The sequence below is a fragment of the Trifolium pratense genome, linkage group LG7, assembly GCF_020283565.1.
Source record: "Trifolium pratense cultivar HEN17-A07 linkage group LG7, ARS_RC_1.1, whole genome shotgun sequence".
Taxonomy (NCBI): Eukaryota; Viridiplantae; Streptophyta; class Magnoliopsida; order Fabales; family Fabaceae; genus Trifolium; species Trifolium pratense.
In genome coordinates, this window is record NC_060065.1 from 39,351,275 (window position 1) to 39,406,598 (window position 55,324).

Below are 55,324 nucleotides of genomic sequence, written 5' to 3' on the forward strand. Positions count from 1 at the left end.
ATAATGAATTTGTTAGATAATCAGTGAGTAAGGATTAGGGATGGCAAAAAAACCTAAACTCGAGAGACCCACCCGAACCCAAACCCAAGTCAACGGGTGAAACCCGATTTGACTGGGTTTGGGTTTGGGTTCGGGTGACACCCGATAATATGGGTGTGGGTTTGGTATCAGTCAAACCCACACCCGAAACACATACACCCACCCGAAATATTTTATTTACCTAATTACCCCCATAGTCTCCCTCAATTTCCTTGGAAGACCTTAAATTTTAGTTGTAATTTAATTTCTTGAAAGTCTATGTTGTAATTTCTTGAAAGTCTATGTTTGAATTTTCTTGGAATACCTTAATTTTAGTTGTAATTTAATTCAAAGTCTATGTTGTAATTTAATTTCTTAAATTTGCAAATTATTTTCAAATGTGCTGCGGGTTTGGGTGGAAAAAACCCGAACCCAATGGGTGTGGGAGTGGGTGTCGTTTTGCCACCCGAATAGCCTTTGGGTTTGGGTTTGGGTGATGATTTCGGGTGTGGGTTTGGTAAGTGTCAAACCCGCACCCATGGGCGCCCGTTGCCATCCCTAGTAAGGATCATGTTGAAAAGCAGAGTGATTCTCTATGTCGCACTATACTACGTATATGCTATAGCACAATTTAACTACAATTATTGTGAAGAAACAAACCATTTAAAAATATGCATGGTTGGTAAAAATTACAGTATATTATATTAACATATGTATATGAATGAAATTTGGATTTGTTTTATTCACTACTCCTCTATTTGTTGTCCATTTAAAAAAGAGAAATATACAAATTAATATTAGTGTGACTCATTAAACGTTGGTCCCATTAATTATTATTGAGAATATAACATGTGTGAGTTTGTGGAAATAGTCTCACATTAGATAGGAATGTGACTTAGGCATTTATAAGTGGGAGAACCCATACACCTATCACATTTAGGTTTTGGGTGGACAAGTGATATGTCTCCTACAAAAGTGTGTTGCTAAAAAAAAAAACTCACAAAAATGAATGCTCTTCGCTCGACCCTCCTCAATTGTTACGCTAACAATTATTAGGTTTACTAATCTTCACTTATACTCTGTATCTATCTCTTTCTTAAATGAACAACAAATAAAATTTAATTTAATTTAAATGAAACAAATCCAAACCCATATGAATGAGTATAGATCACCTTATTCTTCAAAAAATGTATGCATATTAATTTAATTTAAAAATAACAAAAATAAAGAGTGGTTTGGTTTGCCAAAATTAGCCGTGTAGTTGGTATAAGGCATTAATTACTGTTGAATCAGTAGTCAATAATTCATGTTCACTTATTTTAAAATTAAGTTGATTAAAAAGAGTCTTATCGATATTTAACATGGTGATAGATACTATATAAATATAATAATTTTGTGTTTGATTAAATATTGGTAATAATTGTAAAGATATTTTAATTGATTGATGCGTAACGTACTCCATTTCAAAAAATGAAGCATGCGTACAGTTTTGTTTTTACAAAGAAGTATGTGTAGAGTTAATACATTAAAAATTAAAATATAAGAAAAACAATTATAATAAATAACTTCTTCGAAGAAGTCAATTAAATATATGAAAATAAAAAAAAGTCAAGTATAAGGTGTGTCCAAATAAAGTAAAGTTACCAAAGAATTATTGAAGGATATAAACAAACCAATAAAATTTCTTTAACCAAAGTATAATTCTCAAAAATGGTGAAGAGTTAGACATCACATAACCAAATTAAAACTAAAATATTTCTTTCTATATTTCAACCATCACTAAGTTATAATTTTCACACATATATATAGAAGTGGCAAAGTGGGGCGGCCCTCCCCGTTTAGGCCCACCCAAAAGCGGGGCAGGACGTGCCAACTTTGGTGTCTGGGTTCAAACCTAAAGCTCGTCCCGTTTATTGGTGGGGTGGGAGTTTGGCGGGCTGGTACGCCTTTCACTTTTTACTTTTTTATTTTTATAATTTGAATTACTATATCAATTACAAAATTATTAATCATTATCAAAGAGGCCGACAAAAAATATTTTTTAAGAGTGCATAATAGAATTTCAACAATATAAAAAATAAACACATATTAAACTAAAGAGTGACACTATATAGCACGACTCATTTCACGCACGAGAACACACGACGCGTTGGACATACATGCAATCTACTCCAATGTTCATTATTGCTCCATCAAACGTACTAGTAACAAACATGCACTTTGCAATATATAAAAACTAAATAATATCAAACACTTTAACTGCACCAAAATTGGACCTTTCTTATTTATCTCGTCAATAAGAAATTATTCTTTGACATGCAATCTAAGACATTTTTTATGAATTCAATTTAAATAAATTATTTATTCAAAAGTTAAACGTTTCAATTTCTAATACATTGACTCCATATTTTTTTTAAAAAAAATTTACTATTTAAAATCTTTAGAGTGTGTGTAAAAAAATAGTAATAATTAATCACTACGAACAAACAAATTCACTGATTAATTTAGGACTTGAGTTGGATCCTTGTAGAGTTCTGAGTTAACGAGTTTATCGTATCAAATTTCAATTGTCTTGTGTGCTTGACATAATTTGCAAATAAAATGCTAAATGTAAATGATGTAAAACCAATTGCAATAAATGTAAATGGTGAGTTTCATTTATCAATTGAGAATACATCCGATAAGAAGAATCTAGCTACCGAGCCTGCATACGAGCTCGAAACTAACACAAATTACTGGCTTAACTGAAGCAAACATTAAGCCTTGAAACCTGCAGATCTCAACATATCTAGAACCAAACAGAAATCAAATGCCACAACTACAACCATCAATGAAATCCAACACTTATAAAACATCGACAAACCATGCTCAACAACAAGAAGAATGCGAGATGTGACTAAGGCACCAGAGAGATTGGCTAAAACAATCCAAACGGGTCGTGTTGGAGCAATGGTGCAGATGAAGGATTTTTATTTAAAAAAAAATTAAAATTTTCCTTTCAAATGTAAACAACTCATAACCCAATAGATAGATATTGTTATCGCTAGGTTGAACATTATCTAGATTCGAACTCGAAATTTCATAGTTATGTGTAAATCTTAATGGTTGTTGTTGGGTCACGAGGTGGCAGTCGGTGATCATCCACATTGGCTTCAGAGCAACCATACAAGTGAATAGAGGACCACAATCTTACCAAAACAATAAGGCATTAGTTTATAGGTTCTTTTACTTATAAGTGTTCAACATCCAGTTTTCTAAGCAATGAGAGATTTAACTCACCTCACACTTGCCAAAACAATCTCCACGTCAAGTGTGAGTCATTCAATATATGCTCACCCTCAAGCGAAAGTTTTTTTTTTTATCCACACACTTGCATCGCCCTTTCCGCTGTAATCAACGGGATGCGATGTATGACCATCTTTGTCATAAAGACTTTCGATAAAAGGAATCGGTCAAACCCTTCGTCGAATTATCGACTCTGATACCATTGTTGGTTCACGAGGTGGCAGCCAGAGATCATCCACATTGGACTCAGAGCAAACATTCAAGTGAGTTGAAATACACCACATCTTAACCTAAAATCGTATGCATTAAATTGATGGATTCTTTCACTTTAAGCGTTCAACCTTCACTTTTTTAATACTCACCTCACACTTGACAATACACTTATCACTCCTCTAAACAAAATAATAATAATTCTTTCAAATTTCTAGTTACATTAAGTGTTTTATTTTTTATGTAAACATCAAATATTTCTTCATTACAAATTTACAGTATCTTAAATCTTAATTTTATCAACAAAATTAAGAGAATGACAAAACGATATGTTTATACTTTATAGGATATTGGTTTGTTGTCTCTTATATTTATACACAAAGTGTGTACACACATCGCTCATGACGGCTGCCCAACGATTCTTACACAATATAAGGGGAAAGTAACAGTTAAAGGGGTCATACAAAGGTTAGATTTGTTTCTCATTAAAAAAAAATTGTTAAGTAAGTTACTGGTTAGAAATTCCACCTTAAAAATGAATAACTGTAGTGTTCGAGGTTCGAACTCCAACTTCTATATATATATAGTGTGATGTCCATATCAATCGAATTAATTTCACGTGGACGTTTTTCATAATTATCTTTATGCAACACTATAATTTTTTTTTTTCATTTTTTCATTCTTTGCAAATATCGCACGAAACTCACGTAGATAAATAATAAATCTCAAATTGAACTCACAACATGACTAATATACAAATTTTAACATTAGGTAGTCGTTTGTATCACTTAGATGCTTTTCAAATTATTTTAAAATTTTTTATAGATTCATACGAGTTTACGAAAATCTACAAATCATTTTCGAGTTTGTATAAACTCCCGAGTCTAACAATAGTTTTTTTTTTTATTAAGTAATCTAATAAATAAAAATTTGCTCATAAAATAAGTAAGTGGGATGTCTCAGTCAATTAAGCTTAATTGAGCTAAACTCACATTACAACCACCTTAATTACTCTTTATCATGATACTAGTAATTACTAGTATTACAATGGTGCCGTCTATTCACTTTTTCATAATAAAAATAGTAATTTTTAGATTCATGCTAAACAGTGTCTCAGACACTTGTTAAGCATATCAAAAAAAAAAATTAATATTAAAAAAATAATTTTTAATACTTTTGAGGTATTGAATGCACGAATTTCGAAGTAAAATTTCTATTTTTAAATGCTTAACCAGTATCCCTAGGGCACTGTTTAGGGTCATGCTAAACATATACTATTAATTTTTTTTTTTATTTTTGAAGAAAAAATTCAATTTTTTAAGTTAGTGGAGACTCATAAAAACAAGAATTTAATTTATATACACAATTAGTGTAAAATTATTTTACACATGCATCCAATAATATACTGACACATCATGCATGATATTTAAAAATACATGATGTGCCACATTCATTAAATGACGTGACAACACATCATTAGATGTATGTGTAAAGAATCTTTACACCACTAGTGCACAACAATTAAACTCTAAAAACAACACTAACTAATACATTTTGAGATCGTCTAATATGAACACCAATTTAAAGGTAAATTACTATTTTTAATAAATTAAAATATATTTTCTCCACTTTATCACTATAGAAAATTAATCTTTTGCTAAATAGGGTATGAACCATTAATATGAGAGAGTAAGTGTCAAACTATACTTACTTTCTTTTTACCTTATCTACTTTTTTCCACAAAAGATATTTCTATTTGAGTTAAATCCTAAATTAAATTTAATCAATTACAAATAAAACCCATCAAACAACATAAAGTAATGAGAACCGTTAATCTACTAGACGGCAAAGATAAACAAACCAAAATCCTAAATCTAAACGGTGAGAGAGAAGTTTAAACAATTCAACATTTTTTCTGTTTGTTTCCCAAGAAAACCACGCGAGAAAACGAAATTTGAGACAAAAAGAAACGTTAACGTTATGATTCATGATTCTCATTCCTTGGTTGCAAACATCAGAAGATAGCAATAATATCTTCTTCTTTACACTCACAACATTACACTGTCACGACAACAACAACAACCAAAAGAACAAAGAAACGTCAACAAACAAAAAAACAGAGACACAAAATAAACCCTAAACTTTGTGCTCCTTTTTTGTTTTTTTTCTCAAATCTCAAGATCCTGATTCATATTTACATAAAAACAAAAAAAAAAACTCACTAATTTACCATATTAATATATCTCCTAATTTTCTCAATTTTTCTTAACAGAATTCTTCTTCCGACGAATTAAGAAGTTCATTGATGTGGCGCGTGTCGAGTCCAAGCTGCAACGCTTCAACCACGCGCTCAAAAACGAAAACATTACACGGTAACCGAAGAACACCTTTCTGTTCATAACCGTATTCCTGCGCTGATTCATTCAAAAGCTTAATAAAAATCGGATGATTAAGAATCTCGGCAGAAACAACAAACCGTTCCATCTCATCTCCGACGTAGATCGGAACATGTCCTTCCGGTACAACTGCGGAAGAAGATCTCCGGATCTTCGACAAGACAAGACGAAACGATTCAACTCGCCGGCTACGGCTACTGCCAGTTAGCCGGCAATGAATTGAATCGTTTCGAAGTAGTGTGTACTGAGATGAGTCGGAGACACGAGATAAACGGCGAATTAACTGCTTCATGATGACGGTTAGAGGAGAGAGAAAGTTGTTTTGGAGAGAGAGAGAGAGAGTGGGTGAGAAGTGAGGAGTGAAAAGGAATGAGAAAATAGAATTAGATTAGAAGAGAAAAGGGAAGAGTGTGTGTGTTTATATATATGTGAAGTTGGAAGGAAGAGAGAATTGAATTGAAATTAATTGATGAGAGAATGGAAAGGTGATGATGCGAGAAGTGTGGTTGGGAGGTACAGGTAAGCGTACTTGGCAGGTACAATTGGTGAGAGAAAATTAAAATATATTTTTATTTATAAAATTAAATAAATGAGAGGTGGGTGGGTCTAGGGTGGGGTTTTTAATTAATTTATTTATTTATGTAGGTATTTATTTTAATTTTTTATTTTATTGTATGGTTTTGTATTTTTGTATTTGGCTACTTGTAAATGTCTAGATGTTTGCCAAAGGATGCAGATGAACAATGGTGTGATGGGGATGTGGGATCACGCGACACTATGTTGAGATTTTGTTGAGATTGAAAGGATATGTACTAGAGAAAATAAAATATGAATCGATAGTGTAAAATAATTTTATACTGTAAATTAATCACAACTTTGTTTTTCGTCAATCATCTTATTTTATTCAATTTTATGACATCAAATTTTATCGGTTGTCGGTGTAAATTTACTTTACACTGTTGATGTGTGTTCTGAACGGGTGGAACTATAACTCCAAGTGGTAGAAATAGGTGGTTAATAACATGGTTTCAGCTTGTGTTATCGGGGAAAAGATATCAGCAAGATTTTTACACTCCAATATTCAAGTTAGTATCTCAAAGAGAAGAAATGTTAAGTAAATTGAGTGAATATTGCATACCTTGGGATTTAAGGGTACTTGGGATTTAAGGGTACACGTGTATTTATAGGTCAAACATTATGTGAGTATGGGTGGTGAGTGATAATTCCACTACGTGAGTAGGGGCAAGAGTAGTACAATTTTAGTACTATGCTAAATCCTTATTGGCCGAAGCCATCTGCTATATAGAATGTGGTTGTTCTTCCCTCAAGTAATTATCATATGTTTGGTAACATGTATTGGAGCTTTGTGCCTTTGCACTTTAGTGTATTGAGTTTTAGTTCGATTTGGAATTGTGTGTATCTTTTAAACTCTTTGTATAAAATAGTTTTACACAAATGTCCAATAAAAAATTACTAATTTATCGTATTACTTTATTATTGTAGGGTTATTTTAAAATTAATAATGTGACAATAAAGATAAATAGTTATGATTTTTTATTGGATGTTACTCTAAAATTATTTTACATTGACGACATATGTCTATCGCCTCTTTATTTTGTTTTTATCGGTGTTATTTCTTTCTTCTTAATATCCAAATATTTAGGAGAAATTGTATCATAAAATTTTCCATTTAGTTTAAAATTAGAGTATAAAAGATATGCTCATATTTCATATAAAAACAAATATTCTTTTGAAAAATCAGAAATTGTATGATATAAACTTCTTTTAAATTTCTTTAATATACTTCTTTTGTTTTACTCTCTCTGATTTCATATAAAAGCAAAAATTTTTTTAGATTTATTGAATAACTGATATATTTGATATAAAATATATATCAGATACATCAGTTATTCAATGAATCTGAAGAAAAAAAAATTGCTTATATATGAGACGAAAGAAAGTTTAATCTATTTAACTTTAACAAAAACAAATTATTTCAAAATTAATGTTTTTTTTAATAAAATTTCAAAATTAATGTTATTTTTTGTGTTTAGTGTAATATTAATTGTATTTTTAATTATAGAATTTAGGCTCTGTTTGGGAACACCAATAAACTAACTTTTAAAGACATATTATCTCAAAAAAAAAATGGATAGGTAGTCGGAAGTTAAGTAAAAATATTTTTTTTTTCTTTTCACCATAAATTTAATTTAGTTCGGGGATTGGTTCTGACATCAAGTGATTCAAGTCTCCTCTCGATCGTAGTTGCAGGGATCGAACTGTGGTCTTCTCTATCAAGTTCAACGTCTCACCACTGAACCAACTAACGATTGGTAAATTAAGTAAATTCTAATTAAGAATTATTCTTCTTAAAAATTAAATTAAATTTTTTATCAAATTTTCGTCTTTATTGAAATTCATTAATAAATTAAGTTCGATCACTTAATTATAAATAATATATCTTTCTTACTACATAAAATCTATCTATATGATCGTGAATTTTGCATTATTCACTCACTCGATATATATAGTAATTTAGACTCTATAATTTTTCCTAAATTAAATTCTATATTACCAAACATCTTTGATGGTTAAAATAAAACAAAAAAAAGTTAATATCAATCTTAGAATCTACAAGACAAAGTTAGGAAAACATCAATAAAATGGTATCAATGCTTTACAAATAGTACATTTGGGATTAATATCAAATATGGAAGATACACTTTCTGTTCCTTTTATATCATGGATGGACATCTTCCCAATTGCACACGTTTGTGCGGTGTGACTTCGTGCTTAGCAAGGATTTTGACTGCTTTCAATTTTTCGGATGTTGCTTTGCATTTTTTCTATTAAACACTTTAGAATGTGATTATGAACATAGTCTCTTTTGTTAAAGATATGCTCGGATAATTTTGCCTTTTTTTTTTTTTTTAATGATATGATTCTCAGAAGAAGTTCTGATAATCTAAAATTTCTATTTAAAAGGTAAGTAAAGTACTAAAGTTTAATAAAAAATTGTTCGAAACAAATTCAAATGATTTATTTCTTGATAAAACACATTAACCACTTCAACTAAATAACTTATTTCGTATTTCTTGAAAATGATTCTTCGTTTTTAGAATGTTAAAAAAGACTAAAAGAAACTAACACCCCATATAGTTTGGTGGCTTGGTTTGATTAGAAATATGTTTAGAGATGTTTTTGTTTTGGGGATAGAAATGGTAGTTTATTAACTAGAAAACAATGGGGGCTTAGCCCCATACAATCAGTTTGAAGCAAGGTAATAATGGTGAAATAACATCTAAAAATGATATTCGGAAGGAGTCATTTTAAGCCTTCTTTCGATAGGAAGCCAGCATAATGATTGGCTTCCCTGAAAAAGTTACGAAGAAAAGCATCCCTAAAAAATTAGTTTAAAATATTCTATGTTTAGATATATTTGTGTGTTTATAAACACTAAATTATATAAATCAAGTTTAAAGATAAAAGCTACATAATTTCAAGTTAGAATCACATGATATACAAAATAAATTTAATTGAAAACCCTCAAACATACCAAAATTAATTTTAAATCTTCAAAATCACGTCTGACTCTTTGAAGCGTGACTACAAACACATATCTAACAAGGAAACCATGGACCCCCTTTTTTTTCTTAATTAAATAAAAATTGAATTTTTTTGGTGTGATATTTTTCTATTTCAAAATCTAAAAACTGAATTAAAATTTAAATTATCTGATCTCAATTAAATAACTACAAATATATAATGCGTCAAATTAATAGTAGAGAGAATCTCATTTCCAAAAAAAAAAAAGGAGGGAAAGCTTTTTTTTTTTTTTTTTTGACAATTGGGGAGGGAGGGGAAGCCTTGAGCTGGAGTTGTTGCTATCAAATTTATTAGCCGCTAAGGGTACATGTTTTGTGCATGTTTTGTTGATTGCTCTAAAACTTAAGGTGTCTTCCTTTCTTTACATATAATCATCCATGTCTGCTCAAAAGAAACTCATATGGCCACGCGTATCGGTGTGTTGTCCTACCATATAAAGCATCCATTTTCCTATGGGCTACGGCCCAATACTTCTTATATTTAGTTTGTTTATCACCATGCAAAAAAATAAACAGCAATGTTATATCAACATTAAAAAGCTAGACAAAAATACAACATCTTATTCTTTTTACTTATAACATGGTTATCGAAACATACAAAAAGATATTGAAAAAATAAATACATGTACCTTCTTTTTAATGGATTTATTTAACGTTTTATGAATTTTTATTGAATGTTGTTAATCTTGATGAGTCTCAATAACATATCAAATGATTTTCAATTTTTTTTAAAAAAGTTATGGATGATTTGTATGATATAAACTTTCAATTTAACAGTAAATTTTGTAAAATTCGTATTACTTATAATGTTATTCATGATTTGTGCACCATGCACCACTTGAACTGGTGGTGGAACCAAGAATATTAGTGAGTCTGGGCAAGAATGCTGCAACAAACAACAAACCCGACGGAAACACAATGGCTGCCACCATATCCCGACTTTTTGAAGTGTAACGTACTAGTTTTTACAATACAACTGGCGTAACGAGAAGAGGATGGTGTTTACGTGACCACTAAGGGCGTTTTGTACTTGCATGAACTAATCTAATTCAAGGAAGATTAAGCACATTGGAGGGAGAAGTCATGACACTCAAAGAAGCAATATGAAGGAATGATCAGAGGACTTTCTCATGTTATATTTGAAAGTGTTTAAAAAATTGTTGTTGAGGCTATCTCATCTAGGCAAGTTGGTATGTCAAAATTTAGTATTATAATCTCTCATATTAAGTCATTATTATTGTTAGCACCAAACTTTTAGATCAAGTTTCTCAAATGGCATGCAGATAGGGCTATTCTATCACTTAGCAAGGATGACTTATTCTTTAATAGTCGTTATATTTATTAAACGAGATCTCTCGTTGTATTGAGCAAAAACAAAAGACTCACAAAACTTAAAAGTAGTGGAGAATTTATATTCCTATTATATTCATATTCATTGCATATCAACGTGGCTTAAATGGCCTTTTGGTCAGTGTAAGTTGGCGTGTTTTTATTTTTAGTCATTGTATATTTTTTTTAGCAATTCATCCTTATATGTTAAAATCTTTTGGTTTTAGTCCCTAAAACTAAAATTCGTAGGAAAACCTGTTTTCATTTGAATTTTCCTGTGAATTTAAAATCTGCATGTTTCTTGTGAATTTTTTTGCAGATTTTTCTGCAAATTTTAGCTTTAGGGACTAAAAACAAAAATACGGGATGAATTCCTCAAAAAAAAAGATACAAGAACTAAAAGCAAAAACACGACAACTTACAGGAACAAAATATTATTTAAACCTATCAATGTCTTGCTATCTTTTTTAAGTTTTTACCACCAGTTTAATCTGGTTCCGGGATCATTTTAATGTCTTGCTATCTTTTATTCTTGAATATTTTTTATTTTTTTTTACCAAAATTCATGGATATTTTTTTAGTTTGACTCTAAAATATTAAATCCCGTCGTTCAAACAAGAAAAATTTCAGTCAAAAATCATACTTTTCTTCATTATAAACTAAGTATAAATCATAATCATAATCAGAATAATAATTTAGTTTCCGATTCCAAGTAAACGGATGACACATGACTTGTGAGTGCCAAATGGAAAATGGGCGACGACTGGCTGACGAAGTAGCGCGTGTAAGAACAAGTATGATAAGCGCGTGACGTAAAAGGTGGGACCATATTGGTGCGACGGAGTTATCAGTAGTTTCGTAATGCCGTACGTCCGTACAAAAGGACAGGCCACCGACCCACTTGCCGGTTTTGATGACTCACGCAAAAGAGACCATCAACACTTTGTGACAAGGATTTCCATTCCACTAAATTGTTTATGACCCCACTAATTTTCTTTTCTTAATTTTACTCTCAACTATACAAATTTCAATAATCTTCTTAGGTACTACTAGTACATGTTAGTACTACTACTACTTCGTAATTGCCATTTTTTTTAAGTTGTTTAACTTATCACACAATGTATTTGTAAAAAAAATATATATATATATAATTATCACACAATGAAATTAATAAGCTTGTCTTTAAATTTGTATTCATCAATCAATTTTATCCTAACTTTTTCTTGAAATATTTGATACTTCTTTCGTTGTTTTTTCCAGATAGTTATTGGTTAGAAATTACACCCTTAAGAAAAATAAGTAGGGTGTCCAAATTTCGAACTCTAACTCCTACATATAACATGTGATGTCTCAACCAACTAAGTTAAGCTCACGGAAACAATACTTCTTTCAATTTGATTGAAATAAAAATCAAATAAATTTGACTGTAAATTTTTGTCATTAAGAGTACGTGTTATTGCCATATAATCAAGAACCTATTTGATCAAAAGCTTTGATAAAGTGAAAAACTTTTCACTTTCTTCCTTTCCATATGTGCACTCATTCAAACAAGGACTAAATTTATATTAATTATGATAAAACAAGGATGCAATTGATTGTTTTTGTAAAATAAAATTTTATTTTCTACCTCTTAATGGAGAAATTACAACACTTGAAATATGATCATGAATTTTAAAATTGTCTATCAAAATACAATGATTGGTTGAATATTTTAAACAAACAAATTATACGTATAAATACTTTATCACTCAACCCACATCCTAATAAACCAACTTTAAAAATATAGAGGTTGGAGATGAAATTCATTTTTGAGTTTTCTCTGCAATTATTATACACAGAACCATCACCCATCATATCTATATTTGAGTTTGAAGAAAATTGGAGGGAATTGAAATTAGGGATTTAAGATTGTTAATGAAATTGGGGGTATTTTAAGTTTAATCTTAATTATTTTTTATATTTTTTAATCCCTAAAAAATAATTTTACATGCACTTTTAGTTAATGTTGTTAACTCCATATTTATTTTTAAATGATGTTTTTTTTCCTTCTTTTGCTGCTAAGAATAATAAACAAGGTCCCCTTTACAAAAAATAAGTTCAAAATTTGATTTCAATTATATTTAATTTATGTCATTTTAAAAATTCTAAATTTTAATAAATGAGCTTTTTACAATGTTCTTTTTTTTTTTTTGAAGGGAAAAAGATTTATTGAGAAAAATTAATCAGGAGGTACAAAATCTTTATCTTTTTGGATAAAGGGCCATATACAAGTTGGGACACAATTGATCCACTCACTATTGGGCTCTATTTCAGCCCATTTAGCCATCTCATGAGCAACCCGGTTGGCACTTCTAGGTACCCATCTGATATCAGCATTAGGGTTTTCTTCCAGAAAAATTATGCTGCGCTGAACGATCCACCCCCAATCTTTTCTTATCCTCATTCGACCTTTGATAGCTTTCACGATGGTTTGAGAGTCCGTCTCCAAGACAACTTGATGATTAATGAATTTCACAACCCATTCCATTGCATCATTCAGAGCTAGAGCTTCTCCTAGGGACAACTGTTTTACAATGTTCTGAATAAACATATCTATAAACAATCATACAAAAATTTAAAATTTTAAGAATAATGAAACAAATTTAATTTAAATAATGCTAAGGAACACACTCTTTAATAGTACACACACTTCTGTCAACAAAAAAAAAATAGTACACACACATTGTGACACACTCTCTTCTATTAGTTGAAACTCATATGAATCCCATAAAATAATGTGTGTTCCATATAAATTTTACGGGACCATATGAATTTTAGCAAATAAAAGAGTATATTAAGATATGTGTTAGAGAGTCTGTTGTGTTAACACTCCTCATTTGATTTTAATAGCAACTACAACAACTTGCAGCAAAATCTTAGGCAATAAAAAATAATAAAATCAAGTAAGAACTAAATCTTAGAACATCCCTTTTTTTTTTGGGTACATCTAGCACATCTCATTTTATAGAAATGAAAATTATATTTAGTCTTGAAATTAATGTAGGACCAATCCAATCAAGGATTCTACATCATAGTTAATTTTTGTGCACTATTTATGAGTTGTACTTGACTTTTATCTTTCGCATTTTCTGAAATTACCAAATTAACTTCCTTAGTTTTTAGGAAGCGGGAGACAATTTTTTGACTCAAACACATACGTCCCCTTGAATGAAAAATATTATGGAAAAAGAGTTCGTAAATAAACTAATTCTATTAAAAACCAGTTTGAAACTAAACCCGCACAAAGATGTAAAGTTGTTGTAAACCCTGAAACTGGTTTGAGAAATAAATTCGTTTTTACTAAATTGATTTTTATGAACTAAACCGAACCATTAACATAATTTCGATATAATAATTCACACTATTACCTACTTCTTTTCTTCTTTTTTGTGGTCGAAAACATCAAGATCCAGCTCATTTGAACAACACATTTTTTGGCCTGGGTTGTATAAATTTGGCTACACACATGACACTTAAATGTTGGCTTTTGTTCCACTGATTATTTACTTTGCAAGTCCCCCCTGTCTCATGTCCATTGGCTCTGCACCAATATCACTAGACTCTAATGAAGAGGGATTATTATTCGTTGCTGGACCCATGTATTTGCTAGGCTTCTTAATTTATTTATTGAGATTTTTTTTTTGCCAATTTACTTATTTTTGTGTGCCCTACGTATTTCCATTTTTATCTTTTCGCTATTTAAGTAGTGAATATCATAAAAATGAGAAATTTTATAAATGTCATCCGCTACTTAACTAACAAACATTATATATTTTTTTTATAAGGTGTCTTTGGGGGACGCGAGAAAATAGGTATGGTAGCAACAAAAATTCTCTTATTTATTTTGTTAGCGTGATGTCGATACAAAATTTTTGTGTTGAGCAAATAAGATAAATTCTCTATTCTCAACTGAATTTTTTCTATACGAGTCAGAGATCAAACCTCTCGCCATGCCAAACTCTTAATTTTTATTTTTTAATCTGATGTCACAAAATGGTTAGGCTTTCAAATCAGGATTAGCAAACTGATATAAGTATAGACAAATGGGAAGGAATGGACTACAAAACAGTTATTTGAAGAGTGGGCCTCTTTTTGACAGATTAGGTCCACATGGGCCAATTATGCCTCCGGTCCAATCCCTGGATTATCAATCAAATATTGTAGTGATTTTTTTTTCTTTCTTTCGATCTACCTACTTCTCGCGTGTGGTACGCGTTTCCATTTTTATTCTTTCGTTATTTAAGTAGCAAGATGACGTTATAAATGAGAAATTTTATAAAAAACAAATCTAGTAGGTGTCTTTTGGGGTGTATCCGCTACCTATGTAGTGGAAAATGATATTTGGTAAATTCATGGGGCGCACGAAAAAATGAGTAGAGTGGTAAAATAAAATCTCAATATTGCATGCATATATCTTACATTGAGGAGTGCTATCACCGTAATCTCTAACACATCTTTTTTAACATACTCTTTTTTATGGGCTAAATTCATAATAGTTCCATTGTATCATGTGTACCCGATATAAATTTGGCAAAATCCATATGAATTGTAATAGATAAAAAAATAGTGTGTTTAAAAGGTATGTATTAGAGAATGTATTATCAGCATTATTTTTTTGGATTTTAGTTTTCTTTTTGAATTTTTCTTTAAATGATTTATTGCTACCTTCATCAATCAATATGTCATAAATTACGAAAATTAAGGAAGTTGGTAGTAATATTTAATTTTGGTTACAACAATTTTTTTATTTTATTTTTACCGAAACAATGTTTTTAACAACAATCTTTTTGTTGTTGAAAACATGTAGTAAACATCAACATTTAATTTGTTAATAATAAATATTATTTAATTTTTTTAATTAAAATCTCTTCTTCTCTAAACTTGTGAAAAAAAATCTTTAATAACGTTTGAATTCCAAGACTTGATTTGGAAGAAAATTGACGAGTACAACCGTACATATACGAACGACAAGTTTGGTCACTCAAATCATATCTAAGAAAATGATTCCATTCACACACAGCTACCACTTTTATTGTCCCTTTCATTTGCGGAAACTAATTAATGCTAGTCCTACCATTGCTGCTGGAAAACTCACCATATGAAGCTTCCGGGAAATCTAAGGAAACACGATTTTGTGTGATTGAAAATTCATAAAAAAAAATTCAACACTCGACCGACACACCTTTTATTTATGGACCTATCAGAATTATCCACTTCAGCATATATACTGATGTACTCCCTCCGTCCCAAAATATAAGGGAAAATTGGTCAACCAAAGTTGATGTATCTAGTCCAAATTTTTAACCAAATACATTAACTTTCTTTGACCAATTTTCCCTTATATTTTGGGACAGAGTAGTATGTCATTGGAGAATTCACTTAAGAAAATGTCATCATGTTAATGATAGAAATAATATAAAATTATTGATGTGACTCTATCTTATATACAACTAACCCTATTTTTCATAAAAAAATAATTTAAAAACTTGAAAGTCGTCAACGGCAATAACGACTTTCATTAAAATATGTGTTGAAATTTGGGGAATTTAGGTGAAAGAATATGAGAAAATAATAAGGAACAATAAAATATTATTGATAATGGAGTCGATAACCCTAATTACAATATTTACATTACTATTTACATAAATAAAATAGTATGATTACCTTGGTATTTATAACCAAGTGAATAAACTTAAATCTAAACTAAATCCCTTTATTATAGGGCTAAGAATAAACAAACCAAATCATAGAGATATTTTCTCAACAAATAATATAATATTTTCTATATTCTAACACTCCCCCTCAAGCTAAAGCTTACTAAGCTTTAAGCTTGTTACAAAATTAACCCTAAAAATAAATTAAATCCATTGATAGCAAGCCATAAAGAGCAGCAATCAAAGAAGTAGTAAAGCAGCGACCGAAGAGATGAATCCATATCAAATTAAGTAAAAATGTCTGCAGATTAAAGTATCACAAACGGGGTATGCCCGCGGATTAACGTATCACAAACGGGGTATGCCCGCGGATTAAGGGAAAACAAACGGGGTATGCCCGCGGATTAAGGTATCACAAACGGGGTATGCCCGCGAATTAAGGGATCACAAACGGGGTATGCCCGCGGATTAAGGGATAATAAACGGGGTATGCCCGCAAATTAAGGGATCACAAACGGGGTATGCCCGCGGATTAAGGGATCACAAACGGGGTATGCCCGCAGATTAAGGTATCACAAAACAGGTAATTAGGCCACCAAAACAAGATCAAGAGAGACTGATGATCAATCTTGGGAAAAAACGGTGGTTAAAGGTAAAGGATTCATGGAAAATTGGCATGTGACTGCATGTGTTAAGTAACCTATCAATAAGGGTTAGAAAAGAAAGCAAAGGGGTAAACAAGAACCACAAAGGTGTGGAACAAAATAAAAATAAATTCTAATGACGGCTAGGGTTTATATGAAAAAAAGATAAAAAAGGTAAAGTGAAGAATAACCAAGAATTAATTATTCTCGGGAGAAATTGCAGCGGAATTATGTTTCAAGGTGGATACCATGGCTCTGATACCATGTTGAAATTTGGGGAATTTAGGTGAAAGAATATGAGAAAATAATAAGGAACAATAAAATATTATTGATAATGGAGTCGATAACCTTAATTACAATATTTACATTACTATTTACATAAATAAAATAGTATGACTACCTTGGTATTTATAACCAAGTGAATAAACTTAAATCTAAACTAAATCCCTTTATTATAGGGCTAAGAATAAACAAACCAAATCATAGAGATATTTTCTCAACAAATAATATAATATTTTCTATATTCTAACAATATGGAAAAAAATCAAAGTCGTGCATGCCATCCACGACTTTGCTTATAAGCTGAGGGAAAAAAAATGTGGTGTAAGTCGTACATGGCAACTGTTGGGAATTGCCTTGAAAACGTGGAAAAAACACTAATCTGCTGTTTTTCGCCCCGGGCGAAAAACTTGTGCCCCGGGCGAAATTTGAAGCAGGAAAAAGGGAGCTCTCTGTTTTCTTTTCGCCCCAGGCGAAAAAACTGGTGCCTCAGGCGAAAATTTTCGCCCCAGGCGAAAAAAGTGGTGCCTCGGGCGAAAATTGCTGCAGGGTATTTAAAGGGTCACGTTTTCTGTTTTTAAGAGCAAGTTTTGAGGGTTTCTTTCACCAAAACGGCGGCTAGGGTTAAGAGGGTTACTCTTGGTTCATCTCTAGGTTTTGGGTGTTGATTCTTTCATCTTGTAATCACTTATCATTGAAATCTCTTGGTCACGGGAAGAGATTTGGGAAAAGGGTAGAATTAGGGTTGAAGTCTAATTCTTGCAACTCTTTTGTATTGAATCGTTGTAATCAAGTTTTTCATTGATAGTGGAACAAAGAGCTGCTCTCTCCCCCAGACTAGGTCGGTTTTGACTGAACTGGGTAAACAATTGCTTCGTGTTCTTACAGTTTTATTACTTATTTTTGTTCGTGATTATTATTGCTATTTCCACGTTTTTGATTGCTTATTCGATTTGCTCCACACATCAAGATTATTGGTGTGATTATTAAAGAATTCACAACAATTGGCGCCCACCGTGGGGCAAAGGATCAAACGAATTAAGTATCATGGGTTCTAAGTGGGAGATTGAGAAGTTCACCGGTAAAAATGACTTCGGTTTATGGAAGGTGAAGGTACGGGCAATATTAACACAACAAAAGTGTGTTGAAGCATTGTTGGGCATATCGAATATGCCAAATACTCTCTCGAACGCAGAAAAGAGCGAGATTAATGATAAGGCTTTGAGTGTCATTATCTTGTGCCTCGCGGATAATGTGTTGAGGGAAGTAGCTAAAGAAAAAACTGCGGCGGCTATGTGGACCAAGCTGGATGCGTTGTATATGACGAAGTCTTTGGCACATAAGCAGTGTTTGAAAGAACGGTTATTTTTCTTTCGAATGGTGGAGAACAAGCCTGTGGTTGAGCAACTTTCGGAGTTCAACAAGATCATTGACGACTTGGCGAACATTGACGTGAATTTGGAAGACGAGGACAAGGCCTTTCATTTGTTGTGTGCTTTACCCAAGTCACTTGAAAATCTCAAGGATGCGTTGCTTTATGGCAAAGAAGGTACTATCACATTGGATGAGGTTCAATCGGCTTTGAGGACCAAGGAGTTGACAAAGTTGAGAGACTTGAGGGTTGATGATAGTGCGGAAGGGTTAAATGTGATGAGGGATAGAAGTGAAAACGACGGTAGAGGAAAGGGGAAGAAATATGGGTCAAAGTCTAGGCCAAAAGGTGATAATGGTGGCAGGTTCAGATGCTTCTATTGTCAGGATCCGGGTCACTTCAAGAAGGACTGTCCTCAGAGAAGGGGCAACGGTAGTTCGTCAGCTCATGTTGCCGTTGATGAGGAGGAAGGCTATGAGAGTGCGGGAGCACTCATAGTCACCAGTTGACACTCATAGCTTGCTGATCAGCCTGGAGAGGCGGTGGAATAATACTCAACATCAGCCTGGAGAGGCGGTGGTAATAATACTCAACATCGGCCTGGAGAGGCGGTGGAATAATACTCAACATCAGCCTGGAGAGGCGGTGGTAAGAATACTCAGTTACAAGGTGGAAGACATAGTGGATATACCGGTTTAAGGCTTTGGTGGAGGAATCTCGGTTTGAGGTGGAGGTATACCAAAGTGGTATGGCTATGGAGACCTTGTGTGAAAGCAACGGTGATCAAGCTTGGTAACTTGCTAGACTGCTGGAGGTAGTTGGACACAAGGAGAGTTTGAGGTTGCAGCTTGTGAAACCACCTAAAAATTCCAAGGTTGGTTGGAGGCAAGCATATCTTCAAGAGTACGGAAAGCTACAATCCGGGGTTTGAAGAGGGTATGGTTTAGCTTGTGTATTGTCCTAAAAATCCAAGGGCAATTGGAGGCAAGCATTTTTCGGGAGTACGGAGAGGTAGACTCCGGGGGCCGAAGAGGGTATGGTGTAAACAAGTGGAGAGAGCAGCACGGTGGTTGATGGGAAGTTGGCATCACCATCGTTTTAAAGGCAAGGTGGAGATTGTTGGGAATTGCCTTGAAAACGTGGAAAAAACACTAATCTGCTGTTTTTCGCCCCGGGCGAAAAACTTGTGCCCCGGGCGAAATTTGAAGCAGGAAAAAGGGAGCTCTCTGTTTTCTTTTCGCCCCAGGCGAAAAAACTGGTGCCTCAGGCGAAAATTTTCGCCCCAGGCGAAAAAAGTGGTGCCTCGGGCGAAAATTGCTGCAGGGTATTTAAAGGGTCACGTTTTCTGTTTTTAAGAGCAAGTTTTGAGGGTTTCTTTCACCAAAACGGCGGCTAGGGTTAAGAGGGTTACTCTTGGTTCATCTCTAGGTTTTGGGTGTTGATTTTTTCATCTTGTAATCACTTATCATTGAAATCTCTTGGTCACGGGAAGAGATTTGGGAAAAGGGTAGAATTAGGGTTGAAGTCTAATTCTTGCAACTCTTTTGTATTGAATCGTTGAAATCAAGTTTTTCATTGATAGTGGAACAGAGAGCTGCTCTCTCCCCCAGACTAGGTCGGTTTTGACTGAACTGGGTAAACAATTGCTTCGTGTTCTTACAGTTTTATTACTTATTTTTATTCGTGATTATTATTGCTATTTCCACGTTTTTGATTGCTTATTCGATTTGCTCCACACATCAAGATTATTGGTGTGATTATTAAAGAATTCACAACAGCAACGACAACTTACACCCTTTTGGTAAATTTTAAAAAAACTACACTAGTTTGGTAATATAATGTAAAAAGAGGTGTGTTATTCAAACACAAAATTTGAGACACAAAATTAACACAATTCTCTTTTTACTCACAAGCACGCAAAACGAGGTATGCAAAAAATATTTAAAAAATAAAAAAATTATATTTGTTGTATTTTTGTCAAATAAATGTGTTTACATAACATTTTCCATGTAAAAAATACACTCTTTTGATAAAAACGTCCATATACGTTGTAGCAGAGGAATTTGACCATGGCGGCAACAAACTTCAAAGGAGTGAGATTATTGGAAACAGTGCTCAAAAGAGGAAATTTTGTATATCAAGAACAAAAATCAAAAGGAAAGTTTGAATTGAGGAATAGAGAGGAACATGTTGATATTGCGGTGGTAGTAGCTCTTGTCACAGAAGTAGAAGAGGAACCAAATTTATCTTTGATTAAATCCATTGGATTGTGGTGTTGATCCATTTGAAAATAAAGATAAATGTGTTGAAGATAATGGATAAGGATTCAATGATTTGAAATTGTTTCTGATTTTAGATTTAATTTTTAATTTTAGATTTTGGTGATTTTATTTGATTTGGGAGTAAACCAAGTACCAAGAAACAATTCATGGTTCGGTTACAGTTTGGTTTCAGTTTTTATAACAATGGTTCAGTTAATAAACTGTTTTTGTAAACACAGTTTGGTTCTCAAACTTTATTAAAAAGTTCAATTCTAAAAAGTTGATTTTTTTCCCAAAATATACCCCTCTCCCCCTCTTATTTCCCGTAATACCCTCCTCTCAATTTTTTTTCCCGTAATACTCTTCTGACAGAAGACCAACTGGGTAGCACCATTTGAAATGGCGCCATTGCCATGTGATAGCGTCATTCTGAATGGCGCCATTGACTGATTTTTTGCTTTTTCTGTCTCCTCTGCACCTGCTGTCTTTTCTGCTTCATTGACTGCTTTTATGCACATGTGGCCATTTGAAATGGCGCCATCCACACAGCATAGCACCATTCAGAATGACGCCATCCCCCTTGTTGTTTTTTCCTGTCTGGTGCGCGTGTGAGTTGCATGCATGGGAGATTAAATTGGTTTGAATGCATGGGAGGGAGAGAAAGAAAATAGTTTTGTTTGAAATTTTTTTTATTATTTTTTTATTTGATTTTATTTATTTGATGAACAAATATTCGATGAATAAATAAATTGTTTTTTTTTATTTGATGGAAAAAAATTTATTACAAGACGATTATATAAATAAATAATTAATTACAAACAAAACACTAAAATTCCTAATGTCTACGATGGCCTCCGATGCCACAAGGTGGAGGACCTGCATTCCTCGGATGTCCTCGTCCATATAAGATAATAAAGTGAATAAGATGAAGTTAGTTGAGTGAAAAATGAATGTGTGAGATGTGATATTTATAGAATGAGATAGTAGACAAAAGTTTGATCCCCATCACATGCATACCATAGGTTAGGTCTCTTTAATTCGCCAATGCCAAGACAAATGAGAAAGTTTGGTATTTGTTAGAATTGTTTCATCGATCTTATTCTGGACTCAATTCATCCCTTGTTCATTTTGGGTTCTTCTTGAGATTTATTTGTTTTCGATGGGTTGGAGGGTTTACTGAAATGTGTTTCTTTTCTTACTGAAGAAGGGTTGGAGATTTGGTTCTGACTCTTTTGAAACCATAGTCACATAATCCGCTATAGTCATTAGAGAACCGCGAATTGGTACCAATTCGCGGTACTTTTGTGAATTAGTTTGTCATGTTTCTGGATAACTCATGAAAAATTACGTACCAGTAAGGTAGAACCAACTCTGGTTTGAATGAGAATGGAATTAAGCATTTCCAAACCTACCAAAATTACAGCATTTCTATAATGCATAACTTTTATGTCTAAAATTCTATTTATCCTAATTCCTAATGTTAGGACTTTTGTTTATTTTTCTAGTTGAACATTTTTATCTTTAGTTTTGTATAAAGAGCTTTTCACTTGTAGTTAGTTTAATTTAGTTCATGCATAAGCTGATTTAGAACCAAATTTGTTAAATTTGACCAAATTGCTTAGCATCTAAGAAAGTTAGAGAAAGTATATATCTTTTATGCTTTCATGTGACCCTTATCACTAGCATTCCCTCTGCCTCTTTAATTTTCCATATCCTCAAAGATAAATGAGAAAGTACCATATTTGTTAGAATGCTTTTATCAAATTTTTTTTTATTGCCTTACAAACTCAACACTTCCCAATAATTCTCCTTTGGTAAATTTATTTTTAACATACTCTAGAAATATGTTCATTTTAATAAAGAATTTAATTTATATGCACCGTCGGTGTAAAGTTATTTTGCACATGCGTCCAATAAAAAACTGACACATCATGTATGGTCATTAAAAACACATGATGTGTCACATTCATTATATGACGTGGCAATGCGTCATTGGATGTATGTGTAAAAATAATTTACACCAACGGTGCACAACAATTAAACTCTTTAATAAAACCTTTCTTCATTAGGACAAAATACATTTGATTTTTTAATTTCTTTTTGCTTATATTTCATTACGGAGAGGGAGTAATTCGCTAAAGTGATCAGAGAACCATTTTATCTAAGTTTGTGAATAATTCACGGAAAATTAGTAACGAAGAGGTATAGAAGCTACATTGGTTTGAATGAAAATGGAACTGAGCATTTGTAAACCTAACAAAATTACAGCATTCCTATAATTATATTTATCCTAATTCCTAAAATTATTTGGGTTTGTGCCCATATTAGAATTTCCCATTCCTAATATTAGGAATTTTTGATAATTTTTCTAGTTGGTCATGCTGCCAGTTCAAATGAACAATTGAGTTGTTCTGATTCCATCAGCATATCACTTCACATTACACAATATTGTCGTCTATTAAGTGTATTTTTTACCTTTTATCCAATGTTAAATTATTCATTTCTTGTTATTAAATTGATTTTAATTTTAAATATCATTATCATGTTTTGTATTGTTTCCATCTTCTCAAGGTTTAGAAGCTGGTTCTATTTTTAAAAGCTAATCTCTGTCACTACTGTGAGGTACCTAGAAAAGATCCATATGGACCTAATCAAAATAAACCTGTGAAGATTTTCTGTCTCAATCTTACACAATGTAGGTAAGTTCAATTCCTAGACTTATATGTATACCTCTTTTCAAACCAGTAAGTCACCCTTAAGAGGTTGACCTCTCTGGACAAATATTTTTTCATACGCACCGGCCAAGGATATATAGAACCGAGGACCAAATACGTACTTAAGGGGCCCAAGTATCTACGACTTGTGTCATACTATATTGGTAATTTCAATTAAGTTTAATTAAACCCGACAAATTAATTTGTAAGGTGATAACTATTCAACACTCATCAGAAAAGGATTGCACGCATTTACTGCATGCCGCTGTAATGATTTTCAGCCGTCCGATTTAGAATCAAAGGTAGAGATCATTTAGTACTGACTTTTTAAAAATATAATATGAGACGTCTGACTATAAATAGATGGTTGAGATATATTATTGTAAGAAACCGTGTACTTTTTGGACAGCCGGAATCCTGGTTCACACTTATCACCAAAATTGTTACCATATTACTATCCAATGTGAGACACTTAAATTAATTGTGTTCATGTTCGTGTAAGAATTATTTGTTCAATCATGTTCATTTTTGAGATGTTTAATGAGAGGGTCAAGTCAAGACAGACTAGCAAACAACAAAAGATAGAGTCATGTTATGAATTTTTCCACTTAATTTTTTCTTCTTTCTAACAATGCCTAACCAATCTAACCAGCTCCAATCATCACCTTCAGAATTACAACAATGATCCTAAACTTCTAACAAAAATGATAAACTACGATAATCATCGATCAATTAGAGGGAACATGGTAGTATTTGCCTTTACAAATGCATCGGTAAACGATAGGGCAAGACTCTGCCATCGAGCACTTGCTAAAACCCACCATGACCCTCTTGCAGGGTGAACATGGTCCACATGCATGGGAACAATCCGGTATGGTCGAACCGGTTGGGTAGAGTTCCATTCCAGCATTGTCTTGTCTTGCTTCGTCCTACAAAATCACAAACATGTAAAAAATTACTTCCTTGACACAAGTGAAGTGAGCTACAATATACAATGTTGAAACTAATTGTTTCATACCTTTTTGTCTCTAATTGACGCTTTCTCATCTTGCAAACCCATCAGCTTACCTAAAAAATGAGAATAAAAAAGAAATGTCAAATACTCGGTCAATAATACTTTATTAACCAAGACGATAACACTGACAAGTGCCAGACACTTTCAATTAGAAGTGTTAGTGCTATCGTGCCTGTGTCAACCCAAGTCAATAACATAGACATATATTATATCTTTTGCCCTCAATTTTTTTAAGCTTTACATGATACTAGCACACTTATGCTTGAGGTCACTATGACAAAAACAATGTAACATCATGTATTACTATACTACTTTCAAATTTATGTAAATTATAATACATGTCACTTACCATGAATTGGGATCACCCTAAGGCTCCAACCAATAGACAATACGGTGAAGAAAATCACAAATAAAAATGATTTGTGGGCTCCAAGTGAGTATGTGCTCATATTTTTTAAGTGTAGCTTAAAATCAATTTTTCCTAAGTAGAGAAAATGTAGACTAGCTAGAAAATGTTGGGGGGTATACTATATGAAGAGTGACCATGTAAGATTATTATTATATAAGCAAGAAGATTCAAAGGGTTCTTATTAAATGTCCAACAAGATCCATATCTGCCACATTTCACATGATCCACGATATTCTATTAAATACTACTACTTCACAAGTTTTGGTTTGTACTATAGAAATAAATATGAAATATGAAACAAAAATAAAAAATCAGTATGGTATGTCATAAACTATAAATGAAGAGAGCATCTAAATTTGGATATATAATAATTTCAATTTGTTTTGATATAGTATACAATATGGAATGTTGGGTTTAGCTTATCAAATGAAAGGGAAATTTGAAGTGGAGGACCGGGAAAATATTGTTTGAATGGTGATACTATATATTAATTGAAACATGCTTCACAAGTGAATATGACTGACAAATCATCCTTCTCATATATATGAATATTTAATGTGTATTTAATTCAACAAGTTTCGAAATTTTAATTATTGATCAGACTGTGGAGGAAAAATATATAGCAACATATGTGTAGGGGGGCCATATCTCGGGATGTAATTATTCAAATTGAGTGATGTTCTTCAAGAGGTGAAGGTATTAGATTTCTTAAACAAATAAGGTATGTCAAATATTAAAGATTAAATTAATGTTAGAAAGATGATTTTAATTTTTATGTTTTTAATGTATTAAGTGCATAAATTTCAAGATAAAACATATTAGTATGCTTAACTAGTGTCTCGAAGACACTGTTTAACCTATCCCTTTATTTATGGGTTCGAAACTTCTTACCTAAACATAATAATAATAAATAATTAGTAAAAATACTTTAGATTAAATTTAAATGTTAGACCTTTCATGTTTGTAAAAGGCATAACATATATCATGTTTGCTAGGTATGTCTCCTTTCACAGAACACTTTTTCTCACTTACCTCGACCTTTGGTTTTCTAGGGATGTTGATCCATTTCACCTCCGCAGGTTGTTTTGAGTAATCGATTACCTTTTAGAATCTTATAACATTGCATCTTTCAGGTTTCTTTATCTTGATCTCATTCACTCCAGGAGTGGATCTTACCGCTACTTTGCAGAACCGTCCCCATCTTCTGACCCAAAGGTCTTCGTTCTTCACATTAGCGATATCAATTACTGGATGTGGTTTCTTTTTCAGTTCTAAGTTTGTAAGTCCCGCTTCCAGCTCTTCCATTGTCATCTTCATTTTCCATCCCGGGGTTTTGGGTTCCCTAGCATCTATCCTGCAGCACCAGTCATTCTTACCTTGAATGTAAATCAATTGTTCTTCATTTCTCATTCTTAGCTTTAGCACTTCTTTCTCCATGTCGATAATAGCACGGCTGGTCGCCAGAAAGGGTCTCCCGAAAATGATTGGAACATCAACATCCTCTTCTATATCAACGATAATGAAAGTCAATTGGGAAGAGTAGGTTTTTGACTTTCACCAGGACATCTTCATAAATCCACTCGGGCGTAGAACTGACTAATCTTCTAGCACGATTTTTTTTTTATAGTTTGTATCGAGCTTCCCAATCTCCAATTTCTTTACGAACTTTAGCGGCATCAGAATGATGCTAGAGCCTATGTCACAAAGGGCTCTTCCTTGTACCTTTCCCAGACAGAAGGGGATAGTAAATGTTCCAGGGTCCCGTTGCTTAGGGGGGTTTTCTTTCTATATTCCGGTTTTCAGCTTGAGTTTCTTTATGGTATTCTTCTAGTTCATCCATAAACTCGTCATATGCTTCCTCCAGAGTCATCCCTAGTTGTTTGAACCATTTCTGAAAGTGTCTTAGCTCATCTTCATCCTTCTCCCGCTTGTCTTTTGTCTTTTCAACTCTTTCTCCAATAGCCTTACATACTTCCATTGTAGTATTATCAACTGTATTTCCAGCATAGTCTTTCGAGAAGTTCGTGATTAGATTGGTTAACTGCCCTATCTGAGTCTCCAGATTCTTGATTGAGGCTCCTTGATTGACTGTAGTTGATTGCATATTCTCGAAATTTGTCTGGCTTATCTTGACAAATTGGTTGAATGCCTCCTCAAAAGGTGATGGTTTTCGTGGCTATTGGGCCCGTTGTGTTTGAGCAGAGCTTTGGTTCCACCTAGGATTCTGATCTCTCCAACTTGAGTATGGACTTGGTCGTCCCATGAATTTAGCGTGCTCTTCTTCAGAGATTCCTTCAGGGATGCAATATCCATTAGGATGATTCTCCTGACATAAGTCACACATTTCATGAACTTTCTTCACCTCGACCCCTTGGGTGGCCTTTTCCAGCTTCCTTTTTAGTAGGTCTATCTCCATTTGATAAGCAGCCTCTTTGTCTATTTGCAGCATTCCAGCAGGTTTAGAGGTTCGGTCGTTGCTCATGTTGTATTCGTTTTGGCACATTTGTTCAATGAGCTCATTCACTTCTTATGCTGTTTTTGCGTTGATCGATCCTCCAGATGAGGCGTCAAGGTGCATCCTGTGTTGTATGCGCATTCCTCCGGTGAAGATTTGCATCAACTCCATTAGATCAAGACTATGGTTAGGACACTTTCTTTTAAGTAGGTTGAAGCGCTCATAGGCTTCTCCTAGCGTTTCATTTTCATGCTGCTTGAAGTTCATTATGTCTACCTTTCTCTTCTGAAACTGGTTGTGGGTGAAAAAGCGTTCCAGAAACTTGTCTTCCAGCTCCTTCCACGTCTGGATGGTTCCACTAGGTAAGCACTGTAGCGATTCTTTTGTCGTACTTGTCAAGGAAAAAGCGAACAGTGATAGCTTTTTCTGATCTTCAGTGGTCGTTTCAGACACCTTTTGTATTTGGAAGGTCTCGGAGAATTGGGTGAGATGGTCCCATGGGTCTCGATTAGCTCTCCCATCAAACTGTTTCTCCCGTAATCCTGCTAGGACGTTACCCTTGACGTCAAAGTTGACTGGGTTGGCAGGTCGGAAACCAAGAGATATCTGCTCAGTGTCAGATCTCTTGCAGTAGTCTCCCATTATTCGTCTAAGTTGGGCGGCCATAGCTTCTCTCTTCTTTCTTTATCTTAGATTCTTCCTTAAGGTTCTTTCCGGTTCTGGGTCGTACTTGATGACTCCTAAATCTGTTTCCTGCATGCACTAAGGTAGATACCTTTAGCAGCACAGTTTAAAGTATTATTTTTGATTGTTCTTGTGTGCAATAATCTAACCACAGGGATTCCCAGGTAATAGAGGTGGTTCAGTTTGTGTCCTTTTGTACGTAGTCATGTGGTACGTTTAGGTAGATGGATATTCTCTTTTGGCTTTCTTGTCTTTATGATGTGAATACTTATTTTGGCCTCATATTATACATCCTTAGTGATGTTTTTTTGTTATGTTGTGGTATATATGTGTTGATTTGAGAGATTGTTTTGAATTTCCCTGCTAAATATATTAGTATTAATATTTTTTTAATCAATTTTGCAGTTGGAAAGGTAGTTCCTTCACTTAGGTGCAAAATTTATGAGCTCAAAAGAACAGTTATTCGATAAGAATTTGGTTACATTGAACACAAGTGGAAGTGTTGATGATCTTCCACCAATCATTGACTGGAGAGTGAAGGGAGCTGTCACGGAAGTCAGAAACCAATGCAATTGTGGTAATTTTTCTAACTTTAGAATATTAACAATTACATTCTTATAGAGCATTGGAATCAATAAAATTATACTTTAAATCATTGCAATTGAAATTTGTCATTTTTTGAAATATATTAATGAAAAAGGATTAGTGTTTTATTTTGTGATTAATTAATTTTATTTATAATATATTGTAGGATGTTGTTGGGCTTTTGCAGCAGTCGCAGCTGTTGAAGGAATTAATCAAATTAAAACGGACGTATTGCAGACACTTTCACCACAAGAGTTGGTTGATTGCGACGAAGGAAGTCAAGGATGTATTATAGGGTGGTTAGACTCGGGTTTTAGGTATATAATAAAAAATCAAGGTTTAGCTAGAGAAGTCGATTATCGGTATGTAGCAATGAAGGGAGCTTGTCGTAGGGTGGAAAACCGATTTGGTAAGATAACCGGTTATGGACTAGTAGGTTCGAATGAAGATTACCTTCAACATGCTGTTGCAAATCAACCGATCGCGGTTAACGTGGCTGAAAATCCCATTCAAAAATAACAATTGGCATTCAGTTACTGTTGTTGGTTACGGTACAGAACAATCTGGAATTAAATACTGGATCATTAAAAATTCATGGGGAAAGGAATGGGGTGAAGGAGGTTATATGAGGATGAAGATGATTGGTGGTTGGGGTTTATGTGGAATTGCATTGAACGGTGTCTACCCTATAATGAACTGAAGCTAAGTGAAAAATATGTCAAAAGTTTAACTCTGTTTTAAAATTTAGTTATAATAATTATTTAATATATTTATTTTAATACGCACGCATGCATGCACACGTGAGTGCACGCCGCACGCGCGCACACACACTAAGTTAAAAATAAATAAAAATAGTATCCCTAGAATTTTGGTGCGTTGTGCGGTCGCCCTTCTGAAACACCCTTCAGAATCCTCATACTTTGACTATACGAAGAAAAATGAAGCAAAAGACCAAGATTATCCGTACAAGGAAAAGGAGGGTGAGTCTATTGGCAAAATAGAACGTGCTCCAAAAATAACTAGTTATGTAAGAGTAGCACCCGGTGAACAGAACCTACTTGAAGTTGTGGCACAACAACCGATCACAATTACAATTGCTATTGATGATTAATTTTTTTTTTGTCAATTAGTTTAGTACTAGAAATTTCACCCTGGATAAGTGAGATGACTAGGGTTCGAACTCCAACCCCCTCATTTATAACGCAGTGTCTCTACCAGCTGAGTTAAACTCATTTGACAAAAGTGAAATATTCGGGAATGGTCCATGTTGACCCAAAAGAAACCCTTTCATTTAACCATGCGGTTACAGTGATTGGGTATGGAGGGACAGGAGAAAATTCTTATTGGCCGATTAAAAATTCCCATGGTGAAAATTGGGGTGAGAAGGGGTACATGAGACCGAAACGGCAAGGTGATTCTCGTCTTCCTATACTATAAAAGTAACCATAACCTCTATATATAACTTAAAAGTAAAATTTCATCACACATCATATTTCAAAAATTTCACCACGATAATTATGGATCGTAAATCTGTGAATCAATATAAAAAACGAGAATATTTAATGGACCATGTGATATTAAAATCCCATTCAAAAATAACAATTGGCATTCAGTTATTGTTGTTGGTTACGGTACAGAACAATCTGGAATTAAATACTGGATCATTAAAAATTCATGGGGAAAGGAATGGGGTGAAGGAGGTTATATGAGGATGAAGATGATTGGTGGTTGGGGTTTATGTGGAATTGCATTGAACGGTGTCTACCCTATAATGAACTGAAGCTATCCATTATTTAAGGTATACTAAAGTTATTAAGTGAAAAATATGTCAAAAGTTTAAGTTTGTTTTAAAATTTAGTTATAATAATTATTTAATATATTTATTTTAATACGCACGCATGCACGCACACGTGAGTGCACGCCGCACGCGCGCACACCCACTAAGTTAAAAATAAATAAAAATAGTATCCCTAGAATTTTGGTGCGTTGTGCGGTCGCCCTTTTGAAACACCCTTCAGAATCCTCATACTTTGACTATACGAAGAAAAATGAAGCAAAAGACCAAGATTATCCGTACAAGGAAATAAGAGTGTCATTTATAGGACATATTAGGGGACAAACCTACACAATAATGAACATTCATTACATATGATTCATAACGGTGGTCATGTTTTATATTTGAGCTCATTATTTATCAAAATTGATAATTAACCTCTTCATGTTAATCATCAAAAGATAAAAATGATGACATTTTCTGTTAATAGTAAAATCATACATTATATCTGTCCAAAATAGACCATTCTGTATGCAATAGGATATAATAAAAGTTTAAGTTTATTTTAAAATTTAGTTATAATAATTTTTAATTTAGTTATAATAATTATTTAATATATTTATTTTAATACGGACGCACGTATGCACACGCGAGTGCTGCCGCACGCGCGCGCATACACTAATTTAAAATAAAAATGGATAAGTGTACAATGCACATAATATTAAGATAACTGTGATTGTATTAATCTTCATAGCCATATATATGCTTTGGAATGGTGTGAGGATAATGAACATAACGTTCTATTATTTATACATGAAAAGAATACTATATATGTATGGGAGATTAACAATTCAATACGACTAAGAAATGTATGTAAAAGGTAATAACCGTCATCTGCATTCTCACTATAGTGGTTTTGGAGTTGATAATGGTCGTAGAATATAAAAATTTACTGTATCAATTTATTGTATATTGATTAGCAAATCATGCATGTTAATGAGTCAACCATGACTCAACATCATTGTATAAAAAAAAAAAAAAGAATATGTCAAAAATGCTTTCTAGTACCAAATATATACAAGCAAATGTTTAATTTGAAATATACAATATTCAAGATAAACACGTCTGTTTTTTTTTTTGACATAAGATAAACACGTCTGTTATTATTAGCAAATAGTGTTAATATAGTCAACATAACATTTTCTCAATCTTGCCGTGATACTTATTTTATATAATCTATTTATTACGGTAGTAAAATGTGTTACGTGGGGATGACATATCTCTTAACCGTGAATCGTTGTGTTATTATTGTACGAAGACTTTGGCACAATGATATCCATCTATGGATTATCAATCACATCGTTCCTAATTAGTAGCGAATAAAAATATTAAACATTTATTCAAGTTACACACCTTAATAACTTTCATATACAATTTGTTATTGTGGTGAGTATAATTCAATTTTTTATTTTTTATTTTCTATATAGACAATGTAATATATATTAAGTATTATGAAATTAAATTTAAATTTTAATACATACATAACCTACTTTGACAAAAAAATTCTTCATTTATTTTTAAATTTCCAACCATGCAATATTTTATGGAAGAATTTGAAATTCAACTCTTTAACCTTTGTTCACCTTCTATGTAACCCACTTTGCCTCCCCGGTTGAAGTATTAACTGCACCGAGGGACCCTACTTGTAAATATCGGAGATATCGGAGATTTTTAGACCAAATATTATATTTTTCCTTGGGGCATATATTGAGGAAGGAAAATGTTATTTAGACATAATGTTTTAACAAAAATACAACAAAACTAAATTTTTTGTTTTTTTTAATATTTGTTGCACACCTCGATATTCATGATGTAAGTGAAAAAAGTACGATATTCGTGATGTGAGTGGAGATTTGTAAAGTTATTAAAGGTTATAAAATATTTCGGTATTACGATAAATTCTATATAGTTAATACAGTTTTGAGTGTAACAAATTATTTTACGTGTGAGGAGCTCCTAATATGGTCCCCAATTTTTTGGGTCCACCAATGGTCCTCCCAAAATGACCTTCTATAACAGGTTTGTTTAAAAATATTGGTGGGTCCCATAAAACTTGAAAAATAAAAATAAGATTTTTTTCTTTTAAGTGTTAATGGTTGATTACATTTATACCCTTATAACTAAATCTAGATCTAAGTGAAAATCATCTTCTTCCCTCTCTATTTGAAAACCAGTTTTTGAAAAAATTGCAACCATTTTTAAGGAGTAATGTTTTTTTGGTGCTGTTTTTGTTTCCAAATTGTCTGTAGTATTGTTTGCCTGCGTCATTTTGTTCCTTAATGTAGGTGTTGTGTTCTTGGTTGTTGTAAGTGGTGTGGTGTGAGTATGTGGTTTTTGTTTTATGTTAGTCAATCAAAACGGGTCATTCAAAAATCGGGTTATGTTATTCATGTTCATTCTCCAATCATTGTAATTTTTATATTTGCATAACAGTGAGGAAAAAAAATGGAAATATTGTAATTTTTTAGATTCCAAAACAATGATGAACAAATCAATATTATTTGATTTTTCAAGAAGACCATTGAAGAGACTGCACCACCACTGACAAACAACACAGTAACAATGAAGAAGACAAACACGATAATCAACCATTCTCCACTTAATAAAAAACTTACGTTTTATTTTTGAGCTTTTGTGGGACCCACAACTAATAAAATAGTAAAACCTGTTGTAGGAGGTCAATTTGAGAGGAGTACCGGTGGACCTCAAAAAATGAGGACCATATTAGGGCTCCCTATGAATCATATTAAAGAAAACACAAAATGAGAAGATATATCCCACGTTGATACCTCACAGCCCCACTTGAAAAACTAGATTTTATTTTTCCTGAAAGAAAGAATAACAAAGGATTCTAGCAGCTGCATTCTTATTACTTTGTTTTTACTTTTTACAATAAATAATCATCAATAAAAAACTCATAATAAAATTTATAGTTTTGTAAACATTATATTACCAAGAAAAATAATAAGCTCGCCGTTGATGCAGTGGTATTGATCACGATCACCCCTATATGAGCCTCAGGATGCATCTAAGAAACTCTCCCTGTACTTTTCTTCCAATATGGAAATATGAACCTTTGAACTTAAAAATAAAAATATTCACAAAAGATGCAAACTAACTAAACAGCGGAGCGTTGGCACTTGGCAGATTCGGAGGGAATCTACATCGACAGTCAAATCATCAGGTAGAAGTACTTCCCTAGGTTCCCTAGGATTGGTAGGATCTTCAAGTTGATAACATGATTGAGCTATTTCATCCAGTCCATTCTTGCCCATCAGAGGTCATTGTTTATGTTCAATATGGATCTCAAAACAGCCGTTTGTAGATACCCCAAATTAGAATCCTCTCACTTCACAGGACGTACACCAACGGTTTTCACACGAAAACGGTATTGGGGAAAAGATTCATCGTCTTCATCGTCATTATCATCTTCACTAGAATCATCGTCAACACTGTCCCATCGTGCGTAGTCGAGGGCTGAATGCCCTTTTGGTTTTGGAATTGTTTGCCATCCTTTGGATTGTTGCTCGGCTGATTCCCTGTTTTGATCATTAGGAACTATATGCTCTGTCGTTGACTTTTTAGGCTCATAGTTTTTATCTCTTCCCTGTTTGGATGAAAACTTGGGGTCTGTTTCTTTAGGAGCACATTCAATGCTAGTAACACCTTTACCAAGCTCACCCTTTTGAACTGTCCTAACAGTAGAAGCTGCCACGTGTACCTGTCGCATTTCTTCCTTCTTTTCTTCTCTTTTTTGCATCACCTCAGCTTTCTCATCTTCCTGTTCCTCAAACTCCTCTTCTGACTCGGGTATTGGAGCAAGTGACTTTCCTTGATCAAGGAAAAAAGTACCATTTCTTAGTACCAGCTGACAGTATATTAATTACAAGAATGAAATTCTAGGCCAAATTTAAAAGATTAGTGCATCCACTTTTCACTACCCTCTTTATTCTCCCACTTCTACTTTTCCTCTCTTCATTTCTCCTCCTATGTCTTTCTACACACACGTGCGCGCACACACACCTTAAGTTCCGTTCTTTTTAACTAACATAACTTTGGTTTGTCTTTTAGCTTTAACTATTTATTTTAACATGTACTTAATGAGTGTCCCCACTATCAACAAAATGAGAAAGGACATGGGAAATTAAAGAAAATACCTAAAAAACTACTCATTAATCACTAAGAACCTTCAAACCTAGTTGCCACCTGTACAATGCATGCATCTGAACAGAAAAAAATAAAAGAAGGAACAACACCCTACCAACTGTGTCTTCAGGCGAGCATGAAGATTTTGATAGACCTCAGATGATGGATTCAACTCCAAGAGTCTGTTGACATCAAAAAGTGCTGAATGATACTCCTTCAAAGTCACCAGTGTTTGAGCCCGCAACATCAATGCTCCGCTGTGATTGCTATCAAGCTCAAGCACCGAGGTACATTCTTCTGCTGCCTGAAATGACAGTAACCATCATTTATTGCATCCAAAAAAACAACTATTAGACTGCAAATCTTTCATATAAAGCTTACAACTATGAAGAGAAACCGACAAGAAAGGGCATCATTTCAAAGTATGAGATCAAAACAAATTTTTCACATTTTAATATGCTTGACCAGGATCAGATACAGGTTTAGAGCTCAAAAAGGGTTCTCAAAAGTACAGCCAAACGTAGTGTGAAACGGTATGCAGGTATTAACTTGCAGTTTGAAGGTGAGAAGTATTAACATATGTACAGTTAAACAGGATGATTCTTCCTAAGGATAGTTAAGGTGCCATTAACAAAAGACATTTTGTTCTTGGAGATGAGTATGTGCATCAATCGGATCCAAGATTGTAAATTTCAATCTTGTTACTGATGTGTAAGATGATGTCAAATCGCTTCCTGCCACCAATGTTCAACCCTCTTGCAACCAACATTAATCGATCTTCAGGTCAAGACAACAGATGTGTGGGTTATGGCTTTAGAGGTCATGGTAGATTTGGTGGAGGAGGCAGTGGTCAAGTTCACAATAGGTTATGCACACACAGTGACAAAACCAATCACACAATTGAAACTTGTTACCTTCTTCATGGCTTTCCACTACATTATCAACTTGTTACCTTCTTAATGGTACCAAGCATGGCAATTCAGCCAATTATGCTTTCAATAATAGTGACTGTGACTCGTGAGGCTGAGCACACTATGGTAAGTTGTGTAAATGCTAACTATGGTTCATTGAATAACAAACTTGGTTGGTAGGACTAGCCGTGTAACTGTACATAAGAAGATCAAAAGACTGAATTTATGTTTCTATGATAACAGATCTACAGAACTAAATAAATCCCAAGTCCCAACTATTGTCACTCAAAATGGATAACAAAAGGGCACAACTTAACAATGAGACTATAAACTAATAACATTGATAATTCAACATAAAAAAAAGTAGCCAGTTTGTCAGCACTAGTTACAATTACAAATAATAGATCCCAACTCTCTATATAGAGCTAAAAAAAAAACAAATTTGCTTCATATCAACTAAGCACTTTTCCACTCACTACCCATAATTTGTACATAATTGCAAACAAGTTCACCAGCTAAACCAAATCATTAATTTCTGTTAGATTGTTTCAACAAGCCTTAAACAAAATAAAAAAGTTCCTCCCTGTTGAGCAATAACTTTTTTGTTTTGTGTTAACCATTGGGTTCCTAGGAGAAAGCGGTCTACTAACCCAGATTTCGGTCCGAAAGGATTGTTACACTAAGTTATCAAACTTACATGTTCTTGAAATGAATGACTTAGTTTGACCATGTTCACTATTCATATATTTTGTTTTGAGCATATTTTTCTACTAGTAAACAAAAACAAATATATGTTGGATTTGTTTCAATGAACATTTTCAAAATATCAAATATTTTAATAATTTTTACTATTATACAATTAAAAATATTAATAGTCAAAATTATACGTTATATGAGTGAAACAGTCAATTCGATTGGATCATTTATTGTGGGACGGAAGGAGTATACATTAAGACTCAGTGTCCAGCGCAAGGATTGATTCGATTCGACTAGACATTAACTAAAGTTCATTAACCACCTTAGTCTAACCATTACATGCAGAATTAATCAAATAGTTCGACTTAAGAAAATCATATAATTCAAAATTATCGCACTAATTTCATTTTACAAAAATAAAATCATATTCAACCTAGTAAACTAATTCATCCCCAATATGAAAAATTAACAGAGAATAGTGAAAAAACCTTCTTGAAATGATGAAGCTTAAGAAAACAAGCAGCACGATTACTATGCAAAGCAATCTTCTGAGGATTGGTCTTCGCCATAGCGATTGCTTCAGTGTAGAACCCTAACGCCTCTTTGTAGAGTCCGTCACGGTACATCTGGTGACCACGTTCGATCTTGTTCGACGCCATTAAATTAATTTTGAAATTCGATCATAAATTTCTAGTAACAACAAGAATTTGGATTTGTTTTTGTTTTTGGAGTGTTTTGTTTGACGGAAAAAATGGGATTGATTTGATTGAGATTATTTGAAATTTATAGCTTAGCTGGTTAGTAACAGCAAGGACTAGAGAGAAAGAGGAACGGAATGAGATGAGACGAGGAAGGCGTTGGACTTGGAAGTGATTCCGTGGGTTAATTATTGGATTGGAACCCGCGTTTGCCTATGTCTTTTATTTTTATTTTTTTAAAACATCAAATAATTTGGAACGGAGGGAACAATAATTAAGTTTATTAATTAAAAAATATGATCCACAGTATTTATTAATTATTTAAATCAATTATAAAGGCAAATTGTGATACTTGCCAACCATCATCATGATTACACACGCTTGGCGTTATATGCATCCTTAATAATCTAATTTTTTTCATTTTGTTAACAATCAGGATATCCTATCGTCAAAAAAAATAAAAATCATCATATCTCTATGCATCCAAAATATGGCCAAAAATTAATCATTTAAGTATTTTTTTTATTTAATTAATCATTTAAGTATTTTTTTTTCGGTGAATAAGACTGAGTATTATAGTATTATGTTATGAAGATAACTATTGTTAGTGCCATTTTGAATTTTGAATTGATAATATGTTTTGGAATTTTCTAATACTTATGATTTAATTTCTTTTAAGTCAAAAAAATTAATTAATTTTTTGTTTTCAACTTAATAAAAAGATTTGAGCAAAAAAAAAAAAAAATTGCTTTTGTACCAAAATAATTTATCTGTGTGTGTAATCATATGATGGTAGTTGACAAGTATCACAATTTTCCCTTTGTAATTGATTTAAATAATTAATAAATATTGTCAACCATATCTTTAAATTAATAAACTTTATTATTACTATTTTTGAAACACATTAAGCGGGATGCTAGTTCGTTAATTGCATCTTAAAATGTGCCCTTAGGGCATGTTAGCATTTGTCAAAAAAAAAAAATATTACTCCATCCGATCTTATATATTATAAGGAACACTTTGGGAGAAAAAAAATTGGTTTTTTTTATAAGAAACACTTTTTAAATTTATTTTTTATTAAATAGATTATTTATGTTATGCATTAATTACACAGACACATTATCAATGTTATGTGTTAGTTTTGGAATAACACATAACATTTTAGAATTTTTAATAAAAATAAATAAATTTATACATAGGACCGTAGAGAGTATGAGTATTTTTCTCAATGTGTTCTTTATATATATGACCAGAGAGAGTATTTTATCGAGTGAAAACCTATTTTAATTTTAATTTTTTTTGAAAAAAAATTTTAAAATTCAGATTAATGAATTTTTTTTTGAAAAAATAGTTTAATGACTAGATTTTCAACTCTTTGAGACTTTGAGTTAAATCTATGAGAGATTTTGGGTTCAAAATCATCATTAAAATCCATAATTTATTAGTTTTAGAACATTATGTTTCAAAATCATCATTAAAACCCATAATTTATTATTCCCTCTAATCCTTTTTATAAGGAACACTTTAGAAAAAACACACAGATCAAGAAATCTTATACTCACTCCGGTCTATTTTATAATGAACACTTTGAAAAAATCACACAGACCAAGGAAACACATTATAAATTGTTATTTTCATTTAATACTGTTAAAAATTTAAATTTATTTCATATATACCCTTATTTAATTACTCTTAATCCAAGTAACCTACTTATTTTTAAATGCTCTCTCATAATAAATAAGGGCATAAGTGAAATTAAACCTTTGAAACATTTGAAAATTGGTTAAAGTTTTTTATAAAAATGACAAATTTTTTTCCCAAATTGTTCCTTATAAAAAGACCGGAGGGAGTATTTCTTATTAAAAATTCTAAAATTTTATAGTATATTCCAAAACTAAACTTTGGTTATGTCACTCTAATGAATGCATAACATTAGAATGCATTACATTTGGTATAATTTAATAAGGGTAAAAATGGAATTGTTTAATTAATAAACAATAAATTTAGAGGGAACAAACTGGAACAATTGATGACTATGCCGGTGAAGCAATCCTGTTCTTGGATTCTTAAGGCTATTCTAAAACAAAGGGAATCGATCCCATATGTCAAGGGTGGGAAAATATGAAGGGGAAGACTTTCACTAGGAAAATTTACAAGTTGTTGAGGGAGGACAATCCCTTAGTAGACCGGAAAACAGTTATGTATCATAATATGGTTCGGCCTAGAGTAATTTTCATTTTCTGGTTGGCTTATCATAGCAAGTTAACAACAAAGGATAGGCTGCTTAAATTTGATCTTATTGTGAACTTACAATGTTGTTTTTGCAACCAAGAGGAAACCATTAATCATCTTTTTTTTTGTTGCACCGAACTGAAACTTATTTGGCAAAAAGTACTTAGATGGATGCACGTTGATCATGTTCCTATGAGAGTGTTGAATTGAGATGGATCACGAGACATAGTAAAGGTAAAGGGTGGAAAGCACAACTCCTGAAGAGTGCAGCTGCTGAAACAATTTATGCCTTATGGAAATATAGGAATGATGTAAACATAGATGAAGACATTATCAATTTTATAGTATATAGAGGTTGGAGGAATGCTAAACTTAGGGAGCACATTGCTCAATTGTTAATCTAGTTTAGCCTTCTCTGTATGTTTTTGCTTGTCCCATTTGTTTGATTGGATCACTTGTGATCACCTTGTACATACCTGTTTTTTTTAATGGAATAAAATTTTTCTTGATTAAAAAAAAAATTTAGAGATTATTCTTTATAAAAAGGATCAATTTTTTTTCTCCAAATTATTTCTTATAAAAAGTATGGGAGGAAGTAGTTTTCTAGGTTTTGTGTGATTTAAAAAAAAAGGTTTAAAATTATGTATAGCACTCATAGAATGAATCGGATCTTATTATTTGTGTCGTTCTCTGATTCATTCCACTATTAGAAAATATAAACCATCTATATATAGAGTACGTAAGAGCTTAAAAGACACCGTAACAATGGCTAAAGGTAATTACTAATTATATAGTTTCTATTTGTGTGGTCATTATTGCACCAAAAGTTTGAGCAATCCTATCGAACCGACATTTTTAGCATTGACGGTTGAACTCAAGAAGATAAATTAAAATGGTTAATTTATCAGACTCATTTGTATTTTATTTATGTTTGTGATAACGAGCATCAAAGAATTTTATGAAATAATCATAGTAATCAGTGAGAGAACTTAACTCTGAAAGTTCAAAATGTGAACTTTAAGTGACTCCATTTAAATAATTAGAACAAGGTACTCTACCCACAAAAAACAAGTTAAATTCATATGAACAAAAGCCTATATTAACATAATCCTGTTAATTCATTGAATAAGACAGAATCCTGTTAATTCATTTCAACATAATTACTGTTATATTGACATCAACAACGGACATAATATGTCATACAACCTTACAAAATACATCCTGAATTAGTGTTAATTTGATCTTAAGGAAAGTGACAGAAAATCTCAAAATCATCTAAAAATTTAAACTGTAGAAACTACCGTTCAGATGTCGGTTTTAGACACTGAAATATCTTTTCTGTCTACTTAGCTCAAAAATTCTACCTTGAATCTGGTTAAGTAAATCCACGGACTCTATGTTGTTATCCGAAATGCACTGTAGAACAGTTCTTAGAGTATCAATTTCTTGGTCTCTTGCCTTATCCTGAGTTCACATACAACTTATTTATAACCAACAAGCAGGTGCATGAAGATGGAATGTTTCATAAAATAGAACGAAATTTGATTAGAGAAAAACGAACCTTGATTTTAAAGGAGTTGGTTTTCGTGCAATTGCTCTCAGAAATCACTTTTGCACTCTGCACATGTTCACGCAAGAGATCAACTGCTTGATTCTTGTTGGCCATGTTATAAGCACAAATGAATCTAACAGCTTCAACGTGTTGCTTCTTACGGATAAGATTCTGAACAAAATCTGCAATGTGCAAGAAAATTTCACTTCATGGGCCGAATAACATCTCAAAATAAGTGGGAGTAGAAAAGACAATATCTCATACTATTTAAAAATAAATCAACTATAACATAATATAAAGAGAATTCAAAAGTAACAAAACATTTTTAAAATAACATACGAGAAACTTTATCTGCTAAACCCATAGTTCCAAACAGCTCTACCGCTATCTTGTGTTGAGCAACAAATCCAAAAAGCTTTAAAACTTCATTTTCATCAAAATAAGGAACCAATCCATAAATCGACAGAAGGAGCAGAAAACCAAGAACTGCCACGGAATTTTCAGTGTTTTCACCAATGTAAGCTTTCAAATTAAGTACTAGCCTTGTTGCTTCTTCTCTTACACAAGGTTTAATTTGTGGTGAGATTCTCATAAGTTGTTCGAGTATAACAATGTGGCCATCATCAATAATTATAACATTGTTGCCCTTCCTACAATGTGGAATGCTCGGATTCTGTATTATATCCAAAACAACTTTTGATGGATCTGATGATGCTAGAAGTCTGGTTCGAATTTCATTGCCAAGCGACTCATTTTTATCAGTCTGCTCCATTGGGAGCAATTGCAAACTTCTTCCATCAATGGCAGGACTTGGTTGATCATCTGTGAAAGATGCAGTTTCATATTTAGCCAGCAGATATTTAACATGGTTAAAGATATTTTTAGTAAATTAGGCATCAAAATCATTGAAATATCAAGTTGAAATGAAATTGTCTCGTTAAACTAAATGATGAAGAACATTTACCTGATTCAATTACCTCTTCAAATGACATTTCACATTGATTCTCTCTTAACTCAAGCTCCTTCAGTTGTCCATCAAATTCATTCTGCATTGACTCAAGATCCTTCACTTGTCCTTCAAATTGATTCTCTTTTGACTTCAACTCATTCAGTTGCAGTTCGAGCCACTTTAGCTCAAACTCTCTCACTCGGACTTTGAATTTCTCTTCTTTTGATTCAAATTCTCTTATTTGGCTTTCAAAGTCCTTCTCTTTTGATTTAAACTCTGCCACCCGGCCTTTAAATTCCTCCTCCTTTGATTGAAACTCCTTCACCTGGTCATTAAATTTCACCTCTTTTGATTCAAACTCCTTCGCCCAACTTTCAAGTTGATCCTCTTTTAATTTGAGCCCCTTCAGTTGACTTTCAAAATGCATCTTATCTGATTCAAGCTCCTTCAACTGGCCTTTAAATTCGTGCTCTTTTATTTCAAATTCTTTTACTCGAGCTTCAAGCTGTTGCTCTTTTGACCTCAGTTCCTTTACTTGTCTTTCAGAAGACTCCTTTCTTCCCATCATCCAACCTTCAAGTTGCTTGTCCCTTGAATTTAGCTCATTCACTTGCCTTTCAAGATGTTTCTTTTTCGATTCCAGCTCCTTTACTCGGCCTTGAAATTTCTCCTCTTTTGATCTAAACTCCTTTGCCAGGCCTTCAAGCTCCAACATCACCCGACTTTCAAAATGCTTCTCTTTTGATTCCAGTTCCTTTACTTGGTCTTCGAATTCACGCTCTTTTAATTCAAGTTCCTTCAACTGGCCTTAGAATTTCTTCTCTTTTGATTCAAACTCCTTCATCCGACCTTCAAATTCCTCTTGCTTTGACTCCAACTCCTTTGCTTGTACTTCAAAGTGTTTCTCCTTTGAATGAAGCTCCTTTAGTCGTCGGTTACATTGCTTCTTCGTTGATTCAAATTCCTTCATTTGTTCATTGCGGTCAGCCCTCCTCTTGTCCCTCTTTTCCATTACATTTAGTAACTTTTGCCTGTCTGTCCGCAGTTCTTCTATGTTATCCCTAACAGATATTTTCAAAGCCTCAAGCTCTTCCTCTTTGGTCTTAACTTCCTTAGTACATTCACCGATTTGATTGCGAAAGAGTCTCGAGCTCCTCTTTCTTCCACCATCTTTGTCTTTGTTATCCTCGACTTTGCGGAGTTCTATCTTAATTTTCTCAAGCTCATGCTTATGTCTTTTAATCAAATCCTCAATTAAACAGACACGTGCCTCGTTTTCTGTGAGATCTTTAACACATTCTTCAATTTTGCTCTGCATATTATTGTAATATTGACTAATCATTCTAAGGCGAGTAGCTTTCCTTTTCATTTTTAGAATCTTTTGGGAGCACTCCTCAACATATCTCTCAACGGATTGCAATCTCTCCTCTTCCACATTCCTCATTCTTTTGCAATTCCCGATCAAATTTTCAACCATTTCAAGTTCTATCTTTATATTCTCCTTCATCCTTGTGGAATATGGTCTATCGACCAACTTCGTCGCATACACCTTTGGTTTCTTAACAGAAGTGTGAAAGGAATCAGTGTTATCTAAATGCCTCTTAATTGGTAGTGTAGTAAGCCTTTTCTTAACAGAACCATCAGAGTTACTAATACTACATGTTCCCAAATTCAAAGACGACAATAACTTTTTTCCTCTCACAGGGACATCATCATAATCAGATTCAGAGTCAGATAAACAGTTTGACATGTTAGAAGCCTTAAACAACCGTTATTGAATGACACAAAGCCTACTTCAAATCCTAGGAAGAAAAAGAAAATTACAATAAGAAAATTTTAGATAATCAATTCCATCAAATATATTACTCCAGAAATACATGCATTTCAACTTCCAATCACATTTTCTATTTTTTTTTTTTCATTTTCTACATTACTATGATTTTAGTTTTAGAATATAAATACAAAAAGTGTAACAATAAGCATGTGAAAACAAAATATTAGAGAGATCCTAACTCACTGTATCCATGGTTTTCACAAGGCATAAGAAATTGAAGAGATATTGGGGTGATAATGTGAATGAGAAAACAAAAAGGCGTGAAAATTACAAAGATATGAAGACACAAAAGCATGTGAATGTTTGTTTCCATTTGTGGTGCTTACCAGGATGTGCATGTTTGTGTCCTTCCGCTGCATAGCATAGTGAAAGAGAGAGCTAACGCCAAAAAGCTAAAATTGGAAGTTCGGGGGGTGGAAACTGTAAAAGCTTTTTGAATTTTCTCTGACAAAGGAAAGTAAAGTAAGAATGGCGGTGACGCAAACTTGATGAGTTTCCCAAAGTATTGAAATGAAATGAAACTGGACTATATATGGGTGGAGTACAACAAATATACTTTTTAAATTTTTTTTAATATTTTTTGTATATCTCGTTTTGCTTGCTTGTGAGTGGAAAGAGATTTATGTTAATTTTGTATATGATACGAGTATTATGAAGTATCCGGTGCTCATACATATCCGATACGGCTACTTCACCATTTTAAGAGTACCATGTTACATAGCACTGAAACAACAAAAATAGTTTTTTTTTTTTTAAAAAAAAAATAACTAGTTGTTTCGGTGGACTCCACCCCTATACCAATTTTTTTTTTTGACAAAAACTAAAATATTAACTACCAAAAAAACCAAATTTTTATTTTATTTTATTTTCCTGATTACATATGATTATCCAAAGGTTAAAAAAAATTAGCCATATAAATAAATTTAGTGAAGTACAGAAATTTGAAGATTTATGTGGTAAAAAAAAAATTAGCCATAGACTAATTAAATTGTAAATGGCAAAAATTATTTTAAGAAAAAGTGGACAAAAACCATAGACTAATTTGACTATCACTATCCACATAAATTTTTTTTTCCAAAATATACCTCATGCCTCTTTAAACTTTCCGTAATATCCTCCTCCCCAACTTTTTTCTGGTAATTATATCCTAGAGGACAAAAACCGCAACGCAGAAGGGGGAAAGTGATAGCGACATTCCCAATGTCACAAATGAAGCATGGTAGCGACACTCTCAATGTCACCATTGATCAGTGCATATTTTTTTTTTGTTTTTTTTTCCAGTCCGCATGCGGGAGAGAACACTCTCAATGAGTCAATGTCACCATTGACCAGTGCATATTTTTTTTTGTTTTTTTTCCAGTCAGCATGCGGAGAGAAGAAAAAGTGGGTTTTTGAATTTATTTTTTAAAATATATTTTTATTGTACTATCTCATTCTATAAATATCATACTCCATACTTTCATTTTTCACTCAACTAACTTCATTTTATTATTCCATTTTCTTCACTCTCTTTATTCTATAAGAAATGACATTCTCTTCCAATAGTTGCCAGAATTTTTTGTTAAATTTGAAGTCCACCAAGAACATTTTAAGTTACTCATGTATGAATAATATATAAGTTATTTATTTTTATGTCATTCTTGGGGAACTATCAAGTGAGAGGACTTGTTATTGTGAGAGATGAGAGGATTACATTTCAACCCTTAGATCAATTCAAATGCATATAATATTTTACACCTGCACACATACAATTATTCTCGCTTTCTGTTCTATCTCGATTGTTCAAAATTGACTTTTCCACTTCTCTCTCTCTCTCTCTCTCTCATATGGAGAAAATTCAGTTGGGAGAGGAAAATCCACCTTGTGTGCTGTACAGATTCCCCAATGAAGATTAATCATCGGTAACGACAGTGAAAACTATCATGGTACAAAAAAAAAACCTATTGTGGTAAAAATTTGACATTTAGAAAATGTTTAATCTTGTCTAATAAGTTATATTTTAGGAAACAAACTGAAGTATCGTCTTTCCATCATTAATATCTCTATTCAGTTTTTTGATTACATAAAAAACAGATTTGAAGAAAAACTAAATAAACAAAAACACTTAGTAAATGAAAATTACAAGTAGGACAAATTTCACTTTCACCCAAAAGAACCATAAAGGTAGGGACTTGGAGGAATAGCAACTTCAACAATCTCTTCTAGCATTAGCAAAACCCTTTTCATTGTTGGCCTAATTGATGGATCTTCTTGAGTGCACCAAATAGCAATCATGACAAATTTTTCCACTCTACTCATATCATCAATAGCCTCACCTTCATTTTCTAGAAGAAGATCCAATTTTGTAGCCTTGTAGCAATCATAGGCCCAATCAGTTAAAATCCTCTTTTCTTCACTAACATTATCACCCTCAACATTTTTCCTGCAGAAAATAATCTCTAGTAACAACACACCAAAACTGTAAGCATCAACTTTAGCCGTGATCGGTGCACTCCTAAACCAATCTGGTGCAACATACCCTTTGGTTCCTCTAATTCCGGTTTTGGTGTGACTTTGATTAATTAATAATAGTTTTGCTAACCCGAAATCAGAAATTCTAGCATTGTAATCATCGTCAAGAAGTATGTTTTGCGGCTTTATGTCACAATGGATGATTTGGGTGCAACATTCCTCATGCAAGTAAACAAGACCTCTTGCAATGCCAATTGCGATCTGAACTCTTCGGCTCCAACTTGGTTTCAAAGGAGTGAAAAGGAAGCTTGCTAGAGTACCATTACTCATTAACTCATACACCAAAACCCTGTGTTGTTCCTCGCTACAATACCCATGAAGACGAACAAGGTTCCTATGATGAGTTTCGATTATCACATTCATTTCAGTCTGAAATTCCTTATCACTATCTTGAAACAACTTGTCCAATTTCTTAACAGCCACATTCATATCCACATCAATTGTTCCTTTGTATACAATGCTACAAGACCCCCTTCCTAGTTCTTCTCTAAAGTTGTTTGTTGCTTCCGTAATTTCCTTGTAAGTAAAAATTCTCAAATTTCTGTCAACAACACTTATGTTGGTTGCACTACTTTTTATCTTCTTGTGGTTGTGCCAAAAACAAATTGGACCACACAATGCTATAATTATAACAATGGAGAATCCCAAAATAATTGACATCACAATCATCAAAGAACCATAATCTCTCATCTTTTTGGTGTTATTATGAACATTATCTTTAATCACATTGGAAAGGATTGATAGAGTATCATTTCTCCTTATTTTTATGATAGAAGTTCCTTTCATTGACAAATCTTTTCTCCCATGTGAGAGTGGTAGCTTATTTTTCCAGCAAGAACTTTCATTGACAAAAACCAACACACACCAGCCATCTTGCATACAATATTCCTTGCATTCTTGTAATGTACAAGTACTCAATGGTTGATAATCAAATTTAGGCGAATAAGTGTTGGACAAATTCCTCATAATTTGTGTATCATTTTGTGACCCTTGATGCCTACATTGACAAATATTAACTTGGAAATTTGGTATGCAACCACCATACATGTTGTTTGAATCAATTAGAGAATATCCTTCTTGACATGTACACTTTGGCCTTTGATCATCTCTAAGGCTGCAAATGCTATTTAACCCACAAATACCATTGTTAGATGTAGAATTCAAACAAATGTTCTCAGGTATTGTCTTTGCAACTATCCAACGCTGAACATTTGTTGGATTTCTAGGGTAATATGAAAGGGTAAAAACTCCATCATGATTGATAGTGGCTTTATAGTAGTAGTTACCATTTGAAACATAGTTTTTTGAATTGGTGATAGGAATATGCTTCCCATTCTCTTTAATAAGTATGTATAAGGAGAAATAATCTTTGTCAAATATTAATTTGTCGCCAACATCCAACGGTTCATTATATGGATAAACAATGCGACTTTCATAGTAAGCATCATGTTGAGTACTGTAGTATGTATTTGAAGGAGAATTTATAAGGTTGAGGAGCAAACCATGTCCATCTTTTTCTAGACGAAGTTCAAACATTCCTCGCGAGAAGTTGAATTCTCCTTGTCGAGAATAAAGACAATTCTTTGAATTCAATACTTGACCAGGAAGTAATGTATCAGTAAAATGATTGAAACTCTGCCATAATACAACAAAGTTTTGGTCTCGTAATTGAAAATTTCCATCATCCTTCATTAAACCCATTGAAATTCTACTTAAATAAAACTCTGATGATCTCCATAGCTCTGAACCTTGGGGGTTGGTGAGAACCAATCCACTAGAGTCATTAATACCAATCTTGATCCCTTAGGAGCAGGGTTGTCTCCATTTGCATACCAAATGATGGAATCATTTTGTATCTTGGCATACCATATAGCGAGTAAGAAAAGCCTGTTTGGAAGTTGGTAAAACCCAAATGCAAAATCCCCTGAGGGAGAGAGCCATCGAGTTGTCTCGTTCCCAGCGGTGAGTGAGTCACCTACACTCAGACTTTGGTTTAAAGATCCGGCGCTACAATTTAAAAGTTATAAAAATTAATTACTTGGAGAAAAAAATCTCAAAATAAATATCATTATAAATTTATCCTTTAATTAGTTCAATGATGATTGACGCTGAACTTAGTAGGGAGGACAACTGTTCGATCCCCACAATTGCGATCGGGAGGAGGCTGAAACCATTTGATGTCAAAACTGACATCAAGTGGTTCTAGTCTACTTCCGATCACAATTGGTAAATGTAAAATATATAGACACAGTCACACAAATAAAATAAATTAAAAGATAAAACCATTAATTAAATGATATTAAATGATGTGACTTTTTTGTACGGATTTTAAATGATGTGACTTATTTATTTATTTTTTAATTTTTTTTCATTTGAGTTTACGCCCAAATAATTATCATTTAGGGTTGTGTCGATATAAATATTTCTTCTGCTGATATTGTAGTTTGTCGGTTGGTGGCGTTAATCTAGGACCTATTTGAATTGGCTTATTTTTGACCTTACGTAAAACAGACAAATAAATAAACTTTTATGTAATATTAGTTTAAAGACCCGTGCATTCGCACGTGTCCATTGACTTTTATTCGATATTATTGATAAGTGCCAAATAGTTATGAAATAACATGTGAAAATTAAGCACTTATTAACTTATTTTGAAAAGAAATCCATGAAAATTATCTCCTTTGATTCTAAATACTATTTTTTGCTAGAGTACATTCAAATCCCAATTTTTTATAGGTTTTTGCTGAAACAAAGATGAGAAATTAAGTTTTGAAGCCTTCGCTCAGCGAAGCTCAGCAAGCTGTAGCGAACCAAGGCAGGGAGTTCTGGTCTGGTGGCGAGCCTCAGCGAGCTGTAGCGAGCAGAGTCAGAAAGTTCTGGTCTGGTGGTGAGCCTCAGCGAGCTATAGCGAGCAGAGTCAGAGAATTTTGGTATGGTGGCGAGACGTAGCGAGCATTAGTGAAAAAATGCTGAGTAAGGTTGTTTGAGCTACGTGTCAGAAAACCCCTTGGTGAAGTAACATGTTCGCTCAGCGAGCATCACATGATCTGAAATTCTATAAATAGCCATCAAATGCACAAATTTATATATCAACCACTTTTTAATAGATCTCACACGAGAGAAATCATAATTTTAGGGTTCTTAAGAAGTTTTGAAGGTGGATTCATCACAACTTGGGAAATCAAGTGATATGTTCTTCATTTCTTCACTTTTGTAAGTTGATCATGGCTATGTGTAGCTAATTTCCTTTTTGTTGGGATTAGATGTAGTTGTTTTATGATCATGTATTCATTTAACTATGGTATATATGTTTTATTTATCAATCATTATGAGTGATGTATTGTTTTACTTGTTTATTTCAAAGATTTGAATGATATATACATATGTTATTTGAATCAAAAGTTAAGATAATCACTTATTAAATTTCAAAGTTTAGACATAGATTTTGAGTTTAATAATCACTTAAATTATCAGAGCTTAAAGCTATTATATCGATTAATGATTCGAGACATCGAAGGTTAATAGATATAATAGATTTCACGGCGTAATCCGGACACGGATACGTTCGACGAGTAATATGTAGTAATAATGATTGGTGAATGAAATATATATGCTAATGGTTGAATGATACATGTTAATGAAAACGCTTATACAAAAAAAAAAAACATGTTAATGAAATAATGAATCCAATCCCGACAATTTCTTCTTTCTGAAATTCTAATCATTTGAATATCGCACTTTTTATGTTTCGCAACAAAAATCATACAAAACCCGAACTTAAAATCATGGATATTGTAAATCAACATTTAATATCGCACTAGTCCTTGTGGATACTATATATTGAAAATACTTGCTTTTGTACTTTCATCAATTATATAATATTGTTAAAATATAAATGAAATTATTGTGTTATTTCTTGTAAACTTATACAAAACCCAAACAAAACATAAGACTAGATCACCATCTATGGCAGTTTAAAGTCTTAATCTTATCCAACAAAAATGTGAATAAAAAAATGGAAGTATACAAAAACAAGAAATCTCCTCAGCACAAGACGTGCCAAGGGAGATTAAGAAAGGTTACACAAGAGTCAAAAAACAAAGAAACTATACAATACCCAAACAAAACATAGGACTAAACCACCATATATGACAGTTTAAAGTCCTAATCTTATCCAACAAACTTTAATTAAAACAAAAGTGAATAAAAAAAAAGATGGAAAAAAGTGACCAAAAAAAAAAGCTAGATGGAAAATTGCATGGTCTAACCTGGAAGCGGGGCAAAATATAATCTTGTAAAATCTAGTTGGACAAGTCAATGCATCTGTCGGACACATAGTATTTAGATTCTTAGGACATCCTGCACTGCTGCAATTCATCCCATGCTCCCCAGTATAAGTCACAGGAGGCACTACTAAGGGGATGTTAAAACCTTCTACCACATTAACATTATAATGATAATAAACCTCTCCGTGACCTACACGAAATTCGGCTACTGTGACGTTGGGCAAAATAACTTGATTTCCATCACATGAAATTTTCCTGGTGCCACAATCTCCGATAGCGCATGAGAAATTTAAATTTTCTTGTGAGCCATTGCAGAGAGTTCGTCCCCATAATTTGCCATTCCATGTCACAGGTGTCGTTAATGTGTAGGTATCGCTGTTTCTTAAACTATATAAGGTGTTTTGCTTTATTGAATCTCCACCGGTAGTAAATAAAGCTGGCCACACTCTACCTTCGCATTCGTTAACAAAAGTGAATCTCCATTGATCTAAGTATGACATGAAGAATGAGAATCAATACTTGAGTTTTATACAAGAGTTTAAACATATCATCATTGTTGGCGCAGCTGGAAGCTAGGCTTCGATCACTCTGATTCGATCACTTTGGCCTGCACAGGCCTAGCAAGCAAGCAAGGATACACGCGCGCGCTGCACTGTCACTCTGGCCACGCCAATGAGCACAGTTTCTGCAGGATCTACTATCCTTGTTGCTGCAACAATGGTGGATGAATGGAAAGAAAGAAAAGCACTTGTTTAACAGAGGAAGAAGAAGATGATTAGGGAAAAATAGAATCAGTTTTATTCATCCACAATGGGGAAAAGTAGTTGGATTACAATCACTAATCATGAGCCATTTATTTATACTACTAGATCATCACATTAGTTGATGATTCTCTTAGGCCCTAACCAACTAACAACTTCCTAACTGACTCTAACACACTCTAACAACCTAGGTGAATCAAACCTAACTGATTCTAACAAACTACACTTAACAAACTAACTAACTTGCTTAAGAAGCAATTAGTTACACTTTCACTTTTGCTTAACTTGCACACCAATTCAGCTTGCACAATATGAATTAATCATTCTAGAAACTTCTTAGAATCAACACACCCCCTTAATTCATGTTGTCCACCGTCTCAATTCCCATTTCACTTCTCAACTTTTCAAATACCTGCACTGTTACAGCCTTGGTTAACAAGTCTGCAACCTGCTCATCACTTCTGCAGTGCATTAGGGCCAAGTTACCATTGCTTACCTGCTCTCTTAAGTAATGGAACCTTAGCTCTATATGCTTGCTTCTTCCATGAGCAATAGGGTTCTTTGCAAGATTGATAGCAGACACATTATCAATCTTCAAAGTCACTGTCTCACACTTGTTTTGACTGATCTCTTCAATTAGGTTTTTCAACCAAATAGCTTGACAAGTGCTGAGTGATGCTGCTATGTATTCAGCCTCACATGAGGATAAGGCCACTACAGGTTCCTTCTTTGAACACCATGATATTGGTGATCCACCATAGAAAAACATATAACCAGCTGTTGATTTTCTATCTTCATAATCACCACACCAATTTGAATCTGTATAGCCCACTAGCTTGCATTCTTTGTCTCTGTCACTTGCAGGGAACATAATACCATAGTTTATAGTCCCTTTCACATATCTAAGTATCCTTTTCACTGCAATCAAGTGTGAACCTTTAGGCCTTTCCATAAACCTGCTAGCAATCCCTACACTGTAAGCCAAGTCTGGCCTTGTATTGCACAAGTACCTCAGAGAACCAATCAGCTTTCTATAGAATGTAGGGTCTACATCCTCTTCTTCTGCACACTTAGTTAGCTGTGACCTTGGCTCAGCAGGTGACAATGCAACATTGCATTTGTCCATCTCAAACTTCTTCAGAATCTCTGATGCATATCTAGTCTGGTGCATTAAGATTCCTTGCTCATTCCTCAGAAACTCAATGCCTAGAAAATATGTCATGAGGCCTAGATCTGTCATTTCAAACTCTTCCTTCAAGTTACCCTTGAACTCACTAATATAAGATTCATTGCTTCCTGTGATAAGCAAATCATCTACATATAGACAAATTATAATGACTCCCTTTGCAGCATCTTTCTTGACATACACTCCATGTTCTGTGACACATTTCTTAAATCCTATTTCATTTAAGAACTTGTCAATCCTTTTGTTCCAAGCTCTTGGAGCTTGTTTCAGACCATAGAGCGCTTTCTTAAGCTTATACACCTTAAGCTCTTGACCTTTCACCTCATAACCAGGTGGCTGGGCAACATACACTTCCTCTTCTATAGGACCATTCAGAAAAGCTGACTTCACATCCATTTGATACATTGGCCAATCATTTAGGTTAGCAAGAGCAGTTACTAACCTAATTGTTTCCATTCTAGTAACAGGTGCAAACACTTCATCATAGTCAATACCTTCTTTCTGAAGAAATCCCTTTGCCACTAGTCTTGCTTTGTATCTGGTTATTTCACCCTTTGAGTTCACTTTCAGCTTGTAAACCCACTTCACATCTATTGCTTTCTTTCTCTGTGGAAGGTCCACCAGCTCCCATGTTTGATTGCTTTCAATCGAATCCAATTCTTCTTTCATAGCACCTCTCCACTTTTCACTCTGTAGAGCACTATGCACATCAATTGGTTCAGATTCAGCCATGAATGCTAAATGGATTAACTCACCATCATTGTTCACTTGACCATCTGAGTTCATTTCACACTCTTGTAATCTTGCTGGTAGAACTCTAGGCCTGTTTGATCTTCTCACCTCAGGAACTGGTTGATTTACTTGTTCTTCACTAATCTCTTCAATCATCACACTAGTTGACTTCTTTCTGTCATTAGTGTTCCAGTCCCATTCCTTGAGTTCATCAATTATTACATCTCTACTGATCACCACATTGTTGTTGATTGGATCATAGAGTTTGTAACCTCCAGTTGAGTGATAACCAACCAATATCATCATTATTGACTTATCATCCAGCTTCTTCCTCAATTGATCTGGTGTGTGTTTGAAAACTAGTGAACCAAACACTCTCATATGATTCACATTTGGCTTGTGTCCTGACCAACATTCTTCTGGTGTGATACCCTTCAATCTCTTTGTAGGGCACCTGTTCAATGTATAAGTAGCAGTAGAAACTGCTTCACCCCATAACTCCTTAGGTAAATGCTTTCCCTTCAACATACACCTCACCATATCCATTATTGTTCTATTTTTTCTTTCAGCAGTCCCATTTTGCTGTGGAGTATATGGTGGGACTATGTCATGCACAATGCCTTCATTGTCACAGAATTTTGCAAATTCATGTGATACATACTCTCCACCCCCATCTGTTCTTAGGTTTTTGAGCCTCTTACCACTTTGTCTTTCAACTGTAGCTTTAAATTTCTTAAAAATTTCAAACACATCACTTTTCTTACCTATCGAGTAAGTCCATAGTTTTCTGCTAAAGTCATCTATGAAACTTACAAAGTACCTGTTACCTCCAATTGAGTTCACTTGCATTGGACCACATACATCTGAATACACCACTTCAAGTACACTATTGGTTTTACTTGCTGCATGCTTGCTGAAGCTCCCTCTGTGTTGCTTCGACTGTACACACTCTTCACAATTCTCTTCAGGCACTTGCAGGCTTGGCAAGCCTGTCACCATCTTTGATTTTTGCAGCAAGCTGAGGTCCTTGAAATTCAAGTGCCCCATTCTATAGTGCCATCTCCACTCTTCTCTGCTTGATGCAGTCATCAAGCACTTGTGATTCAGAACATTGAGCCCAATCTTGAATGTCCTATTCTTTGACATTTCAGTTTTTAACATCAAGTTACCTTTAGTGTTGTACACTTTCAGCAACCTATTCTCCATTACAATTCTGTAATCTTTCTCTAGCAATTGGCCTATACTGAGTAGATTACATTTCATACCTGGTATGTACAATACACCAGAAATCACTGAACACTTGCCATCCTTTCTTTTGATTGTTACATCACCAATGGCTTGTACTGCAAGACTGCTATTGTCTGCAAACTTGACATTGTGATTCTGAGTAGCCTTTAGGCTTGTGAACCAATCTTTCCTCCCTGTCATGTGTGTTGTACATCCAGTGTCAAGATACCATTTCTCTTGAAGATCACTTTCATCTTTTGTAGTTACAAGAAACATAACTGAGCCTTCATCATCATCATCATTTCTAGCAATTTTGGCCTCAGCATCACTTGATTCCTCTCTGAATTTACATTCATCTGCAAAATGACCATAATTTTGGCAATTATAGCATTGTATGTGTTTCTTATCAAACTTGCCTCTTCCACCTCTGCCACCTCTTCCACCTCTACCACCTCCATTGTAACCACCTCTACCACCATTGAACTGTTTCTTCTGATTTCCACCTCCTTTGGTATCTTGATTCTCTTTTCCATTTCCATTCTGATAACTATCTTTTCCCTTATTGCCTTGCCATTTTCCCTTTCCTTTCTTATTCTTGTTACTCTGTTGAACTTGTAATGCTACCTCACCATTGGATTTATCAGAATTTCTCTGATTCATCCTTTGCTCATGTGCTTCTAAGGACCCTTGCAGTTCCTCAACCTTGATAGTGTCAAGATCCTTAGACTCTTCTATTGCAACTACCACATAGTCAAACTTAGGAGTTAAAGATCTCAGTATCTTTTCAACTCTCATTGTACCAGACACAATTTCAC

At 33.5% G+C, this 55,324-nt stretch overlaps 6 protein-coding genes across 6 annotated transcripts; 1 reads left to right on the forward strand and 5 right to left on the reverse strand.

Annotated features, from left to right (window-relative positions):
* Positions 1-5,481: 5,481 nt before the first annotated feature.
* LOC123893938 (auxin-responsive protein SAUR72-like) lies at positions 5,482-6,422 on the reverse strand. Its single transcript, XM_045943777.1, has one exon. It carries the CDS (start codon positions 6,199-6,201, stop codon positions 5,779-5,781), a length of 423 nt encoding a protein of 140 aa, XP_045799733.1. The 5' UTR covers positions 6,202-6,422; the 3' UTR covers positions 5,482-5,778.
* Positions 6,423-24,399: 17,977 nt separating this feature from the next.
* Positions 24,400-25,331, reverse strand: LOC123893939 (protein EPIDERMAL PATTERNING FACTOR 2-like). The gene is made up of 3 exons (XM_045943778.1): positions 25,171-25,331; positions 24,825-24,874; positions 24,400-24,735 (listed from the first exon to the last, which is right to left on the reverse strand). The coding sequence occupies exons 1-3, from the start codon at positions 25,268-25,270 to the stop codon at positions 24,535-24,537; spliced, it is 351 nt and encodes a 116-aa protein (XP_045799734.1). The 5' UTR covers positions 25,271-25,331; the 3' UTR covers positions 24,400-24,534.
* Positions 25,332-28,810: 3,479 nt separating this feature from the next.
* On the forward strand, positions 28,811-29,654 carry LOC123896402 (vignain-like). Its single transcript, XM_045946793.1, has 3 exons — positions 28,811-28,946; positions 29,121-29,363; positions 29,512-29,654. Exons 1-3 carry the CDS (start codon positions 28,811-28,813, stop codon positions 29,652-29,654), a joined length of 522 nt encoding a protein of 173 aa, XP_045802749.1.
* A 3,936-nt stretch (positions 29,655-33,590) lies between these two features.
* On the reverse strand, positions 33,591-37,459 carry LOC123893940 (protein unc-45 homolog A). Its single transcript, XM_045943779.1, has 3 exons — positions 37,030-37,459; positions 35,050-35,238; positions 33,591-34,614 (listed from the first exon to the last, which is right to left on the reverse strand). The coding sequence occupies exons 1-3, from the start codon at positions 37,198-37,200 to the stop codon at positions 34,135-34,137; spliced, it is 840 nt and encodes a 279-aa protein (XP_045799735.1). The 5' UTR covers positions 37,201-37,459; the 3' UTR covers positions 33,591-34,134.
* Positions 37,460-40,568: 3,109 nt separating this feature from the next.
* Positions 40,569-44,321, reverse strand: LOC123893941 (COP1-interactive protein 1-like). The gene is made up of 5 exons (XM_045943781.1): positions 44,133-44,321; positions 41,988-43,774; positions 41,363-41,845; positions 41,033-41,205; positions 40,569-40,935 (listed from the first exon to the last, which is right to left on the reverse strand). Exons 2-5 carry the CDS (start codon positions 42,685-42,687, stop codon positions 40,789-40,791), a joined length of 1,503 nt encoding a protein of 500 aa, XP_045799737.1. The 5' UTR covers positions 42,688-43,774; positions 44,133-44,321; the 3' UTR covers positions 40,569-40,788.
* Positions 44,322-45,761: 1,440 nt separating this feature from the next.
* LOC123893942 (G-type lectin S-receptor-like serine/threonine-protein kinase LECRK3) lies at positions 45,762-50,715 on the reverse strand. Its single transcript, XM_045943782.1, has 2 exons — positions 50,586-50,715; positions 45,762-48,324 (listed from the first exon to the last, which is right to left on the reverse strand). Exon 2 carries the CDS (start codon positions 48,016-48,018, stop codon positions 45,949-45,951), a length of 2,070 nt encoding a protein of 689 aa, XP_045799738.1. The 5' UTR covers positions 48,019-48,324; positions 50,586-50,715; the 3' UTR covers positions 45,762-45,948.
* Positions 50,716-55,324: the final 4,609 nt, after the last annotated feature.

Coding starts and splice junctions, on each gene's coding strand:
- LOC123893939 (XM_045943778.1), bottom strand. CDS start 25,270: ATGAGCACATACTCACTTGGAGCCCACAAATCATTTTTATTTGTGATT. Junction 24,875..25,170: donor TAGGGTGATCCCAATTCATG/GTAAGTGACATG, acceptor CTCATTTTTTAG/GTAAGCTGATGGGTTTGCAA. Junction 24,736..24,824: donor CGTCAATTAGAGACAAAAAG/GTATGAAACAAT, acceptor GTGATTTTGTAG/GACGAAGCAAGACAAGACAA.
- LOC123896402 (XM_045946793.1), top strand. CDS start 28,811: ATGAGCTCAAAAGAACAGTTATTCGATAAGAATTTGGTTACATTGAAC. Junction 28,947..29,120: donor CAGAAACCAATGCAATTGTG/GTAATTTTTCTA, acceptor AATATATTGTAG/GATGTTGTTGGGCTTTTGCA. Junction 29,364..29,511: donor TAGGGTGGAAAACCGATTTG/GTAAGATAACCG, acceptor GTTACGGTACAG/AACAATCTGGAATTAAATAC.
- LOC123893941 (XM_045943781.1), bottom strand. CDS start 42,687: ATGTTGGAGCTTGAAGGCCTGGCAAAGGAGTTTAGATCAAAAGAGGAG. Junction 41,206..41,362: donor TTTAGCAGATAAAGTTTCTC/GTATGTTATTTT, acceptor TGCACATTGCAG/ATTTTGTTCAGAATCTTATC. Junction 40,936..41,032: donor CCAACTCCTTTAAAATCAAG/GTTCGTTTTTCT, acceptor ATGTGAACTCAG/GATAAGGCAAGAGACCAAGA.
- LOC123893938 (XM_045943777.1), bottom strand. CDS start 6,201: ATGAAGCAGTTAATTCGCCGTTTATCTCGTGTCTCCGACTCATCTCAG.
- LOC123893940 (XM_045943779.1), bottom strand. CDS start 37,200: ATGGCGTCGAACAAGATCGAACGTGGTCACCAGATGTACCGTGACGGA. Junction 35,239..37,029: donor AGCTTCATCATTTCAAGAAG/GTTTTTTCACTA, acceptor CTGTCATTTCAG/GCAGCAGAAGAATGTACCTC. Junction 34,615..35,049: donor CTCGCCTGAAGACACAGTTG/GTAGGGTGTTGT, acceptor GATCAAGGAAAG/TCACTTGCTCCAATACCCGA.
- LOC123893942 (XM_045943782.1), bottom strand. CDS start 48,018: ATGGGTTTAATGAAGGATGATGGAAATTTTCAATTACGAGACCAAAAC.